Source organism: Echinococcus granulosus (genome assembly GCF_000524195.1).
Source record: "Echinococcus granulosus chromosome Unknown EG_S00145, whole genome shotgun sequence".
Taxonomy (NCBI): domain Eukaryota; kingdom Metazoa; phylum Platyhelminthes; class Cestoda; order Cyclophyllidea; family Taeniidae; genus Echinococcus; species Echinococcus granulosus.
This window is the reverse complement of record NW_020170525.1, coordinates 55,470-127,558: the sequence shown is the minus strand read 5'-3', so window position 1 is coordinate 127,558 and position 72,089 is coordinate 55,470. Positions and strand designations below refer to the sequence as shown.

The following is a 72,089-nucleotide window of genomic DNA, read 5'->3' as shown; positions in this document are numbered from 1 at the left end:
AAACACCGTGCAAGGTTTTAGATGTTCATTATTAGTCTCTTGTTGGAAATATTTAAATCAAGGTACATCGAAAAAGATCGCTACATTGTATTCACTTGCTTGAATTCACCAGGGTAGTTTACTAAACCAAATTCTACAAAAGCCTCGCAATCGTTGGACTGGAAATAGCCTCCATCCTTAAAAAAAAAAGAAACACTGGCTTCTTTCATACGCTTATCACTAACAACACAGCGTTGAATAATTAAAAAGTAGACTCAAGGATATTTCATTCAAGGAAAATTAAGTAACTATCCATATTTAAATAGCCCATCAATTTAATAAAACAGATAATTTTCATATGCCTCTGTCTTATTCAGTGCCTCCATTTAAGTGTATTTCGCCTCAAGTAAATACACCTAGGGTTTTGAATAGTTTTGCAGACTAATCCAATGACTGCTACTTTTCAATATCAATAGAGAAAAGTACTTATTTAGGGTTCCAGGTCTATCCTAGAGTCGCGAAAATTTACAGTATCATGAAAGAAAATTTTTACCAACCTTTAGAAGGGTTGGGGGAGTAAATGATGTGGCCCGAAGTCCACGCCATTGGGTTGAAGCACAATCTGCGGAGATTTAAGTATCCGCTTAATCTAACCTGGGGTTGAATGAACTATCGAAGCGCTGCGCTTTAGTACGGTATACAAAATAGACATAAGGAGGACCCCTAATTCGGCCTTCACCTAAACGCGCCTAGCCTTCCTTTCTTCCTTCTAATCCTTCCCACTGCTACATTATTCCAATTCATTTTCTCGATCATCTGCGTTCTCCTCTTTCCTCTTCTTCATTTTTTTCAGTTCCTCAATTCCAACAATTAGTTAGTCAGATGATTTAAGAGCCCTCAATCTAGTTGTTACGACCACATAAAACATACAACTAGCAAAATTGACTTCATTGTGTAAATTTTAAGGCATTTTAAATACAAACTGGGCGAACCAAGTTGGAGTTGAAGATACAAAAAGGACATTGGCAAAGTGATTTGTCGATTGTAGTGCTGTATTAAAACACACTTTACCATCTTGAATATTGCTGTGATTGAGCCCTAAAAAGTGAGGGGGTAAGTTGGAGAAAGGCCCTTTAAACGGGAACTGCACATAAGTTTATTGGTGCAACAGTATTTCATCTTTTCAAGCTTAAACGAACATGTAAATTAAAACAAACTGCGGTTACCTACTATATTAGAAGTCTGCGAACAAAAAGAAAAGCACACAAATTTAGCAAGGTGGACATTAAAATTACTTTCGTCAAATGGTAGAACTGGAAAAACACAAACGTTGACCATTTAGAGCACATAAATGCAGAAATGCGGGCCATAATGCAACTTTGCTATGTTCATCCAGACACTGATTTGTCCATTTTTTCACCATTATGAGATGTTTCTTTGGTCCCACAGAGTAAAAATTTCCATTATTTATTTGCGTCCCATCCACAATTCCCTGTTTTGATTTAGATGCAACAAGTCGTAACTATGTGCAGCCATTCCAGTAATACGTAAGTTGAGGAAAATTAATTGGGGCACAAGTACAGGTCGCGATGAATCTCTACTTGAGTTGATTACAACTATGCATTTTCCACATAGTTCTGCCTTCTAAATCTCATATTTAATTCTCATTTGCCTTACTAAATTTATAAAACAAAAAAGGCTTTGGCGCGGTCACTGAGTTTCTGTGTATCTTTACGGTGGTACAAAATGCTCACAAGGTTCCTCAGGAACTAGCCTTGTCAATGTCACCAAAAGAAGTTCCGATTTACAGTCTCACAGTGGTTGAAGTGTTATATCGCTTCCTCACTTCCATCTTTAGTCAAGATAAATATTATAAAATCACTTTAACCCCATCATCGAGGCCCAACTCTTTATTTAAAATGGGCTAACACATGTGCACACATGACATTACTCGGTCCGCCCCTCTGAGGAAGGATTTCACAAACCTCACTAAATCTTCGTTGACGTAGCGTCAGCGTAGTTTAGTCACCCTTATAAATGTTTGTTTTTGATAAACCAAATAGTTTTTAGTCCAATACCGTGTAAATCCAATGGTCCTGTCCCAAAAAATGTCTGTACACATTCAAATACAGTGAAATAAGGAAGGGTGTATACCTATTACATAATCCAGATCATGATTTTCATTGGCTCTAGAGATTGATAAGTCACTCATATCCAACACATTCTTAAGTCTATGCAGTGTGTTACATTCTACTGAACCAATTTGCATGTTCTGACAACTTTGTCAGAGTCCACCTACTTCCACAGATGCTCCGACTGACAGCAGTAAACTCGGATTTAAATAATGCGTAAAATCGTCAAAAAAGAAAAGACCGGTATTCGCCAATGCATTTTTAAAATTTTCAGTGCCAGGTTCCGTTAAAAGATTAGCAAGCTTTAAATAAGGGCAAAGTTGTGCATAAACAAAACAAACATGGAACTAAATATAACTTAGTGAAATAATGAACGCAGAGCTAGTGACACATCTAATCACCAAAATCTACAATCAGGGCCGCTTTCCTTCTGTAGTCATGGCGTTCTTCTTCATATGGGAACTTTTCATTACACCGTTAATGCTGATCAAGACAGCCCATGACAAGCGCTCCTTCTAGGTCGAAGATGGTATCAGTCGTAGCTCAGTCCGCCTCAAATCCATCCACCCGATTATCCGCTCACACACCCCAGATCTAAGTCTTGAGTTATGCTTGTGCCCATCTTAGTGCTCTTTTTGGCTGCTACGACTCCAATTCCTCATTCCACCCTTAACAACTCCATTCATTGCTATTAAACTCATCCATCCATCCCTCGATCCCGTCTATTTATTTGTCTCAAATACAATTATTCATCTCTCCTTATATCACTCCGCCCCATCATCACAATTAAATCATTGCAACTATCAAGCCCTCTCAAACGCATTTATTCATCCATCTACAAATTCATCCGTCTACTCACACAATGCGTCTATCGTCGCTACCCTTTACAATCGCATCTTGACAGATCTATTCAAATAGTTACGCCAGGTTGAGCAATTTAACTTATGCGAACCAAATATTCAGCTGCTATTGGAAAATTCATATATCTACAGAGGCCAGCAAGTAATCAGGCTAGAAAATTTATTTTAGTTTACCAAATTCTTTTGTATCACAAATGCTTGCCAAAATAATCTCTTGAAGTAATGCTCAAGTGCCCGTGATGGCTGTCAGATAAACTCTGAATTTAATGGAGTCTTGAAGCGTCCCTTACTACACGTTTGCTGACTACGCACTTAAACGTAACTATAAGTCATTAAGTTGCAGAAATCAAGATAGGACAGTCACACCTACCAACAGTTATCCAAGCAGCACTACTATCATGTTGAGGATGTGGAGGTTTATCACTTGTACGGTACTTTACAAGCTCATAGAAAATTAAATTTATGAGAGAAACGCTATCTAAACAGGAGGTTTATGCAGGTATTACTACTTCTAAATTGTTAGAAATCACACGAACATTTTTCGAAACGAGAGATTTACATTGTGAGTCTCCAGTTTTCAAAGTTCATGGGATTTTATTGTGCGAAGGAGTTTTAATTCCAATGGACAAAAAGGTGTACAGGACGGTCGCTGAGTTATAGTTTGCAACCCTCACCGCAAATGGCTGTTTTGAGCATTGCAAGGCAATAACTTATAAGTAGGTGAATGTCCTCAGGCAAACTTGTCAACCATGTTCGCATCCCTCTACGTCCAGACAGTCTTACTTTATCGGTGCTGCAGCGTGGTATGCAGTCTCACGGAGTTCGTAGCAATGTGTAGATGAGTGATAAAAAGACAGCACGCAGCCTAAAAGTGCGAAATATTGGGATTGGAATTGTTGCACGGAAAACACCAGATACGACTCCTCAAAACGGCCAAGAGAATGTGGGATTTGGCAGGTGGACAAGGCCTGAGTGAATGATTCGGTGGTGATTGCAAAATGGGTGAGGCGGAAATGAATGATTGGATAAATGAAGGAAATTCCTAGCGGACTTTGCCTATTTCTTCACCACAGAGCCCGAACAGAATAGACTGTCAACTGTGCGGTTTCATTCACGAATTAAACGCAGGAACAGTGAACTTACCGAAGCAGAATAGTACCGAGTTCTTAGATTCCCTAAGCCTTTGTTTCAACCGTCCCCTCGCACCTCTCCAATGACCCCATCTGCAGATTTTCACCCCTCTAAGACCCGTGTATTTGCAACACTCACGTGACAACTATGCTTGTAAATTGCATTCTTATCCAGGCCTTATTCTCTCTTCTTAAACGATGTAAAACTCGGTATTTGTAGGTATCATTCTATATGGTTTACTGCGCTACTAGGTCAGTAATGTCTCATCAATCATCAACTCTACACAGTTTTCTGGAATTGATAGTAGCAAATACTAAACAGCACGAGAGGTGCTTTTTTATGCTAGAAGTTGCAGGATGTTGTGCAATCGAGATCTCAGTTTCTATCTCAGTAATGTGTTTAAACTTGTTGATGCCTAGCTCAAGTATAAGATGAAAGAGATGACCAAGTGTTATTACTGAAGCCGTTATTTACGACGACACATCAGGTAAGAACACAATCGGATTGGTTTATCAATGCTACTGACTACAGGGGCGCGGTGTGGTGGAGTCGTTTGAGTACAGAATTCCGCTGATCTGTATGCTCCAAGTGTTTCATTTTGGTTTGCATCATGGATAAATTTATGGCACCAATATTGAGACTGCTTTCGTGACACCAACTAGCCTACTGAAGTTTCTTCAACAATTCGTCTTTCAGCCAGGCAATAAGGCGTGCTTTGCGGATCTTTCACCTAAAAGAGGATATCTGTCGTTCGGCAAAGCAATGCAGAGCAATTAAAAACAATTTACCAGAAGAAAATTAGCTACTGTGTGATTACGACAGTCATGACAAATCGACTCAACTGACTCCTAGGCTATTGCAGTCCCGCAAAGCTAGTCATTGAGCTCAGGATTTACTCTATGGGGTCACTGGCGGAAGACACACAGTTCGACTGTGGCATCGGGCGCGCGGAATACTGTCAACAACTTCAACGGCACAGTTTTTTGGGTATTTTTCGCAAGTAGAATTCTATTGCTCCGTTTATTGCAGAAATAAACCTAGCCCACCGCAAAATTGTCTTAGATTACCTGTTCATTCGCACTCTGCCATTGTTAATACCACACATCATTCCTCGCCCTTCAAATTCATTCATCAAATGATGATGTAAAATAGTACTTGTGCTCTTTCTGTTGTTCTCAGCGCAAGTATGAAGTCATGCATGGGTTTATATCCATAAAATAGCCACAATCTGCACCTGATGCGGTCAAGTTCAAGCCGCTTGTAAGACCTGACTTTGAAGTGATTAAAACTGGTCATGGCAGCGTGTTGAACTAGGTGGATGCTCTAAAATCACTGCTTAAACCACATCGACCTTTTGACATGCACTTATCACCACAATCTGTACCAAAACAACGATGTCATTGCAAATGCCACCCATCGTTTCGGACACTGTTTTCAATGCTATCTTACAGTTTGGTATGCAGACACAACTCACCAATTCCTGTCCTGAGGACAACACAAATAATTCAATAGCAGACGCAATACCCGCAGCTCCTCCACCTTCCGCCTTAACTGGATACTAGATGCCTCCTCAAGTATATTTGTCACTGGACCACACAATTACATACAGGTTGCTTGGAAAGGGCATTCTAATCCAACATCGTTCCACACCCCAATTACCACCCGCGCCATCACCTCAGTGTGATAATTTCTAATCCACTTCATTATAGTCCAGCGCTTACATCAAGCCTTTGACCTATGGACGGCCGATAACTTAAATGCACTCAACCATATTTCGAATTATGTGAGCGGGTGATTTCGTCCCTGAGGTCTTAGTCAATGTCGTTGCACAATCATAGTTTGATTCCTCGGTGATTCGACTAGCATGACGTCCTCCTCGAGTCACATACACCAATAGATAGCTCCTCCTAGTCTTTCGATGTGCTGACAAACCAATTACTTATACTGTCACCCGCCTCATTGTGTCTTCGAGAATGGCTCAAAAAGTGCACTATGTATGCACAAAATCTAGGTACAAACAATACAGACATTTTGCTTATATACACTTACATAAATCATTTCGGCATAATCATCACGAAGACATGGCTATCTCAAAAAGAATCACGAATTCTTCTCGTTTGTCTGTGTCGGAGGCCAAATGCCCAAATGTGTTAGACAAGCCAATGCAGCTGCCTGTTCCGCGAATCTTTTCGTGGTGGAACTGCAAAATGAAGTGGTGCTTAGTACTTCGCAGCAATAAGCCCAGCCCCCCATCGTCACGCGTTCATCGAATTGGAACTCCAAGGGAAGCAGGACAACTTGAATCAATTACACCAACAATAGCAAAAACATCGATGCCACTATACTTCTAGAGGATGAGTTGCAGAGAAAGCATTCCACTGTTGAAGCACTTACGCAATTTTGTGTGCATAACTTGCTCCATTCAACGTGACGATGCTGCTGAAGGTTCTTGACGCCTTGTTTTCAACCTAAAATAGACAACGTAATTCGTGAACAGGTGATCTGACCCATGATTGAAGGTAATAATCGCAATTAGATTTAATTTAAAAAGAATGGTAATGAAAAAATTAACGAATAAGTGGATCTGGTGGCGTTTTCGATTCAAAATGACAACTCGTACACCAAGTTGAGCAGACCCGACTAATCACTGCAAATGAAAGAGAGCAGAAATTGGTAAAATATCATGCAGATGAGGACTAACCACCTATCAAACAATGGCGGTTTCGTCCTGAGAATGAATTTGGATGTTTTACAGTGCAATACAGTACTGATACTAAATGTGACTACTTTAGAAAAAATCAATGGGAAGTTGAAAAAAAATGGTGGAAGTTACTGTAGTCAGGTTGATGTGGCTGGACAGCCCAAATTCCAACAATTATAAAAATTTACAGTCGAATATGTGGGAAAATCGATTTGCTTGCGTTTGCAGTGCCGCATAAGGATTTGCTTGGGCAAGTCACCGACTTCCGGCCACTCATGGCGAACAAAACCGAGGGGCAGAGTTAGCACTTCGCTGCCATCCTTCGCCTCTTCCTCTTCCAAACGCGGTTTCTTCCCCTGTAAGAAGCTTTCATTCGTCGATATTTCCGCCAAAACGCTAACGCGGTCATCCGAACAGAGTTTGGCGCTCTCGATAACCTCTTGTGGCAGACTCCAGATCTCGCTAAAAGTGGATGGAATGGTCAGTATCCAAAACTACTCTGAAGCTGTTGCGTGGGCGATTGCGAAATTACCTGATAATTTGTCTCACAGGGCTTATCCGATTTCACGCAATATGACTACATTAAATTTTTTACATGGCCGGATCTGCACACACCTCTGGAAATATCATAAGTGCTTCTGTTCTAACATTCACATTTACACCTATGCATGAAACGGCACAAAACAAACAATTCAACTGAAGATTGAGGAAACTGAGGAAACTTCAAGGCAACAGAAATAGGAAACTTCTTTGGCCAAATGATTAGCACAACTAGGTGTTCGGAGGAGTCATCAACGATGAATGACTACATAATGCACACATATACCTAGTCGTAAAAGATTAGTTTCGCCGCTAACCTTCACAGTGAGATCAGTAAGAGAACGTATGTGATGCCATTGAGTCGTCATGGTTAACAATTAGTTTGGTCCAACTGGTTACCTGTAAATAAACGCCATTTCGGAAACAGTTTTCGACTAGTGCCAAGCCACTTTTTACCATCATCAATACTAAACTAATCCAATCATCATTGGAACCAATCAGTATCATGGGGTCAATTGTGTCAAAAATCCATGGACAGAGAGGTCAGGATGCACTTACTGAGCCTCAAATATGGTTACCGACCACATGTCGATATGGGAATTAGGGACCAATTCTGCGAGCACCTGCTAGCGTATAGTCGAACTATGGTTAAGCTTGGCGACAATATTATTTTTGTAAAATACGTGTACAGCAACATTAGTGGCGGCGTTTCTCAATTTCACGCAAGGTTCACCGGTATCTGAATAAGAAATTCGCCTCCTATTTTCAACAAATGACGACAACTTCATTTTCCGACTGTTCTTTTACTTCGGACACCACATGGTAGCGTGGAGTTCTGTTTGGGCCACCTAAAATACTAGTATCCCAACTCTAGCGCGAGCCTTTGTCAAAGCCACTTATAGGCTCACGCGCTTCAAAGTGTTGTCAAGGATAAGGTCAATCGCCACGATAGCATAAACGTGAATTGCGTCAAGCTTCGCATATTATAATCAAGGGGTCCACTGCTACGCTTGACAGCTGTTTCTTACATCACCGTATAACTGTTTTACTTTCCATTAGCACGTACCATAACTCTGCCATTGTTTCAACAGACCCTGTCTTTACGTACTCTGCCAAACCAGTCTTCCCACTGAACATGCGCTGAATGCAGATCTTTGTTCCGCTGATATGATGGTCATATTTCACTGCCTAGTTGGCAAAGAAAAGAGGAATATAGTTCAAAATGGCCTCACAAGCACATCCACCATGGGCAGATACGTACTATATCGTGACGTGGCAGGTACTCATAAAGACGTAAAGGTAAAAATGCAGCTGTATAATGACGGCAGTGAGGAGACAGAGAACAGAAGTAGACAACAAGCTCGGAAATAAGCGCAGTCTGCCAAAAGTGTGCGGTGCAATGGACTAAAGCGCCATCAAATATTAGGCACAGTAAAGGCAGTGGTCAGCAGTTCAAGTACTGTGGATACCGTATTACGAATTTTTCAGTGTCTAAACATAGCTTGAATCGTTCCACACTAGTTTACAGTCCTCCACTCTTCGCGCTGGCATATTAGTATTTTTCATAACCTCACCTACTTTGGCAGTGTCTACAAAGAGCGTTCTGCTGGTTTCAGTTATTTAACAAGCTCAGCGATAAGAATAAGCACTTTTTCTATAGAAGCGAGCCAGCACCTTAAAAAGCGAGCACACATTATGGTGTTGATGAACAAAATGTAGGGGAAGACGTCTTTATAATTGCGAAACCAAATTACTTGGAGTGTAGATCAAAAGGATCGCAACCAAAGCAATGAACTTAGCCAGAATTTTTCGCTAATTAGGCGACTATTTACAGGGGCTGAAATTGATAAAGACACTTACAAGTTGAAGATACTCACGGACGAGTTGCACGTCAGAAGGTGGCGGTGCGTCGAGTGGCGGTGGAGCAAAAATGGCCGGGTTCCACATGGCCGCACGGGCAATCATCACACCTGCCGCACCTGTCGCTTGACGGAAGAATTCAATGTCTTCGTACAGGCGAATTGTATCCCTGGAGCCACCGCTGCAGGAGAGGTGAAAAAACAGCCAAATTTAAGGTGGAATTCATGCTTTAACACAACATTTCCACTTCCACGCAGACGAAGGTTGGTGGATCTCAAGCAAGCCAAGTCATTTGTACACACCGCACCCATCACAATGGTTACAAACGGCTTTGAGCATTCACTTCAAAGCAATGCAGTTGCTTATGGACTTCCGCATCTTAGTCTCTACAGAGTTAGTTTACCAATTCACCTAATATGCTAGAAGTAGTGGGAACCCACATTATAGAGGCCGATGAAAAAGGACTTACAATCTCAAAAAATCCTATATAAGCTTTCTAGAAATTATTTCATTCCACCTTCAGGGGACACGTGTCCTACGATTATCTTAGAAAATGGTGTAAATGTTCGTGAAATAACTGTGACGTCCTACTCAACATCGGATTTCGCGCATTTGGGAATCATTTACTGAAACCATATGTTTAATATGTGTAAAGTTCTACCAAAATTACTTTATATTCCCACCTTCACCACAGACAGCTCATCCAGTGAAATCTCAAAACCACTGCAATGATTCAGTGATTATAAGGGGAAAAGAGGAAGACGCGCTATTGCCAAACAACTCGAATGAATAGCTCAGTGATCCGCCTTGCAGGACTGGAAAAGTAAATGAGTTAATTGACCCGAATGTGGAGAGTTCACCACGCGTGCCATGATCAAGAAACAACAGTTTTTTTTCAATAACCATTCTCGAAAACTACATCACTTTAGCAAGTCATACATCCACTTTTACGCCATGCAAACAAAAAAGTACGTAAAATTGCATGGCTAAAAGAAGAAATGTTGACCAGAAGTCAATGGACCAGTTGGTAACACAAAGGAAACCGCAGTACTAGTACCATATCGACGAAATGAGAGGGTAATACGATGCACCTTGATTATATCAATAGGAGGCAGGCACTTTTTAATAAATGATTTTGCAGCTAATCGTTGAAGGATTTAAGCAAACACCTGCTAATTTCTTATCAAAGGAGTTAGTAAAAAACTCAACCCCGTTCACAAATACCTGGAGTTCAATACGCTTTTGAGCAAGAATAAATCATATGGCATTGTCTAAAGTACTGTCATGCAGTAAACTAAACTAACGCCAAGTGATCAGTGTAATAGACATAGAAAACGGAGAGAAGACACTCACTTGGCGAGGATCGGGGTTTTGATAGCTTGGGAGATGGCGCGAATGACGTCGTCGTGATTGGGGTCACGCGGACGCTCTTCGCGCGTCCGTCCGTGAACCGCTATCGCAGCCACGCCTGTCGAGTCGATCAGACGCACCAGCGATAGCGTTTCCTCCATCTGTAACGGCGAGGAAATGAAGGAAGTTAGGATTCAACGTGTTTGTAGTAGGTAGAAATACAGACGAAAAAGACAAGAGCTTTTTTTGGAATTGGTTAAAATAAAACGCAGATACGTCTCCAATTTCAGCTGCTTAAAACGACCAAATTGGCAAAATGCTGCACAAAATAGAGCACAAACTTGGTAACTGTAAAAAAAAAGCGGTAAATTTGCTTCTGAGATTCATTCTATATGAGGAAAGACAAGTCCTTTCAGTTCAAAATGTACTCGAAATCCGAGACCAAAATTGCTTGCATTTTCGGTAAACTATTGGAATCATTCCTGTGCATCGAAAGGCTATCAGTTTTGGACCAATTAAACACCGTTATGAAGACTTGAAAAGAAGGTAAATCAGTAAGGCTGTATCCTAAATCAGACAGGGTGTGTCAGTGTATACATTTGACTTCTTTCAATTCTCAAAACGAAAAGAATTTAATGTACCGTATAAAAGACAAAGAAAAAAATGTCTGTTATCACGATGAAATTGCTCATGTGCTCAAATGTATTCGGGTAATTTAATAATTTCCTATTACAGAAATATACGTAACTTTGTGGGAATACGCAACAAATGAATGACAAATACTTAGATCACCAATAGATATAGCCTATGAAACAAGCATGAAAGCTCCCAGCAATATAAGAAACGGCAAAATCGCAGAGATACAAATGTTGCCAACGTACCGTGCTAAGGATCCTTATCTTGCAAGTCACGGGGACACGAAGGAATTGAACGAGTTTGGTCAGAATCTAAGACGAACAAAATACGGTCACCCCCCAAACAACAATTGCACCTCATTCAGTCAAGCACTTAGAGCAAAGGGCTAAATATCTGCTGGATTCTAATTCAAAATAAAATTAACAAAAAATTAGTGCTGACCAACCTCATGGTTTCGCATCACTTTTGTCCAGCGACAAGATATTTACATCTATCACAGCGATTATCCATGCAATTGTAATAACAATTATCTGAACGTGTGAGGATATCAAAAGATAAGCCAACTAACGGTTTTTATCTTCTCCGGATTTCGTAGAAGTGCAGCGCCCATACCACCCTGGAAGGAAAAAAACAGCTTTTAAACAATACGTCTAATCATGTGAAGGGTAGGAAAATATGGGACTGAAAAAAGATAGACTCAATGATTAGATAAATGATTCAACCAAAGGACCAATTCTACCTTCCTATCAAGTGCTCAACAATTTGAAATGAGGTTACGTCAAAAATGGGATATTCACCTATAATGCCTACACTTTCACAAGAAAATAACCGAAATAACACTAAATGAAAAGGCGAAGATCTGTCCAATTAATAAATACCTCAAAGTGTCGAAATCAATTGATAAAAAGCAATATGCAACTAGTTATCACATGAAGAAGTAACGCACTTTGATGGAGTAATACTTGGGGCAGCCCATATTTACATCGATTGCAGCGACATCACCTTGACTGAGAATAAAGGTGGGGGAATAATAAACAGGACAAGATGCAAATTCTAAATCCAGCTGAAGTCGTATATAAACTCACACCTTCTGTGCAGCCATCAGAGCTCGTTTAGCATCCGCTGTACCCTAAGGAAAGCAAAAGGAAGTGCGTTCAGCTTCTGCCCGATTGGAAATGCGGAGTGTCAAGCTGAGAATCGCACTTACCAGCTGAAGTACGACTTTGCCCTTCTCCTCGGTCGACGTACGGAACACAATGGAACCATCATCGTAAACATAATCAACGGTTCCCAGTTTCTCTAATAAGGCAAGATTATAATGATATGCCTGCCCGTGTGTAGAAAACAAATGACTGTTACTCAGGCATTTCAGACTCACTGTTTTCCAAGCGGGTTGTTCTAAGAAGTTTGTAGTCAATTATTTCCTGTAAGGAAGAGAAAGCAAGTTAGTGTAACCAAACGAAGCTACCGTAGTTTTGATTCTGCATTAGCTAACAAGACGCAATATCGCTTTCGTGAAAGCAAACATACCTCGGTGTAGACGTACGTGGCGCCGTAGCGAAGAGCGAGTAAACGCATTGGATGCGTAGAGACGCGGACCATAGGAGCGAGAACGATGGCTCCGTCGAAATTCATGGTTTTCTATGGAGAAAACAAAAGGACGAGGCTGGAATTGGAACAGAAAGCCCGTAGTAGGAAGTTGGAGAGAACAGCCTGGGGCAAAAGCTTTATTAATTTCGACAGTATTTACACATTGATCCCCATATCATCCAAAACAGACGTAAAACGACAAAAGATAAAGGTGGAGATGACAGAAATAGGTTCAGTAGATTTTCGTTCGCTGGAAGGGCACAAACATCAAAGATGGATAAAGCTTTTGCACAAGAGTGTACCAGCGCAGAGCACCACACAGCTTCTCCTTCTCTTCAAAGGACATGCCAAACTTAAATAGAAATTCAAAAACCCATTCACCCCTACCAAATGATCTTCGATACATTGAGCGATAACTATATCGATGCCTTTTAACGAGTTGCCAGTGAGGAACACACGCGACAATAAGTCCTCCGAAAGTGCCTGAAAATATTCTAAACAAGATTCGGCATGTACCGTAAGTTGACTTTTCTGATTTGCTTTATTACCACTAAATCCGACAAATTTTTGTTTCCACTCGAGATACTGATAAGTTAAAGCCTTCTCGTAGTCGTTTGTAGCTTAAAATGATTATACAGAATATTTTACCTCTTAGAGAAGGATTTTTAAGCGAAAGAATATTCAACGTCTCTAGATCTGCCGAGACCATCAAGCAGCCGGGACCCAATTAGCTAACGAGGTACCAAAGCCTATCAATCATGCAGACCGCACGCGTGCGACGGAAATTTGAAACAAAAATTAAGATGCGTAAAGTAAGTAGTCATTGACTCATTAATAAAAAGCAGTTTTCTATCTGGAAACAGAAAAACATTTGTGTAGGGTTTCAATAGTCATTTTCGTTTCTGAGTGCTAAAACCTTCCCTGCCTGAAAGCATGTATTATTGTCGCTTTTGCTTTGTAGCTTTCTAATCAATTGTAATCTTGTCTATTATAAGTTTTCCATAATATTATAAGCTTATTGCTGCTCTTAAATAATTTAAACTTACAAAAAACTCAAATGTGCTCTTTAATGGCGAAAATATCTGACCCGTGTTTCAAAGTTTGATACCTTTATAGCCTTACAGTTACGAAAACCAGTGGATGTATGTTTGTAATATACGCTTTATCTCATGACCTTGAACTTGCCCCCCGCGAGCGGTCTAAGACAGTGGTTGACTTCGACTTTTCGGAAGATATGACGGCAAAAATGGCAGGTAAAATGGCCAAACAGCTTGCGGGGAGTGGAACTGGTCAGAGTTTCATGGATAGAGTTACGCAAGCTAAATACAGCTTAGCTGGATCTGCTTTGGGGAAAGTCGTTGCTAAGGCTTCAACAGAAGAACTGATTGCCCCCAAAAGAAAGCACTTGGAAAGTAAGACAATGCTTCCTCAGTTCCATTGTAGATCTGACAAGACTGAGTAATGAACCAAGTGTCTCTATACCCCTTCTTGTCAACTTCTTATCCGAAAGAACTCGTGAAAAATCCTGGGTTATTGTATTCAAGGCACTCATAACTACGCATCACTTACTTAATTATGGGAATGAGGTACGTGTTTAATGAGGTACACTTTGTAGAAAATCTCACAATACATGGCTTCAAACAACTGTCGATTCAACCTTCCTCATTTTAATGATAAATCGAGCTCCCAATGTGAGGTATTTTGTTAGATTTATGAGTGATAGCTTATGAAATGTCGCTTTTCATCCGCAAGTATTCAAAATATTTGGCTGAAAAAACGGAGTCATATCAGAAGATGGCGTTTGATTTCTGTAAAGTTAAGCGTGGGTAAGTTGTGTTCGCGTCAAACTGAGGACCATTTTAGACTTGTTAAAGTACGGAGATTTTATATTTTACCGAAACTAATTGTTTGTATGCTTATCCCATTTTTCACTCATCAGGTGCTAGCATTAGTTATGGGTCTTGAGATTACATATTAGCTATTATTCCTATCAAATTATTGGCGTCTTGTAGAGAATCACACATCGTCTATTTTTTTTATTTGTAAAATGTTTGTGAATATTTGGGGATGCGAATTAATAAAATCGAATGCTCTGATTTTAGTAAAGACGATGGTGTTATGCGTACTATGCCAGCTGATAAGGTGAAGTATTCGTAAAACTCTCACTAGCACCACGTGCTACATTGGGTGTCGTTTGGTATTGATTGTTGTACAAGTGAATGCTTTCTACCTTTTTAACTTTTCGTTCTTATTAATTCATGCTGATTATAGTTATTGAAGGTCCTACCTGTTCTTCGAGATCAACTTTACGTTCTATTTAAGTTCGAGGTATGTTGGTTACATTATAAATGTTAAACGTTATCGAATCGCAAACCTAATATCTCTTTGTGCCTTAGGCTACCGAGAAGGATCTCAATAATCTGATTATTAATGCAGCATTCATCCTACTTTATAAGGACCTCATACGGTTATTTGCTTCCTATAACGAAGGCATGATGAATCTCGTTGGTGAGTTTCTACTTATAGTGCAGTCTGATTGGTTAACTTTAAAATGGAATATTTTACTTTTACTACAGAGAAATACTTTTCAATGAAACCTTCTCATTGCAAGACAGCTATTGAACTTTATCGGGATTTTCCTAATGTGATGTCTAGAGTTGATGAATTCTTGACAGTAGCAGAGGTGAGTACACATATCCTTGAAAGTATTAACATTTCAACTATCAGTGACGAGTGTTTTGATGTTACATTTTCACAGAGTCTTGGAATTGGGGACAAGGAATCGATGGGATTACATCCTGTAAGACACTTCCTCATAGGCATCCTTTTTTCTGGTTTGATGTCTGGATTTTATCCGACTATCTGCCTACCGAAGGTGCCTCCGCAAATACTTGAAGCAATGGAACAGCATCTTGCTCTTCTGAAAAAGAAGAAGGCTGGGTAAGATCGTTTTCGTCCAGTTAGCTTTACATTGTTTTGTATATCATGATCCATGGATCTCCTGCCCCTTTTATAACCAGTCAATCACGATTTTTGTCATTATTTATCCTAAAATGAATTGTCTCAAATTACACAGATTTGTAAGATGCTGGATGTCTTAAGGAGTATCCAAATCATGTAAAGTTATTAAACAATACTTTCTAAGTATGGCTATCAAAGTAATTCGGTCATATCCCGATTAGAAGGTTATCAGCACGTTATGTTCCTCTTAGTCATCAAATGTGTACTAGCATTTTTGCACTAATTTTGTATCAAATTCGAGTTTTGCGTTAGAAAGTGAAAAGTTATCCACAGCCTACAGTTCTGCTCGTTTTCTTTTCCAGTGTCATTCTCACGACAAATGGAAAATATGCGAAATTTCCTGAATCGAGATACCCGTGTTGCCTTTGCTTGCCTATGAAAAACTACATATGAGTGAAATATAAATTAAAATGCCGACGTGGCATGTTTTGAATTGCTGGGATGTTTAGTAGCGGACAAATTGGAAGTCCAAGTACTCATTGTGACTTAAAACCATGTTTAAAAGAGCAAAGTTAGCTAGGCCCTTAAGAGTGACCGAATCTTACGTGATTTACTTACAAAGAACCTTAGTTGTGTTTAACTTTTCAAAATGCGTATTTTCAATCCCACTGTATTTATTAACAGAGACACGTAGTGTTATCGGAAAATGGAATGGCGGCTTTCCTTGATCCATTACAGCCTAGATTCTGTTTTCTTTGAATATCTAATGGCGGAAATTGGCTGGTACGTTATCCTTTCAAATGCTGTTTAATGTCAGCATTTCTGCCATAAGCTAAAGTGCCGTTTTTCCCGCCGGAGTTAAGGTGCATTTTGCGTTTGTTTTCCCATTGGAAAGTACCGACAGCAGGGAGAAACTGAAAGTAGGGGCGATTATTAATGATATGGTAAAGAAGTAATGGGGTGTGGTGTTTTTTATTAAAAAAGGAGAGTTTAGTGGAGGGGATCCCTCTAAATTGCAAAAGTAGCCGACGTCCAAGTGATTACCTCACTTCGCGCCTTAGCAACGCACAATCCTGCACACATCATGAGGTCTGACCTACCCTACCTCAGAATTGCCTTGCAATTCTCAATCTGTTTACCAAAAAGTTTGTCATTTTAAGCAGTAACATGAAAATTTCGAATTCCCTGAAATTTTGGTGCCATTACTTCCCTTCCCTTAAGAAACTCTAGACGAAGCAATGGGAGATTTTCATGTTCACAGTTTGGCTGGCTGTTGTTTTAAATATGTTCAAGAACTTAACTAAGCAATAATATAAAGTTAGGTGTAAAACTATCAATTTTGGGATATCATGGCAGCATGTTAACCCCAAGACATAATTTTAAACTATATCTAAATAACTTCTTATACATTTTAATGCCATCTATATCATAAGTTTTGGATGTATTTCCTCGTGAAAGGAGCGATTTTCAGTGGCATGAAGCCTCGGCACATCCTCTTTTTAACGCATTCAAAGGGACGTTGACTATCGAGTCTAATGTTTCCTCAAAATTTGCCTTAAATGACCTCCTTATTTCCCCATTCTCAATTTGTCAATGAGCGTTAATTTGTTAGCACGAGAGCATCATTGTGGATGAAATAGAGGTTTTCCAAGATTCGCTGCAGTTCAACTTGCGCTCAAATTGGTTCAATGTCACCACTGGTTTTTGAAAGCATAACTTGTATATGCCTGATATGTTTAAGATTAAACATAATCTTTTGTCAGTAAGGTGAAAATCCGACGTGCCTGTCACAATAACTCGATTGGCTATTTGGGTTTTAATGGAACCCAATGTAAATATATGCGTAAGTATTAAAGGTGTAACATTTCATTTTGAACAAATGCTTTAAGTTCTTTCTTGGTTTGTTGCATAATGTTTGTGCTGGAAATTTATTAGATGGTGTTGAAAGTGGAGTCTAGCCTTCTTTTTTTTCGTATTATTGCAGCGAAGATGCTGATATTGACGATGTGGAGGAGGTGACAGCGGTGGCTGCGAAGCCAAAGGAACCTGTAGCAAAACCACTGTCACCGGCATCGAAATTGAAGGCCAGTGCTTCCCCGGCTCGGCCGAAATCACCCACCCGTCCGACCTCATCACCGGGTGCAGTGAAGCAGGCCACATCAACAGATCCAGCATCTACAGCCAATAGTCTCCTAATCGCCGACTTCGTCGATACGGTGGCGGCTGACGAGACGAACGCCCAGGCGGCCGTAAAAGTGCCGCCTGCGGAGGTCGTAATCACGGGTCCTGATGGCGAATGCACCGAGCCTGTAGAAGATGAAGAGCAGACGGTGTTGGAGGAGGGACAAGAGGAGGAGCCGGAAAAGGAGGAGGGTGTGAGGGAAGAGGAGAGAGAGGAGGATGAGGACGGAGGTGAAGGAGTGGGTAAGCGAGACTATAGTTGCATTTCACTCGGTGACGCCATCCGTGCCTTACTGCTTACTGCCCTCTTTAGGCCATTGATTTTAATAGAAGCGTGTTTACAAGGTCTATTGCGCTAACTACTTTTGATGCTGAAATACCAATGGAGATAGCCTAATTCTAAGGCGCTTTATTCACTGAAGTTGTGTTAACGGAACTTAATATAGGATATTCGGCGTTGTTTTTCCTATTTTCCCCATATAGTCGTGAATTTATGCAGCATGTCTTTCTACTTTTTTGTTGATGCTCTTGACCTCTACTTCAGCTGCAGTCATCTGTTCTTTTTGTATTTTTCCATTTGATTGCGGTATTTAATCCTTATTTTTTGATATGTGGGTCTTATTTGGTTGTCTGAGTCGTTCCGTAGAAGTAGATTAGCAGAAAATTTTTAGACATTTTTAACCCTAAGAGTTCAACCTTTGGAGTAGTTCAAATCACTTTACGGTCGAGTGCTAATGTTCTTGGTGATTTTAATTCTTAGGACTGTCGCCTGAACAGCAACAGGCCGTTATTGCCGCAGCAACCATTCATTTTGTCCAGTCAGCAGATCGCACCAACCAAGCAGTAAAACACTCGGTAACTCTCACCCCGCGACAAACGCGGAAATCTTGGTTAGTGTCCTTTTTTTCTAGTTTGAAGCAGCGGTTCTTGGAGCTTAATCACTGAATCTGGTGGTTGAATTCCCATCTCACTGGTGATGTTTTACGGGTTTTACATCTATTTTACCAGTATTGTGTTATAGAGGTTTGTGATTCCATTTTTAATGAAAGCTAAACACTTTTGCGATCTTGTATGTTAGCAGGATTTACATATAAGATTGGTCTCATGAGAGAGCTTTAAAACTGCGCTTTTCGTTTGTCGAAAAATTTGTTTAAAAAACTGTTGTTAAATGCGTGCGAAATTCCAGTTAAATGAGCTTTTACTTTTATTTTTATATATTCCTTTTAGGTCAAAAAAATTTGTCGTTTCGGGTTGCATTGTTGTTATATGTTCTATGGTTGTACGTCTTATTGTACACCAGTCGAAAGGCAACTTACGAATTTACATTTTGACTGATGATGCGTTAAGTCTTCCACATTTCAAATATCACTAGGCTCAGGAAACTATTATTGGGAATTAAGACCCCAACGTTAACTCTAGTCGAAATTTCACTCAAGATACCCTTTCAAACCACCACTCGACTGTCTTCCATATCATGGATATGACGTCAGAACTCAGTAATGGTAGCAATCGGTTGTTTGATCTTGAAGGAACGAATCAGGTAGTTCCACCCGCAGCGCCTCGCCCTCAAGGCGACGTAGTCCCTCACCTGCACGACCACCACCTCCTCACGCAACCTCACCCACCCATCTGGTCTTTCCCCATTCTGGTCGTTCCACCCCGGTTCACGACGATTCCGAACCTGAGGGTAAGTGCTCAATCTCCTCGGTCTCACGGAGTTCTTAGACTAGTATTTTAATTTCTGTGACCAGCTTCAATAATCTGGACACAGATGTTTGACGGTAATTCGAAACGGGTCATTGAGGTAGGACTAAAAACATCTCCCTTTCCTTAAAAATGTGGTAGATTTTTGTGTCACGGTAGTCCATTTGAAGCTTTAATGTATCCTTATTAATTAATTTTATTGACTGTGTTCTCGATAGAGGTTTTGTTAGACTCCATAGCAGTTCGGCAGTATAAAATCATTTCCTAATGCACGTCCAGTTTAATTTACGGTTTCTTCAACATTCTTCTAGATTTACTTTTCGTTAGCTCGATGCTTACCTAACATGCCTATGTTTAGGAGCAAGTTGGTCGTTTTGTTCTACTCACCTTATCGTTATATCATAAAACTGTAAAAATTTATCGTCTGTTGATAGTGAACTTGACATTTTATGACTTTTTGGCTTGAAAAAGTGTTCTTTTTACGTAGAGAAATTTAATTTTGGTCAACATAGGTTAAATCATATAATTATTTCCCAGTATTTTCATGTGATTACAAGTTTGTCGATGCTGTGTCAAAAAACACTGTTGAGCTTTCTTTTTATTTCATAATCTTATTAATTTCTTGTGATTTTAAAATGTATTTGATAAAAAGGGGTTTGATTAATGGCATCTTTAAATCTGTTGTTGAAGATAATTTACTTCAAATTTTGTGCAATTTTCCTTAGTCAATTTTAAAAAAGCTTCACAAATAAAGGAAAATATCATCTATAAAACTGCTAAAAACGCATATTTTCACTTGGGGGAGAAGTGTGCTTATATGGTCTGTATAAGATGCGTTTTGTAATAAACTGTGTTACTTTCAAGTGATACAAATTTTATCAAATTTATTTGGTAATAGATAAGACATACGAAAACGTGAAACATTTCAATCAGGACCGAAGTGTAGACCCTTTTTCAATCTTAAACAATGGAGCAAAGTATCTACCACCCCATGCCAATGCGTTGGGCTACCTACAAAACTGTCGATTCCTATCAAATGCAAGATATCGTGTTGAGATAATTGCTCCAACACCAATTAAATCGTAATGCTTAGTGCTGACGTTAAGTGTTGCGCGGACAATAAAGTGCTCTACACTCGAAATTCAACAGAAATTAACCCAGGTTTAGCTACCCTTGAGCAAAGAATAACAGCTTCTTTGGCTAAGACTATATTACAGAGAAGTTAGGATCGGAATTCACTTTCTCTACTTTTTTATTTCAGTAATTTAAGAAACACTTAGCATTTCGCAAACCTATAGCGGGTGGCTTCTGCCATCCTTGTAATCTCTGATCTGATTTTGGTTTCATATGCAATTTGCCCTTTAGTGGTATTACTGTACCCTTGATCCTCTACTGCCAATTCCTCTCTCCGGTTTGTTTCCTAACTTTCAACAAAATAAGAATCCCGATTTATTAATGGGGTTGCGCATCTTTTTATTTGTAAGCTTATGTAAGATTCCTAATAAATCCAATGCGCGGGATTGCTGCCTTGGTATCTGATAAACTAATAAATTTGCTTAAAATATTCAACTTTACCTTTTTTGGGCCTAGATTATTGAGATGAATCGTCTTAGTAAGTCATATTTTAGTTACTTAGCGTCACTGTTTTAATCCGGTTTACATTTGTAAGGGGTAAACAAGCACGATTTTTGATTTGTTTTTTGTAGTATTTTTAATAAAAGGATTTAAGGTTAAACAAATTTACAAGTAAGTTTTTTTCTGATTACCAAATAGTGAGCTAATTTTCTGCACGAATGACTGCTTTACTACCGAACACCGTGACATGTTTATCATTTTGACGCGCGTATTGTAAAAAAATTTGGCTATATTAGCTTAAATATCTTTGAAACCGACCTCTCAATTTGGGAGCAAAAATTCCATAAACCTGCACGCTTAAAAGTGCGAAACCTTAGCATCACTTTGATGTGTAGCAAAATTTGGCTCTAATACATTTCCAAAACTTCTCTTTGTTGGCCTCCGTATCGCGTAGGCAGGCCTGATTATGCACTGCTCTGTCAGTACCGAAGACGCGCCGAACGAGGCGGCATCGTGGCTATCGATCGTTTGAGAGCGAGAGAGGGCGGGAAGAGCGAGCGAAGGAGAAAGACTCCACGCGCGCGTCTGTGCGTCTTTGCTGGCCTTCCTTCTGTACCTCCCTTCGTGGGCATTTCGCTGGAAATCTCTGGATAGACGTGCTTATCTTTCCGCTTGTTTCACTGACTTATTCAGCCTGTTTTGCGTGACTTAGTGGCTTACACTTCGTTAGCCTTTCTGCTGGCTCCACTTAGTGTCTGTTCTAATTCTAACGAATCGTTTAATAAATTAGAAACTGAAATGGAATTGATTCGCAACTTTCATAAATACTCCCCCTTATTAAAACTCGAGATAACTGCGAGAATTTGCCTTCATGAATTCTAAACATCGCGTCTCGTCATTATAAAGGACCCAGCTCTCTGTTGACTTTATCTTAAATACGAACTCGAGTTAAATTCCATTAAAGTATTTACTGCCTCTTTTACTCAACCGTTGTTCCAGCTCATGTAAATTAGCTGATCATGATGGTGGATTAGTGTCTCTTCTTTTCAATCTGGGAAAAATTTTAGTTATCCAGTCTCATGAAAATAGGTTTCTGGGTAACTTTTTACATAAATTCAATTTCACAAACTTTTGCTTGGGATCTGTCAGGCTACACAGATGAAAAAGCTAGGTCCTTTTTTTGTTTGATTGGTTTGGACTTGAGATCCATTATTATTTGATTTCAAAAGTGGCTACACCTCGCAAATGCACTGGTTGGAATTGTCAATTTGTGCATCAGAAAGTACAAAGCTTCGTGACCAACCATCTGCCTTAACGCTATAAATAAGTCTCTACTGTTGGTTTAAGTACTTATAAACAAAATCTATCCCCATGTCCTTTAATAGTTCAGGAACGGTAGCTGCTGTCCTCATAGTCATAGTCTTTTCTACAACCTCTAAAATATTGAATAGAGTTAGATCTGGCTCTATTTAAGAAATAGCATGATTTATTAGGGTAGCTCCCATTGGGAGCGCAGAATTTGTAAATATTCTATACTGTCCGGAAATCGATTTAAAACAGTAGTTTATGGGAATATGATGGCTTGTGCAATACAACATCTTTATGAATACAATAATTGTAGTAAGTACAATCGGCTTCAGGCAAGACGTATTTATTTTTTGATTTCTGAACCCGTTATGAACCTGAATTAATTTACTCGATAATTATAGCGAATAATCAAGCACAGTTATTTGTTTTGAAATTGAAATGGATAAAACACCCCTCCCATTTCTTATAACGTAATGCGTGATTCTATAGTTTCACTCAATTTTTCACTTTCAAACAATTTCCAAGGTCTTTAGTGGAGTTCTTGTTAACGACTCTTTCATCAAAAGAGTCCACTGATAATGCTTCAGCACATCTCACATAAACTCCTTCACGTGGACGTTTTCCTGATGTTAAGGAGTCATAAACCGTCTTGGTCAACTAAAATAAAAATTGCTAAATGTTTTGCGTTTTGTTTCGTGGCAGTCATCTCAGGGTAAATGCTTATGTGAGCTCAAAACTGCCATACCCTCTGAGATATCCTGATGTAAGTAAATCAGGAATTCAACGGAAAACAACCAGAATAACTTAATGTAGCTTTAAGGTTTGCAAATATTTGTTGGCAAAATGGTAGGGATGCCTATAAATCAACCGTTTTTATAAGACCATAAACAATCCTGTCAGGTCTCTCTCTCGGTTAAAGCATAATTAAAGGGTGGAATTTTATGTTTTAGATGATTCGTGATTTTCTTTTGCTGATTTTGGTTCGAATATTCACCTTTTTAGTAACCTTCAAATTGCTTAATGATGTTGCTACTGGTCCAATTTACATAAACAAAAACGACCTTTCCTACGATTATTCCCAAGGGAATTTTAATTATTCTAATCGTATGTACTCTGCCCCTTCAAAATAGAAATCACGAGTCTCATTGTCGGGTTTTAAACAATTGTACCTACCTGGCACTTTGGGAAGATATATGCTTAATGTTACGTCAACCATTGTAGCTTCTTTTGCCATACCGTGTTGTCGAAGTGTATAACTAAATTCTCATTTGCTGTTTGGAAGTAAAAATGTGAAAACTGGGGGGTTAAAACAATCAAGTTACTGCTTAACCTATTTCTTTTGAGCGTCCTACTCAGCGTTCCTCTTAACCACTCTTCTGCGTCGGCATCGCAGTGTAGCTGGAGTTTCAAAATGCAATTCACAAACCATGTACAGCGGTCATTACATTACTATTGAGATTGGAAGACATGTGATCCCAATGCCATCCTTTTTGAACTATAGTGTAAGGAGGCTTCACCTATTCCTCATTACTTGAAGCTCTTTGATGCTCCACGATGCTACTTCATAAACCATTCACTATTTACGGAAGCGCTTGCCAAAATTAGGGTCATTTAATAAAAGACAACAGAGCTAGTATTCTGCATTTGCACTTTAATACCTTTTTTTTCATATCAATGCTGCCCATCCGCCTGTTTGGGTTCCACTTGAATAATGGAATCTCAGAAGAGGCATTCTTTGACTTGCGGTATTCACATTTCCTCATATGTAGCTTGGGCTGCCCCGTAACTGACGATTTTACGTTGTTTAGGATTTGTAACACTTCTGTTGTTGATTTCTTTCTTACATAACACGCGATCGGAATAAATATCGAAAGTTTTGCTCATTCGGTAACCCTAAATTCGTCCATCTTAGACATGTGCTTTCTTCTCTGTTGCTTATGTTTGATAATCATTGGGGGCAAATGTGATGGCTACTTCTACCAATGGTTAAACAAGTATCAAATTATTACATCTATAACTTTTTGCATTTAACGCTGGGGGGTTAAATTACGCTAAGGCCCATAGTTTTAATATTTTGAACTTAATTTGGTAGCACTTTGTATTTATTTCATATGTTAACCTTAGATACTGTATCATCCAAGGAAGGTCACGTTTCCGATGTTAAAGGTGAGTGCATTCGGTCTTCCGTTATGATTTTTTGAATTTGAACATTAAAGCAGCAATTATCTTTTTTGGTAGGTTTGATAATTTTCAAAATGTCTTTTATTTCCACTATATCGACTTTATCCTTTATTTCCTCTTTCCTGAACCGACTTTTCCGCTTCAGAGGCTTCCATCAAACAGAGTGAACCTCAAGTGCAACACAAAAATAGTGAGTTTGCTAGAAATAAGGCTTCTGCATTGCCCTTTTTTGTAACTTTAACTTTCCCTTGCAATTTTCATGAAACCTTTGTTTGAACTTAATTGTCGTATAGCTGTTTTTAACTATAACTTACTACTCCTTTAAAAAAGAAAGTTTTTAATTATGGAAGCTACCTTGTACAAAGTACAAATCTATTCTTCTATTGATGCCAAGTTTCAATTAAATGGTAGGCGAATAACCATGAAGTTTCAACCGCGGATTTATTTTTTCCATACTTATTTAAACAAGGAATATTGCAACAAATCAACGGATTTACAGTAACTTGGCAGTGAAATAGCCTCTTCAATGTCAAGTTCCGGTTTAACGACTAAAACGCATCATAGATGCTTTCGATGATCAGGTGTTGAGCTGAAAGTCTGGCACCGGGTCATTTGCGTAACATAATGTCAACCTCTGGGTAGCATAAAGCAATTGGTTTCTCTGAAGTGACTCATCTGATCCCGACTCTCACCCTCAAAGTTTTGCTTAATTCTTTGTGGGAGACATTCAATCCCCGTAAACGAATGAATATGTTATTGGGCTCAGACCTTTGACTAGCTGTTTGCTTGTTATCGGGGTTAAATCTAATACTAAGGGCACACTCTGCTAATGTTTTGAATCGTTCGCGTCACTTTCGTTCGACGACACAAATGAAAATCGGAAAACGGGTCGTTTGCATAAAACGGTGACAAGTATGCTCCTCTACTGCAACGCAAGGCCTAATAGCGGTCGTCTTAAAGTGCCAGATTTGACATTGACTCCGAAGTCGAGTTTTTCTTGCGAAATTTGAATGCTTTGTACCGAAGCGTCAAAGACAAACTTCATTTTGACTTGCAAGAAACACCCGGTTAGCCTCCATCATGCAAAGCCTCCTTTTGTTGATTAGCCTCAGCAGACGTGATCATCGACGATCTACTTGGTTTTGATGACGTTGTCCCCACCAGCCAGACAAGCCCTCCAGTTCAGCCTATGGCCGCTGCTCCTCAGCCTAGTCACGTTCCAGCCACGCAGTCCAAATCTCATACAGGTACTTTGCCCTTTTTCTGAGTTATGACAGCCAAAACTATCATTTTGTGAATAATCACCTTACAGAAGTGGTGGTCTACCAACTAATAAGTGAGCTAGAAATGTTCTTCTTTTTAACTGAGGCTATGGCTTCCTGCTATGCGAAAACTACATAATAAAAATGCTTTTTTTCTTAAATCGACCCCTCTTTTGATAACAGGAATTGTATTTATTTTTCAGGCATTTAGCAAAGTACTTTAATGCACTAACTTGGACATTTGTACATCAGTCTTTCTGTAAGATTTATCACCATAATCGGCTAAAGCCCTTCTTCATTGTCTTTTGGAACGAGATGATTCTTTCAGTCTGCAAAATTAATTTTGAATCCAATTAAATGAGCTACTCTGAATTCCTTTATATAACCTTACAGGTCTGCAGCCTTGTGCTAAATTGTCTTCAGGAAAATGCCTAGTTTACAAGAATTACAAGTATCTCTTGCTTCAAGCAACTCAGGTTGCGGACAGGGCGTGATAGGTCTATGTTCAATTTTACAGGTCATAGTCCATTGAAAATTTAGTTTGCCATATAGCCTCTTAAACTCATTTCGCCAAATTTGGCATGTTTCAAGAGGTTTCTGGCAAAACGACCGTTCTGCTGTTCACAATGATTGCTACGCAGTTCCTTTTTTAAATATTGTTTTTATTTTTTGATCATTTATAAATTAAAAGTGGTCTTTATCCAAAGCTGTCAAGGAAGTTGCATTTAGTTGGTTTTTTTGAAGTAGTTTGGGACTTGTTAAGTAGACTGTACTCTCCTTAAGAAAAATTTGATGCTGCAATTTTGACAAATCATGAATAAAACGAAAAAAAGGTGAAGACACCCGTTGGCGAGATTTTGTGTACTAATGAGTGTTTTTATAAGTTTGATATTATTTTAAGTTGGCTAGTCTACAGGGCAGCTAAATAAACCGAATGGTGGTTACCCATATGATCGGACACCTTAAATTAGTTAGGATTTGTCTCTGTGTTAGTTCATTTTCCTGTCCAATTTTATGGATCTTTGTTTCTGAGGTTTTCAGTCGTCTCTAATTTGGATGCAAAAGGTGATTTTTTGAATGGAAATGAATATGCGTCTACTAGCAGTTGTCGACATTGTGCATCGACGAAGTCTGTCAAATTATAACGTGAATCAAAAGTTATGATTTCGTGTTCATTTGAAAGCGTGAAGTTGCGCACAACAATCCAATTTTTAGCAGAGTTCTTACGATTTTCGTACGTGGTAATTCCTTGTCTCTAAATGATGTGGCTAACGGCATTCACAAATAGCATAAATTTCAGGAATTTTTAGGAAATTGATAGAAAAAAAGCCCCTGATTTGCCCGGGCACTATTGTCGTACGTAAAAGTAATTCGAATTTTGCAGAGGACAGTGCGCAGACTTGAATGCGTCGTTGATAATGCAACCATGATTGCTTCTGTTGTTTGAAGATTCATCCGAAGGAGAGATTGAGTAACTGGAGAGACTGTTGTTAGGATCAAGTGTAGGCAGTAGGTAATCGTACTAGGCACGTTAGTTCACTCATTTGCACGACAAGTGGGGCTGTATAAAGAGTCTTTGATAACTGTCTCCATTTAAATTTGGTTAAATGGAATACTTATTTCCTTAAGCACTGGATGATATTCTTTCACTGGATCCGCTCATGGGCAATGGATCCGATTTCACTGTTCCTGCACAAACTCCTGCGCCAAAGCCTGATAACACCGGCCTCCCTCCTGGTATGGTTTCTCGATATTTTGCCCAATCGACTTCCTCATTCCTTCGTGCAATCATTAGAATTTGCCGATCCTTCTACACCTTTTTCCCCTAACAGAACGGTTTTCGGTGGTTGTTTTGACCGAAAAGTTGGAAGTTTTGGAAACTCAAACTGTTGATTGTATTGGTCTGAGCTCAAATCCCCATAGGAGAACGGATATTTTTACTTGAGGAGTAACATTGAAGTTATGGACCTTCGTACTGAGTTTCCTATCACACATTTTTACTGATCGGATCCGAGAAATAGTGCAGTTTCGTACTATACATTGTTGCTTTTTCAATTCTTAACTCCTTTATTTAGATAAATTTAATAAATACGATTTCGAGGGACTTCCGTAGTAATTTTAATGGGAATGATGTTTGTACCAAAATTTTGCTGTATTTTTGTAAATGTGTTCCTTTCAAATAACAAATCTGATTTGTAATTACGGACTTTTCGGTAGGTGCTTGCAGGCAAGTGTTTATTTCACCTCTGATGTGATACCATCGGCATAGCGCTCCGACTCTTCCCTAAAATTGTAATAAGCCAGGGTAGTATGGAAGTATAGTCGACATTAATGTACAGAAGGGATGCAAGACTATTAGAATGGTCATGCCGCAGAGTGGAAATGCAACCTACGGGTACTGAAGTGACCGTAGACATGCAGTCAAACGAAATATCAAATTACTACATTAACACAAATTAGAAGCGGGATCTTGGTAAATGCTTTTTAATGTACTTCTACCTATAGTATTCCTTAATCACTTATTTACTATTCAGATTTAAATGCGCCTTGGAATGTTACAAAAATCGTATGTGCAAGCAACCTCGAGAAGTCTAAATTCCGGTTTATTCCGAAAAAAAATCATTTGGAATATATATACTTTGGTTTTTATTGTTGGAAAACGATTATCTCGATTATATTCCGGCTTGATTTCGATTGTGTTCAGCAGAAGGATGACCAATCTTTAACCTTCTGACAGAATAATGCTTTGATACCATGTACTTACTTTAATAGTTGGGGTCTGTGCTCCAGCTTGGAGTCAGACAAAACCAATATGTAGTGGTAAATTTTTTCGGGCCGCAAAATGAGAAACATTACATTTAAAATTGGAAGTTTGTTTCATCGTATTTCAGATGAATTTAGTGAAATCAGTCGAGGCTTTCACGAAATTCTCATTAGCGCAAAATTATCGGTGTCGAGTAGAAGGTTTATGCTGCTCATTGAGAAGCAAATTTTTTTCGTTGTTTATACGTGGTTTTAAATGCTGGCAAATCTGACGCTGGTTTTCATTAGCCGGAGTTAGTGGTAGATTGATTTTCCAACCACTTGTTCTGCTTTTTTGGTAAGTTTGTGGAGAGTACTCATGATCGAACTTTTCGTATCGAGGAGCTCCTTTCTCTGTCCATTTTTATCTGTTGGTTAATCATAAGCCCCCGTATTCGCTACTTAGTCCAGTTGTACCAGTAACTATTTTGCAGTTGATTAACCGAACTGTATCACTGCATGTCTCTCGTCAAGTGCAATGCTGGTGATGTTGGATTGGGCACTTTTGGTGTTTAGGCTGATCGGGCACTCAATACTTAGGCACATTTTTCCTCAGATGGCTTTCAAACGACGAATAACTAGTTCGAGGGATATTGAGGCCGTACAAATCAAAGCCTTTATGCCTTCGAACAACTAGGAGCTGAACAGAACTTTGATGAAGATTGCTTAAAAAGATAAATCAACTGAATTTAAAGCTGAACACCAAATAAACTACTTCAAAACATTGCATTACCAGCTCTTGAGAAGGTAATCAAGGAAATCAGTGTGAAAATACTAGACTGTGGCGTGCCATTCATCCCACGTTTTGCCTTTTTCGTTCACCAAGATAAGCATCACTCGATGTTGGCTGTAAGAATTTGGTGCTTCAGGAAAACCGAAATTTCTCCTTTATATATGGGAAGCGAGTCCCATAATTCTTGTCAGGGATGATACATAAATAAAAAGAAATTATTGCGTCAACTCTTAAATGCGGTCATGTACCTTCAAACACGTCATAGGCAATGCAGAATTTTTGCGGAGTTGAATTTAAAGCGTGACCTACGATTTTAAGCAGGAAGATTGAGTTGGGGAAAAAAAGGATCTTATTCACCCTGCCGTTCTAGCCCATTATTCCAGTAATTGTGAATGGACTTCTGCAGACTTACACTTACGATACAGATACCAGATCATGACGTGTTCTAGACCTTTTCCATTCCTTGGCCTAATTTTGTTCCATCTTCTTAACCGTAGGCTTGAAGCCGGCACCAGCGGATGTAGTGATTCGGCCGGCGGTGGTAGAAAAAGAGGCGCTTAAGAGGAAAGAGAACCCACTGGACCAACTGGACACCACTCTGGCCAGTCTTGCCTCGAGTTTGGGCGGCAGTTCGTCCAACTGGGGCAGCAGCTCGGCAAAGGTGCGTCTATATGTCCTGATTTCCTGCGCAAATAGTGTTCTTGAACTGCAAATAGGGTATGCTGTACCACGACTCGAGCGTTCGTGAGATGACAGTTTCAGTCACGTGATTAAGGGGTTGATGTCTTATTTATTCTGCAGTCACTGCCATTGAAAAATTGTGAAGTTTTACCGCCTCGTGATTTTAATGATTAATCGTTATTATTTCAGTATTGTTCAGTAACCTGTTTAATTGGCTTCACGTAGGGTACTTGAATTTTTTTCCGGTAAACTCACCTAGTGATAATACGCTTCATAGTCATTGCCAAGAGTTTGCGGGTAAGCAAAGAATTGGTTTTTTTTAAGGTCCTTTTAGGCGAATTTGAATGCAAATTCGAAATGCAAGATTTGCTTTGTAAACCACCTCTTAGTTCCTGGAATGTCTGACACCTGGTTATAACACCAGCCTATTCAAAATTAAGCTTGTTTGAACTAAAGCAAACTTTGTATAGTTTGGTTCTTTAACCGATTTCAAGGTAGCACTTCAATGCTGCTCTTCCAAAAGGGCCCTTCACTTCTCAAAGTCAACCAAAAAAGATAGGTCAAAAGTCGAAGGAGCTTGCAGTGTCTTTCTTCGATTTTCATACAGTCCGGCATTTTAAGGCTGTGAAATCGGTTCGTACACCAGTTACGACTCCGATAAAAGGACGTATGCACCACTTATTTTAGTAATCCTTTGTAAATGCTTTGCATTAACGTAAACCTCCCGTTGTGTACACTAAACACCTACAGCGCAGGGAATTTCACCTCCTGGACTATGAAATATTTCGCACTGCTGCCGCACCTCGACTTATTATCAACCGCTTCAATATGATGGTAAAATCTAATCGCTTAATTGTACAGAAGGTGATTTCGCAAAACCAGGTTGAATCGACTCCCATTTGCTTACGGTACCAGATTTGATATGAATTTTAATGGTACTTTAACTGACTAAGTAATATACTAAATTTCCTGTAAGCCCTATGACGTTTTTGCATTTTATGTAATAACCTGACCCTTTTTCCGTTTTGTTTCAGAACAAATAGGGCCCACCAATCACTTCAACAATGTTTTAGCATTCCACGCTTCATCAATGTTGTCTATCTTTACTGTGTAGTCTGCATCCAAATCATCCAACCACCGCGTCACCGCGACTTCCATCGTCGAAAGTTATCTTTCCATCGCAGTCTGAGACATAATACCTACTTCTACTTGAGCAGGTGCAGTAATAAAGGTTGCTCTTCCATTCCCTTCATTTATCTCCTACTCATATTTAATGATAAGCTGTGTCTGATAAGCTATTGTTAACAAAAGATTCTCAATGCTATTTTTGAGACAAGTAAAGACGAGAGTAACAAAAGTCGCCTGTTGAAATTTTCTATTGGCCCGATTAACGCCCTGCCACCTAGTCGCGTGTATTTTACCGATTGTGCGCCATGGACAAAAACTGTTACAATTTACATCACTCAATGTAAAATAAAGTGTTGAGCAGCAGTGATGGGGGATGTCAAAATTGAGTAACCATACCACCCAGTCATGATGCTGTTAAAAAGAGCCGTGGTCTAGGGTCATGTCACACTCCGTGGATGGTTTGTGAATCCGATACTTTCGCTAACATGCATATTTTGTCTGCAGAGCCGAAACGAAGCGAGCGCGATGTTGACACGTGGCAACGTGCAAGCTAGCCTTTCTGAGGAGGTTAACGTAACCCGTTGAAATGGAAGTCGAAGTGAGTGCGTTACTGAGAGCATCGCTTGAGACAAAATGTAAATGACGAGTAGGATCGACGACACCTAGGGTGGAGATGCTGTAATCAAGGAAAGCCATCCTCGTTACCCTCCCATGCTTGAAATTTCCAACAACTTCCTTATTGACCCAGCCCTTGAAGGTACGAAAGCATGTCGATGCAAGCTCCATCCAACACGAATGAGTAGTTAATAAAGCTAAGTTCAGCTCCTCTCTGTAAAGGGTAACGGTCGACATCGACCGAATCAACCAGAACTCACGAAGCTTCAATGCTTACCGTTGCTCAGAACAGGCATCAAAATACTTATTTCGATGTTTTATGTTTAATGTTTGACATGAGTACCAATATCACCCATATTTAGTAGTAGGGAACCCGAGGGGAGCCTATCCTCGCGCTCCTTTAGTTCGTCCAAATATCAACTATCCCTATGCAGACAACTGGTGGTCCTCATGGCGTTGTCGTACCCTTCCACATCCGAAGACTCATTCACAGATCGTATCAGGATCTTTAGCCTTCCTCAAGAACGACGAAGCGCTATCGTCTAGAGAGTATCCACATTTTAATACTACCTCGAGGTAATGGTGAAGACATCGGATGCAGTCAACGACTCTCGCTAACTAGAAATCACAGGGCCAACCCGTGCTAAAACCCATTGATTCTATTTTACCTCTATCATACAAAAAGCAGGGCGAAAGAATCAATTGGCCCGCCTAAATAAGACTAGCACATTTGAAAAACCATACAGATGGTCCACTATCGCGACAGGCAAGCTTGCCATCAATAGGCATGAGGCCGATCAGCATTACCTGCCAGAGCCCTGGTGACTCATGAGACCGCAAAATGAGGAATTAGGACTAGGACCAGGATAACCTGTCGGGTCAGACACGTACCCAAGAATGAAAAGGGAATAAACAGACGGGACAGAGGAGTTTATAAATAGAGCTTCACGGAATGAATTTGCACAATGAAGAGATGACTAGCGGTGCCGGAGGGACCAGTAAGGACTAGAAATTACATGTGTGCGTTAATGCTCGAGGTTACCAGATTGGTACTCGATTAGAGCCTTTCGAAACTTCTCTGGATCTGACCAGAGCGCTGCTGCTAGGTTGTTCATCGGACTCCTGTTATTTGGCTCTGTGTGAAAAAGGACACAAAGAAAGCGGTGCAGTAGAACTGAGAAAAATAGCAGATATTGCAAATTGTCAGGATAAGGAAAGCAAGTGGCACGGTTATACTTCATCAGTGAAAGCGACCCGATCCCTGATTTGACGCTTTCTTTAACTTTTACCAGATAGGCTGAACAGAAGGGTCTGGTTTGGCGTAGTATTCACTCCGTGATACCATAAACCCAGACCTTAGTACCCAACAATGTGTCATCCTTGAAGTTCTAAATGTACGCTGGACAATATCACAAGAAATGAACGACTCACCATATTTAAAAAAGAACCAACGAACAAAAAATGCCCGAATTGGCACCCAAAACCTCATTGCATAAGTTAATTACTCCAAACACTAACAACTGTAGGACGATGAGAGTAAAGCTTTAGAGTCACAAATAGGGATAGGGAATCAGTATAATAAAAGATACTCAAATGAAATCAACAGCTAAAACCACTCAATTTGATAGATGAAGCACTAGGAACGAAAGAACTTACCACCGAGGAGACTTCGAATCGACAGAAGAATACTCTTCACAGTGTAGAGGGCTGACCACTCCTCTCTCAGGATGTCCAAACAGATATTGCCAATAGCGTCGACGTTTGGATGAAAGCAGCGTGATATAAAACGGACGACTGGAGGCTTATAGGGATACGAGCTTCCGAACTCCAAGGAGAGTTTGTAAACTTCCCCTTCGTATACCTAAAACACCAGACTGTAATACAAGACCGCACAATGGCCAAATATTAGGTTAAATCGAGTGAAGAAATACAGTTTTTTCCGGTCCATGGATTGTAGCTAACCACTTCATGATGTTATCATTCTCGGGAAACCCTGAAACCCCGGACTCTTCCGAGGTCTAAAGCAATGGATCAGTCAAGTAAGAAATAACCACCATTAGCTCCATTAGTTCGATTTGGAGTCTAAAAGGATTAGCGCACTTATATAAATACCTTCTAGTCACGTTATCAGCAGCCATAATTCAGAATATTACCATAATCTACAATAGAAAATGTCAAAAGAAGTAAAAATTGGCTCAAAAACCAAAGTGAGACAATCACGAATTAAAATGGTACGGCAAAAGGGTGCAACAAAGAAAGTGATACGAAAAACAACTGCGAAGCCGAATGACTTCTAAAAATAAGAATCCCAGCAGCAGACCAACGAGAACACCAACACCTCCGGCGTACCCAAATATCGCGCCACTGACGAAATATCCTATGTCCCGCCCAAAGCAAAGAGGTTTTCCACCCAGACAGGTATGTTCAAAATGGATGTAGTAGGCAAATTGAACTCTTAATTCAAATGTTGAAACAACCGAAATTGTTTATCTAAGAGGGCAGGCGAAAAAATTCATAAAGTCAAAACACTGATGCTTTGATGATAAAGAAATATTAAGTTACTGTCCAGTTACAAACCGAATTTTTAAAAGCTTTAAGATTGTTAAATCTAACCTCAGGAATATGACGGAGCAGTTGCAAAACCTACACCATTTGTCCCACGCAGAACTAAATTTTCGTGGCCTATTATTGAAACAGTGTATCATATATTCATAAACGGCCACTGTGTATGCTTGTTGGCTCCAAAACAAATGACTAACCAATCATTTCATAGAGTCAGTCTTGACTGCCTTATCAATTTGGAGGTTTCAATTTGATATTTGCAAGTCATAATGGGGATTTGTCTGCTTGGGTGCTTGTCTATGTTGATTTCAACTACTATTATTAAGACGAGTAGCTAAGAATGCCACATCTTTACTGGGTCTGTGAATATGGATAATCAGCCGTTAACAATGCCCGAAGGGAACTGAAGTTTGTCTCCCTTCCCTAAGTTGTAAAATTCACTCCTTTATAACTCCAACTTGAGCAAACCATCACTTGCCTAAGTTTGGATGAAGATTAATACTCGGTACAACATTAAATGTGCGCAACATTTGGCTAGTTGCAGGTTTGTTGTTAATAGCAGCCTTTCGAATTTTATAAGTTTTATAAAATCATACTTTCGTATTGTTTATATCCCTATATTGCAACTTATCTCAATTATTGAGTCTTCCACTTTCGGCGAAATTACTTTTGCAACGCTTTGCTCTAGTGCTTCTACAAAAAAGCATTTTGATGACTATATTGTGGAGCGAGACTCCTCGGTCTCCGCGTCCCGGTTCCTAGCGTTCCTAGACAAGCCCGGTTGGTTTGCTTTGGACATCTTTATTAAAGACGACAAGATGTATAGGGAAAATACAATATTCAAGAAGGAGGGGAGCCGCAGTCACTAGGTAAGGGAGAGGGCGATCCAGTTACCAGGTTCGAATTTCCTGCTTGCCTCCTCCCTGAAAGGCCAATCCAAACAGTATAAGTATTACAACATTAGCGCTAAAATAATCGTCGCAGACTAAATGAGCCTTTTTGCAGCTTCAATGGATGATTTCTACTTTCAGGTTTTAATATTGCTAAGATGCTTATGCTGCAAGGTCATTGGTGGATGTTGGACTTTGGTGTTCGAAATTGGCAAGTAAAAAGCCGAGGTCTTGTGTGTTTTGAAACCAAAAGCTCTGAGTTAGGTGTGTCGCTACGGTTAGTTTTTTACCTTCCCTAAGTTACAGCAGGCGAGTTCTAAGCAATGATGTGTCCCTTTTTTCCTACATATCATTAGTATTCTTGAGCATTTAGACATCACTAGCATATCGGTTGAAGTAATTGGGGCAATATCTTCGTTTACCTCAAACTATGACGGCAAATGAAGCCTCAGCGCAGCCAAAAAACTCACTTGCTAGCATGGAGCTTTTGTAAGCACCTTCTTTTCCTTGAATTATTCCTAGGGCCGAAGAACAAACTATTACCATCAAGCAGTTGGAATTGAAACTCAAAAAGATTGAAGAAGAGAATGAGAGGCTAAGTATGTTTTTAAACCATTTTCGTTTTGCTAATTTGGATTGCAAAATCTAAGCCCTCTCATCCAAGATAAGTTTTGGTATCTGGACTTTGTACGGTTCCAATCTTTGACTGCTTATTCGGTGCTTTAGTTGAGAAACAAAAGGCGCAGGAAGAGGACTTGTCTAGGAGAGAGACAGATGTGATTCGACGTTTCATTGTTAGTAACGTTCGGTTGGCTCATGTCTTGTCGGTCTTGGTAGGTTATTATCCTCTGCTGATAGGGAAATAAGGTTTTTTTTCTTTTGATCCACACGTATTTGTATTTGCTGCCACTTTTACAGCCCAGCAAACTGCGCCGAAAATCATCTGGTTCTGAGTTTGATTACGATGGCGCGGATGATCCTGCCGATGATTATGGGGAGGCGGTAGGATCCGTGCAAGTCAAAGAACTAATCCATCGACTAAATGTTCTCGACCCTGCCATTGATTTCGTGTATCAGAAGGCTTGCGAAGCCGCACAGTCGGGTAAAATGCGTCTCCAACAGAGTTATGATGATCTCATTGCTTGGAAGTTTACTCCTGACAGGTATTTTTCCCTTTCCTCCCGCGTATTAATTGTGATTTTTCTTCATGCTCACTAATCGACTGCTAATGTTCTGTTTTACCGTGAATTTGTTGGTAGACGAATTTTATTCGTTCTAATTAGATAGTAATACCAACTTGAGCGTCTCAACGCAAAATGCAATTTCAAATTTTTTTTTCTGGAGACACATGAAAGGCATCGTAGTAGTCTTTCATTCACCTGTGATTTCACCACCAAATACTTAGGCGAGATCGCGTTCTCATTACGCGCCTTTTTGAAGCAACTTTATGGTTTGTATATCCGGAATAATTTTTGAAATTTCTTCGGTGCACACTGATATACGTCGTGGCTCACTTGAAAGCTTGAAGAAGGGGTCTTAACACTACCACAGTGCTCATCAAAATATCTTCCTGCTTGGATAACTCATTCTCCCCAAAAAAGTGTTTTTTTCTGTTCAGGCAAGCAACTTTGGTCCTTAAAACGAACCTCATGAAAGTTTCAACCTGTGTCCATAAAATTTAACAAAGTTGAGTGTGTAGCTTCAAATTTGCTTGGGTATTGACGTTAGAATTCGACGCGGTCGGTGTTCTATCACCGTTAGGTTTTATAAATGAGATTTAGTCTAAAAGCAACAGAGGGTAAATGGCTTGACCAAATGATGCTGAAACGACACCTTTACCCTAGTTATGACTTTTAAGCCATGCAATCCCTCCTTGTTAACCATTATCTCATACCATCTAATTATCAAACGATGATCGACCACCTTCGACCACGATTTCGTTTGCCGCCTTCAGGAGCATAATGAAGGCTTTAACTCGATCATCGTTGATTTGACCATTTTATACTTTCCAAATCGTTTACTTTTAAGTTTGTTTTTAGCGCTAACTTCTCCTTACGAAGCCTCCTACAGCCAAATAAGTTGTTAGAGAATGCCATAAGTTCCTTCCTAAATGAGATTTGCATGAGCTTTTTCGGGTGTTAAGGGTGTGACGGCCTCATCTTGGGTTGCCGTTTTCCTCTTACTCTTTTCGAAAGTGCATCAGGGAAACGCCTTATGGCATGCATGCGGCAGCTTTTGGAACAGAATAAGCACCTGGGAGCCATCAATCAGATGGATCGCCTCGCGGCCTTGGAATCCGAAACGCAGGTGCAGGTTTCGTGCATCCTGGAGTACATGAAAACTGCTCAAGGTTGGTTCAGATATGTATCTTGTTTCTTCCACACATTTGACCCTTCAATTTACCTCGTGTGGGAGCTTATCATATCGGCCTGTCCTGCTGTCTCAATCGCGGCGACGGTGTTAATATCATTCAGGCAATTAACAGTAAATGTATCTAGTTGTCTCGGCTGTTTCTGGCTGCCTTTATGGTTGAAGAACTAAAAAGTTACCGAATCATTGCATTAGATGAAGACAACTTTGAAGTCGTGCATGTAGTGGTTCTCTGCGTCTAAATGCTTTTGTTTACCGAACAAAAATGGATCGCTTGATGCATCCACTTGTATTCAAACCAGTTTTTCAGTAGATTGACACCTTGAATGTAACGATTTCTTGTTCCGAAACAATGTGCTAGAAGCGCTTTGCTTGTCTACTGGGATCGGAGCATTGCGAATTCATTTGCTATTTAAAACAGTCTTTGCATTGCATGTCTATGGAATTAATATTTATAGTCATGAATATCTGAGGTCATTTTCGATCTCACCAAGTTTGTTTTTGAGACAGTTATGATATTTTGCTTAAGGGCTGAATGTTTAAGACTTTTGTCGTTGCTTTATCAATGTTCTCCCGCTTTTTATAGAACTTAATGCAGTCCTTCAAGAATCTTCGACAGATCTGGATGGGGTTCAAAGCAGTCTCTTTACCTTGAAAAAGCAGCTGAACAAAGCTGAGTCACTCGTCAATGTCCTTAAAGTATGAAGTTATTTCAGTCAGCCATTTGGAAGTTGCTAAAGCACCTACAGAAAGGCCTGTTCTACTTTATCTTGGTTAGAAAATTCTTCAAAAGTGTCTGAGTAAAGCATTAACGGTCACCTCATTCTGATCCTATTTAAGCCTATTCAGGATGTGCCCTCATGATTCACATATTAAATGCGTATTAGTAATCCCGTTCCCATTCATTCGTTAGAAATTTGCTTGCGAGGTGTTCGTACTACCGGCTACGTTTTCTGTTCTTCTAGGTCAAATTTTGATCAAATGTAGTGCTTATTCCCTTTCAGATTCACTGTTGATCTGCATGTCTACTAGGATGATTTTATGAATGAAGTATATAGGAAGTCATTTTTTAGGCTTAACGAATGTATAACCTTATAAAGCTTAAACCTTTTTTCACGGTAAACATTCCTGATGTATATTGGTTGCAAAACTTTCATGAGATCTCCCCATTGATCGTTATGTTCTGCGTTAAATGTACCCACTATTAAGGTTTCTATGAATGGGTGCTATAAAATTGGCAGTATCCTCCCTTTTTGGTTGTAAGGCATACCCTGAACTCGTTTCGAAAATAGAGTATTTTATTATTACAATTTATCCAAAGAGAGGTTAAGTGTTGCATGTTTGTTCAGAAGTTCTCCATAATGAAGTTATGAAAAAAAATGCTTGAAAGAAACGGCTGCTGAGGTTAGTGCTCGTCGCTAGCTGGTTGAGTTTCCAACCAAAAGCCTCAAGAAGGTAAAGAATTTGGAGTAAAAGCATCTACTGCTTTAGTTTAGGGTACGCTATACTACGTATGCCCTCGAAGCACACGAAGGGTTCCGCATCTGGTTCATTTTCCTTCACGATTGACCTCATGGATAGGGGAAGTTTTAACACCTATAGTGCATTCCTACGAGATTTTGTCCAGTGAGGAGAGGGGCAACGGGAACATTAGACGTGAATGTTCCTAGAGTTTTGAGAATAAAGTACGAGAAAAAGAAATTTTGATTTTCGTAGCGCTAACACTTAAAAGCTAGACGTAGTGGCGTCTTTTGCGTTTTTAGGAAATATAGCGAATTAAACGGAGTAATTGACGTTAATCGGACCGTTTGTTCAGTAAATAGACGTTTTACCCTTAATACACATTGATAATCGAACCCCTGTTTGGCTGTTCATATTTTAGGAAGAATACGAAAAGGTTAATCCCGGCCAATCCGATTCCCTAATAACTGCAGCTTTGACAAGGCTTAGCCAACAGGCAATGGCGGCGGAAAGTGAGAACACAGAGACGGAGGAAGTGGAAGGAGGCAAACCGCGGGAGGATGGAGAGGCACAACCTTGGGTCGAATCTACGCCAAGCACCGCCACCACCGAGGCCTCATCGCACGAACCTAAATAGACCCCTCCTACTTTCCAAACCATCTCTTTGTACAAATTACTTTGTGAAGAAACCTGTAAAAGTACTTTTCCGTTTTTTTTTTTACTTTGTTGTGTCCTTAAGGATGCTACATTCCGCTCCAGTTGCAATGAAATTTCGGCCTTCACGATTTCTGTCGCATCGTAAATGTGCATTGTCACTCAAACTCTAAGCTATAGATATTTTTTGAATTCTTTTCGTAAAGCCGTAGATAATTCAAATATACCGTTCAAGAATACGAAATCATGCCCTAAAAAGCCATCTTAATATCGTGTGCAGCTTGTTAGTTGGGGTTTGTGGTTCTAGTAGCTCAACCCTTGCAAATGTGTCATTTACTTTGCATAGCATCAAAACAACGGAAGTTGAAGTAAATGTGTTTTTGCAATCATGCGTAACTGAGCCGTTTTACTTTAAAAACGGTCAGCTTACTGAAAAAAACTAGCACTACAAGCTGTTGAGTTGTTTATACAGGCTGTACTAACACTCAAAGGAATCCTGTTAATTAAGTGCATTTGGTAAAGTTGTTGAAATGAAGTTTCGTAGTGGGATTCGAAACAGTTTGAAATTGGGTTTTCACGGAAAATATTCATAGCTGGTGGTTCGGGTAACACCTGACGTTACCTACCTCACCTTCTCAAGACTTTCTTACTCATCTGAACCAGAGGGCTATTAGCTAAAACCGTTTGAACGTAATTTCGGATAATCTGCAATTAATCCGTCAAGGTGGATGAAAGAAGGCTGTCTAATTCTCTTGCTGCTCAACATGCACCGATGACCGTGGCACATAATCTTTACCCGGTTTTATTACGATTGCTGATCAATCTTTTATCCATTCGAAAGCTTCAGATTCTTCTACCACTTTATGCGAGTTCTCAACCTATTTCCAAAAAATGCTGTTTTATACTGGCCCCTATTTATGGCATAACAATGGCAGCTTTTTAATCTAAAATCAAATATGTAGAATAACTCAGTGAGGCATCAGGAAGTGGCAAATTGCCGATCTTACGATGCGCGGTTAAACTTTTTTACCATCAATGTCAAATGCAATAGTTTTCCTTCTACCGGATGAGATTATTTGCTCTTGTAGCATTCAATTTCAGGTTTTTTGGGTTCATGGAAATGACCAAACCGGAGATGGGTGCAGGGGATCGTGAATGTGTGTTCAGTGCCTCTAATAGGGCCACCGCGGCTCTCTCTGACTACATTCAAAGGGCACTTTCCGGCAAGCACTTTTGTACCCTTTTCTTGATGTATTTAAAATCATCTCTGCTTTGATCAAATTACACCTCTTTCTGTTATACTTTAACCAAAATGGACACTTGGGCTTACATTCTGAGTTGGACAAAAACACCAATTTACCATGAACCCATACGGTCCACTTCGTTGGTTGTCTAACCCGTAAAGACCTATCCATTGAAAGCTGGCAAAAACTTACGATGCTGCAGTTCACTAAATTTATTCTGTATACTTATCACTAGTAATCGAGATTCCGAAATACCTTAAGATGCCTTAAATTTACCTAGAGTGATGCATTACACAATTGCGAAGTCACCGTCATGGTTAAAGTTGTTTGCTTTCTCATCACTACTCTTTCCAACATTTTACAGGTTCAATAATTCCTTGATATAATCGACACTACCTTCTAAGACAGCCCTATTTATCAGTGGTTAACCTACTGCAATATTAGTTCAACACGACGTTTCTTTTTCCATGCTTTTTTGTAGTAAATGCCGATAGGATATCTCACCTTAATGATCTCAACACAGCAGCTTACAATAAGTATATGAAGATTGCAGAGGCTACTAAATCTTTCAAGGAAAAGATGATCCCAGTCAATGAGCAATGCAAGTATTTTCACCTTACTTGGACCTTATGATTAACATGATTCAGAACGGTCTTCGCCATTTAAATTCACTCACGTAGCAATTTTAGTGATGAACCGAAGGTAAGACGTATCATCTGAATAGAAACCTGACCTCATTTTCCTTTCATTTTAGGTTTAGTGTTAGCTAAGCATTTGGAAATGCTTGATAAAATATTGGAGAATGTGAGCGATATGGAGAAGAGGGTTGTACAGCTGGATAATCTAGTTACTGGGTTGGGTAAGTGGAAGGTTAGGTTCAATCTCGCTCTGATATATCACATATTATGATCTCTTCTTTTGCCTTACAGAAAAAAAAAACAAACGCCCACAGGGTAGCAAGCCAGACTGTGATTAGTGCATCATACTCCAAGGGTATTCAGTTAAAACTTCATGTCTTATATTCATTTTGAACTTGATTTTTTTACGAAAAAAGTATCTTACTAATACGAGGTGGTCGTTTTGAAGCGAATGGATGTTGTGCACAAGTACAGTGGATATGAAATTCCCTTTGACGTGAGCGCAATGGTTTATATTTTTCTACGTTAATTTATCCGGTTACCTAAAAATGGTACACAGATTATTTCAGTCAAGGTAGTTAGCAGTGCAACTCAACTCCTGCAGAAATATAGAACTAGACATTGGTTTCTGGCGATGCGTAAGTGATGTGTTGGTGAAGGGGGGGAGTGAATGCTTCTACAGTTGGTTTTGGGTGGAAGACAGACTTGCAGGAATCAGTTGCGTCTTAGTGTGCTGAAATACTTACTATGATTGCTTTGGTAACTAAAAAAGGGGAGAAAATGACTTTCTCTGTAAGATAATGATGCAATACTTATGTTGTTTTAATAGACCTTTCAGTGAGGAGGCAAGCAGAAAATTGGAATCTCGTGGTCAGATTGTCTTCCCCCGTACCTAGTGACTACAGCTCCTCTCCTTCTTGAACACTGTATTTTCCCTCACCATCTTGTCACCTTTAATAAAGATGTCCAAAGCGAATCAACCGGGCTTGTCTAAGAACGTAAGGAATAGGAAATCGGAGACCGATGCGTCTGGCTTCACAATGCTAATGTCTATTTTTTTGCGCTAAGATTTCAGCGTCGGAGATTATCTATTTTTGGATCGGTGATAATATTTTAAGAGTTTTGGTGCAAATATGGGAGCCAGAACCAAATTTGAAGCAGAAAGCATTGTCTTAGCGAAGTGCCGTGTGTGCGATTATGAGAAAAATGCAAACAGAACAACAAAGGTTACAATTTTTTGGCCTAATCACAGTACTGAAGAAGCTTTTTTGAATTTAGTGATTTTGATGCCAGTCTTGTAGCGCCTCGAGACTTCCAGAAGTTATTTGGGTTACTGGCATGGCCTGAAGACCAGCCCACCTGGTATAATATAGTAGCCAAGTCAAAAGTGGTTCTACATCAAAGCTGGAAATTAGACAAACAAACAACGTATTAGCGTCTTATCACACAAACCTGTCAGGATTCAAGGAAAACCCAGGCAGTATTTCAAATAGAAATATCTTTCAATTCATTTTACCCCGCTTTAATTTGTAAAATACGGACAAGTTCTAAACATCTTTTTCTTTGAATTACAAAGCTTAGTTATCTTCAGCACTTTTACTGTTTTCCAGACTATAAGTATAGCGCGTTCATTTAAAGCGTTGAGGTGTTGTATTTCAGTGTGCGACCAATGTCTATTCGCGTTCTACCCTGTGAAAGCGGAAATAGTTCAATAACATTCATAGGCTTCAATCAGGACTATGGTTAGTTACTTATACTCATGTGAGCTCTCTCTAGGATGTTTTTCAGTCGGCTTGCAAAATGGCTTTCGAATATATAATACCGACCCACTAAAACAGCTTGAAAATTGTGGTAAGTTTACGCGCATTCAACTTTCAGGACTGATGAATGCTCATCACTTTACTCTCAGTATCGTGTCACCTTCGCTGGGCATTCTTCAATGCTTCCAATTTTTCATTAACCCCTCTAGAATTCAACACTTGTGAGGGCTCTGGGGTTGGTTTTGTTGAAATGCTTCTCCGCAGCAGCTTTCTCGGTCTTCTTGGCGGGGGACGTCAGTCAATGATACCCAACAACACCGCCTGGGTGTGGGATGGTGTTGAACAAAAAGTTACTCTTGAACTCACCTATGGAAGTGATGTTCGTGCCGTTAGACTTCGCAAAGATCTGTGAGTTATATGGCTGTGGCATATCATTCATTGACTTTTATTTAATAAACACATTAAGGTGCTGGAAAGTAGATGCGCATTGATTGGTTTTCCCCACATTTTTTAATTTCTCTGAACTCCTGCTTGAAACCCAATCGGTGAAAGGGCAAAGTCTCTTGTTGAGTACACTTCTATTTCCCTATTTGATTTTCGTCGAAGATTGCACATTCAGTGGCCAGTTTTAAGTGCAGATATGCTAACTGTAATTTCTATGTTTTTCAGCAATTAAGAGCTTAGTTTCCTTTGAAATTGTGACATTACCTTACTGATGACTCCGTTCAAATCCAGAATCGTTGTGGTTTTCGTGAACGCAGTAAAGATCTACACCTTCGGTTCATGTCCAGAGCTTCTCTACCAGGCGGAGACAGCGTCAAATCCCCAAGGTCTCTGTCACGTCTGTCAGAATCCCGAGAATCCCATTATCGCTTTCCCCGGTCGGCGTGTGGGTATGGTGACACTAGTTACATCACCACTGACTGCATCAACAACGACGGCGCCACCACCACATCATGTGTCGGCTCATCAAAATCAACTGGTAGCACTGACGATGAGCGCGGATGGAGAACAACTGGCCACTGCTTCTCAGCGTGGTACCCTCGTCCGCGTCTTCGACACCCGTTCCTGTGACCTCCTCTACGAGCTGCGTCGGGGCTCAAACGCCGCATTTATCACCTGTATAGCCTTCGACCATGCCACCGCCTTCACTACACGTCGTCTGGCCGTCGCCAGCGATCATGGTACCCTTCACATCTTCTTCCTCGACCCTCTTGAGAAGGGGACGTCCTGGTCCGCTGGCGGTGTCGGTGGTGGTGGCGGAAGTGGTGCGGCCAGCTCGAGGCGTCCGCCCCTGGGTCAGGATTTTACACGTCAAGCGGCTCAGGCTGGCCGGTGAGTTCTTTCAGCTTTCTCTGAAGCCTTAATGTTGTTTAATCTCCCATTACGCTCCCAAACTGCAATCGTCAAATTCGCTTGATATCTTTGCGACCTTTCCGCTGGTGGAATTATTCTATTAATTGTGAGCATTGAATCCAACAAATTAGTGCGAACGGTCTATCGACTGCTGATTTTAGGATGCAGTAAGCAAAAGCGTTTTATACATGAAATCAGTGGTTTCCGATGTATACTCTGCGCCTTATTGATGGTGGCGTAGCCCTTGAATGAGTGGCGTGTAAATGTTTTATTTCTTAAGGAGTAAAATGGGGTCTTCCGAAATATAGATCAAACAATTATCCAATTTCTTCTAGCCTGTTGATTCTGAAATTCATAACCCCTACTAGTGGCTAAGCCGTTGAGTAGGTAGTCAGGAGCAAGCATATTGTTGTCGAGGCCTAATATGCTGATTGACTAAAGTGATAAATCTGCTTTTAACTTACTGTCTCACCTGGTTGCTGAGGCTTAGTAGTTTTTCGTTTTTTTATGAGCATTTCTATTTGTCAGTCGCCCAAGACTTGATACGTTGTTATATGAGTTCTCTACTTCTGCAAATTGCCAAGGGAATTAGTTCATCACTTTGGAAGCACAATCCTACACCATTTATGTTTAAATGGTATGTCATTAAGACTATGTGATTAAGACTTGGAGTCTTCGGGATGGAATGACTGGTATTTTATAGTCTCTGTTCTTCTTCGTTTTCTCTACGGGAAATGCTATCAATTTAACAACCGTAACCGATTACTGGTAATGAACTTAATTGTGGTCGTTTCTCAAATGTTTACTGTATGTTTGAGACCTAACGGTCTAACAAGACTTCTAAAATGAATATTTTTTGGTCCTTTATTGCTAATTATCCCTTCGTCTACCTTAATTTAACTCTATTGTATCCTAGCGAGCGCCTTATAAGTCCATTACCTTCTGTCAGTAGGGTCTCCAGTGCACGAACTCCCATTTGCTGCGCATGCTCATGTGCGACTGTGGTGTTCTTCATGCTTGAAAATCGGGGAAAACCAAGAGAGTGGATATTGCGCCTTATAAGTTTCTTACGGTTGTCTAGTTATTCTATCAGAATAATAATTGTATACTTCCTAGCATATTAGCAAAATTTCGGCCTAAGATTTGCCGATTTTTTTGGCCTCTAGGAAAGAAATGTTGCACCCTAATGAACCCACGATATCTACTTTAGGATAACTTACTTTTAAATGGGAAAAACGTCATACAGACACCGGGCACAAATGTTTGTGTGTGCCTGTTACTTGTGATTGTTTCGCGTAAGATTTTTTTGTTATGAACTGAGTCTAACTCATGGTAATTGGCTTTATCTCATCTGTTCATTGGATGTTAGATTGTCGGAGTGATTTACTTGGTTGTTACTTTGCAAATTCAAGAATTGCTAAATTTGTCTTTTTTTAATGGTCTCAAGATGTGAACAATAAAATTCTGAGAAATTTGTATGGTTAAATTTGATTTGAAACTTCTACTACATACCGTACGCACTCCATATGCATGATTGTTTAAGCCTGAAATCATATGACATTTAAAATCGAGATAGCTTCAATCTTTTCCTTTGAAAGCTTGCATCTCTCATTTCCCGCAGCGTTTTTTTGCAAATGATATGCTTTGTGGTTTTCGCTTTAGTGGAGTTCATTCTAAAAATGCCGCTGATTATGCTCCTTATGTCCTAGACTGGAATTTAAATTATCCTTACAAACCCTGAGTCGAGTTATTTGCGCCATTGAATTCGTCGGTTGGATTCATGAGGAGTCTCCTTTGATCTGAGGCTCTCTTCCTTGTCTAATTGGATTCCGAACAATTTATTCTGAATGTCAAGTCCACGTGACCCCCGGGGACTTTTAAGAAGTCTATCTTTAAGCAGCTTCCATTTAGTGGTATGATCACCCATTGAGAATATGACAATGAGGTGGACTAAGGAGTCATTTAACAATTCATTTAGACGATTGTTTGGATGCACAGCTTCTCTGTGTCGGTAACCTTGTGTCGCGTATTTTATTATATTTAGAGGAAATTTGACCTCGACATTAATAATGTGCTATATGGAAGTCGAGTTGGCTCATACGTTATTTTCTTCCCTTGGGTTCAGCACATTTTAGCTCCAGAATAGCATTTCATCAGAATTGCAAGTTTCAATTTGATTTCAATGGCACTGGAAAATATTTTTTAACGTCTTCCTAGTCGCTCCTTCCAACTACCTATTTTGATGATTCCAAATTGCCTGCCTGGATTCTTCGTGATACTTTTTCAAATCTATCTACGTTAGAGGTACATTTCCATTCTGTTATTCTTTGTCATGCATAATTTTAGCATTGAGTCTTCTCTTAGGCATTCTGCTGACCATCTTTATGGTTCTGCTCTTTTGCGCCACTTTTCCCACATTGTTCGGTGGATTCGCCCTATTTTTCACTGAATTTGAAGATTAAGCACGATGCAGTTTGACGCATAACAGATAACCTTCCCCTTCTGTGGTATCGTTGAACTTACCACAAAAGCATGGATGGTGTCAGCCACATCCAGTGAATCGCTCTTTTTGTCTTCGTAAGTTTCCATAAAGCTTAAGTATCCTTGATAAGTAACAACACGGTTGCAAGCTCTGCAAATCCTTTTGTTTGGGGATTATTGTGTTCTTGTGTAATGTGATGAGTTAAAGTTTTACACAGGGATTTTGATGGATATTTCACGTAACATTAATTTCGAACTTTTTTCTCTCCTGCCTCTAGATCGGCTAGCCTATTACCGCGATACTTCTTCTCCACCTTCAGTCATGTACGCTTCTCATTGAATACCAAATTCAAAGTCATCTGTGCATTTAGTCCATCCAATCCAGATACCTTGATTGGTGAGATCAAGAGCGATGAAAAACATCGCCCTTATTCTTCTACTTTTTCCCCAAATTAAGTAGCCAATGTATTTCTGTCTTATTCTTTTAGTCCTTGCATCGGAAGGCACCTACTCAAAGTACAATTTCACACCAAATGGTGTGGTAACCAAAGAACAGTCTATTAACTTTTTGGATTTTTATGATGACGAAAGTGATTTGTGATCAATGTGACGCCCAATGTACACATCTTAGACTAAGTCATTGGGTTTGACTAATTGTTTAACACCTTATGAAACACTACAAACATCTTTTTTGGGATTTTCACTCTTCTCACCACGTTTATTATACGTTTTTAAAGTTGGGGATAAATCTTAAGCATCTTTTTAATATTCGTTTGAAAATTTTGTGTATCAATTTGTGTGTTTACTTATGCTTCAGTTTGGGAGGGATGATTAAATGTGGTGTTGCATTTCAAGTATACTACTTTTTTTACTCTTATATCTGCTTGCTTAAATCAAAGCTTCTAAACAATTTCCAGAGCACTGCATGAACTGGTTATCAGCTATCAGCTTGCTTGGTCTGCTCTACCGTATCTTAGGCTTAGTAAAGCTATTGACAAAGCTCGAAGGTATATGCGATGCAATCTTGAGGGGTTATTTATGGATTCTTTTACACTAGCTGTACCAAAAGACGTCATGTAGAATCATGTCTGCGCTTTGTGAGTCCTGAATATTCACTGATCTTTTGATCCCTTACTTTGGCCTAAAGTCAGAATTTCATTGCCTTATCTTTTGACTTAAAGGCTAACTTAAAGCCGTCTCTACTTGCTCCCAATTACACTTCATTGTGCCGAACTAAAGGTGAATGCAAGCCGCTACGTGCTCCGATATGCTTGCGAATTTTTTTAAAATGTACCAATCAAAACGGTCTTGGAGGATGGAAACAGTAATTGCAGCTCTAGACACTCCAGAATTCAGATGCTTACAAATAAAAACTGAAGTTCCCCTCTCTCTATCCGAATTTAAATAAAATTTGATGGTGATTATTCACCTAACACTTTACTCCTAACGAACAAAGATACCTTTTTGTGGGGAAATTTTGCCTCCATTATGATTGCTTTATTCAATCCGTTATACTCTTTACCATAGTTTGAATCCACCCAAAAAGTTGTTAGTGATCATTAAAGTTCCATTTTAACACGATGGAAGTGAAATTTTGTCCCACTAATCATTAAATTGGGCTGGGTGATCCTAGTATTTTTAAATATGATAACATTTTTCGTTCAACCCCTACGACAGCACAAAGTGTTAAACCTGGATTTCATCGTACTTTTTATTAAAGTTAACGATAGTTGTGCAATCAGGAGTAATTAAAAATCAGCAACTTTCAGAAATGGGTGGAAGAGTTGACAGTTGTATACTGTGTAATTTCTGGTGAGAAAGCAAAGCACCCATCATGCACTTCTCTATAAAAGACTATTTCATGGAGACCAGCATAGCTTTGAAGCCGAACACTCTCCTACTTTAGCAGGAATTAGGTATTTAGGAATTCGCAAATTTTATGGGGAATTTCAGGAAAGTTGGAGCGGTTAGCGAGAAAAAAGGCACTTTAGGAATGCAAATGCTACGAGCTTTTGAGATGATGAGATGACTGCGTTGCATGAATGAGCAAGAACTACAAATCTTTAAAAGGAGCTTCCGCTTGTACAGTATCGTAACAACCTTGGTCCTTGGTCCATTTGCACAGCTTCTCTTATATTTGATCTAGTCACTCGCGTGTTAGTTAAATTTTCTCCAGAATAAAAGTTTGAATTACTTAATGAGCAGTAGTTTTCTGTATGTAGAGATTGCAGCTACCAAAAATTTGACAACCCGTTTAACATGGTTTTATAGAATGATCAGACATTTTAAGCAATTATTGTTGGTGAAGTTACCTGAACACAGTAGAATGAACCGTAATAAATGTGAAAATAACCCCCGAGTCACGGCATTTCCCACTAAATTAAGATGGTTTTCATTAATCTAGTGCTCTGTACTGAAAGCATGAATAAATTTAGCTTTCTTAGGACCCATTTGATTAATTTCTTTTTTAAAAGGCGAAAAGTATAGTATGAAGGGTAGCATCATCAGCTAGAGAAATACCGTTCCGTTTTTGCGTAAAAAGGCGTCAACATGAAATGCACTACTGTGGGATCACGATCCCATTTGCATGCGTGGCCATGAAGAAGGTTGATACTTGCGTCTAGACAAGTGATGCTCAACCCACCGTTATTCAACCTCGTCTACATGATCTTAGCCACTTTTGTAACATGTAAAACTGTGCGACTCTGGTAAGTAAATCTTTCGATTTTCTCTGCACTCCTTGCTCTGATTTATGGTAGTCTTGAACCTTCCCATCTCCCTGAATCCACACTTCCAGTTTAATTTCAACTCCAAGCTCCTGTATTGGAATAAGGGGAACTAATTGTTCGTCGTAAGTGTAGATCATTCCCTTATTCCGGTGATCTCTATGCACCGGAAGTCATTTGTCTGCCATGTAAATTCCCTGTCCAAGTGCATATTTTGAAGACAAATCCTGTCACGCATAACTCAGCCGTGTTTTGAATCAAAGATGCTCGTTTACATGAATTAGCGCATCATTTTTATTGTCATAAATATATTGGATAGTGTTGTCGGAAGTCTGAAATGCCATTTTTTCGAATCAACAATTGAAGTCATCAAATCGTTTCTGGAAATTTCTAAACATTTACCCAGTTTAGAAGAAATAGATGAAACTCTAAGCGCCCCGGTACCATTGCCACCATGTAGTTATGTAATTACATTTATAGTATCTTCAAAAAAGGACAAAATAAAATTAATCTTGTATATTCCTTTAAGGTAAGCCTTATTTAGGCTATAAACACAAATCAACATTGAAATAATTGAAAAGATTTCGATTAACAGGGTGTTTATGTAAATCAGATTTCCTTTTGTCTCACCGGGTGTTGCCCATTAAGCCATTACTTCGATGGGAAAACAAGAAGCGATTATCCTTCATTCAGGCACAGTGGGCAGCTCTGTAGCAAAACTTTTCTAGACCGTTCATGGCCAGTACCACTTTCTTTGTTAATAACCTTCCTACAGAACGCGGAACCGGGGAAATCGCCAAAGGCAAACGTCATTTCCAGCCCTTTTGCGATGGATCGTCACAGATGTACTTCTTCCGCCTCGCTAGGGCTTATCACGCAGCAATGGAAATCAGATTAGATGTCCTTTAAGAGAGGAGTTGCTTTTCGCCGCCACTCCAAGACTTTCCTGAAGACGAGGGAAGATATAATACTCGGGTACAATTCGTATTGTCAACTTGTGAAAGGACTGGAGCCACTGGTGTGGTTCAGGGCCAAGCCCACCCAGCGAAGGTACAATGGCGCAGGCCTAAAGTGGCCCCTTTGCTAAAAACGAGCGTTAAACAGCCAACGTGTTACAATTCCTAACTTAAAATTACAATACCGTCACCATTCCCAGTCATGGTTGATCTACCCATCGCTGAGATCACGCCGCTATAGTGCAAATTTACAACGATAAGGTGGTTAAAAAGTACTTTGAAATCCGTTCATATAAACAAGGCACAATAGAAGGATAAGGCAATCAGAGGAACACTTTAGGTTTTATGTGGAAGTATGCGTCTATTTTTGGAAGCATAAAGTGGATTTGTAAGTAGTACTCTCTGTTTCCGTAGACAAGATCCCCGACTGCTTCCACATAAAATAGCGTGATTACGCACCGGATCAGTATGACAAAAAAAGTAGTCACTGGTAAACATTAACTGTCAGCCCTGTTTTGTGGATGGGCATGTATATGTGGATAGAATATTTGTGTTTTGACCGGCCCCGCAAATGCTAGCACACTTTTAACAGTGAGTTGGTGTTAGACACAGACAACTGTGCTGGTGTTTTGCAAGCTCTGCTGGGTTGAGGTCAAGATGAAACACAGCTCTAGGCCATTGAACTTGACTTAATAACTTGTAGCTCTCCAAAATCTGCTTTTGTGCCGCAAAACAGCATCACGATTACCAAGCAGAAGCCAGGATGACCCCTTTTCCATTGAAACGTAAATTTATTCATTCAATTAGAAGTGGTGGGCGAACTTGAGAAAAAACGGTGGTGAGATCACTTTCGCGAAACTGAAATTGCATTATTATAGTGTAATACTTTCACTGTTTCCCTTTCCCACCTCCGACTTCAGATTGGGATGATTGAGTAGAGGAAGGCATCCTATATTTGCGTATTATGGATGAGTATATAGATGAGTTCGCCCCATTCTTGGAGATCGGTGAGATCCGCCCAGCCAAAAGTTTGGTGTTAATTCACTGCTTGTCACCTGAAAGGTATATTCGTACAAATATGTTTTACATGGGAGGATTCGTGAAGTACAGCTATTGAAAAATGCTAGTATTATTCATTTTTAGGTATTAGCAAATAGTTCGAAATCCTGATTGCATAAGTGGTTATTCAAAAAGGGATATTTAGCTGCATTCAAATTATTTCTACTGTAAAATATTAACGTTAACATTTTCCACCCCATACACTGAAATGAGAATTCGTTGGTGGAAATTGGGCAGAGCCTTCAAGAAACCAATCCATTCATAAGGGCCATCACAACTTTGCAGGCAGTGAAGAAGACGTGGAGACTGCATCACTTCCCGAAGATGCAGAACTTTCGAAATTGCCTCTCACAAAGTACCACAGTGGATAACCCTAAAACTTGCATGTAAATTACAGTCTATCAAATTAAATTTTTCGCACATGCGAGATGTAAATTTACTATAGAGGCAGATTAAGATGTACAGCGATGTGGAAATCTAAGACAAGTTTCAAAACTGCTTTGGTAAAAATTGAAGCGTAACTGACAAATTACTGTAGGATGCTGACGAAACGTACCTCACCTAAAGATAACCAGAAACAGCATTGTACTCATTTTGCAGAACGCAATCGAACACCTTTTTAACACCTTTGAAGATGAGAACTGTGGTTGATAAGTAAAAATGTGTTGCTAATGGTTAACCTCCTTGAGCTACTCACCTCGCGACTCGTGAGAGCCATGATTCACAAGTTCGTAGAGGAAAGACACATAAGCAAGTGTAATACGATAGTAGTTTATCCCTCGGTTCTGGTGAGGCGCCACTTTTGTACTTTGAATTAGCCCCCTTGTACCTCGCTGGGTGGGCTGGCCTTTCGGGCCATGCCAATAGCCCAGACACCTTCTCTGTACTGAATGCATATTCTGTCTTCTTTCGTCTTCAGGGAGTCTCGGGACGCTACATTGGTGGTAGCGGAAAGTGAACCCGATCTTAAAAGACATGTATCCTGGTTTTCCACTTCTGCGTGATAAGCCTTAGTGGGGCGGAAGAAGCACATATGCTACGGATGGGAGAATGGTGATGACCCCTAATAGAAGGGTTGGTGTTGACGTCCACCTTTGGCATCTCTCCCAGTCCCGTGTTCTGCAGAAAAGCTATTAACAACTGAAGCGACACTAGCCGCCAAGAGGGATCAGTGACGTTGAGGTCAAGTATCCCCTCAGTTGCGCACTAATTTGGTGACTGGCACGGTCGGATCGTGGGTGTTTCTTTACAGCACTGACTACGTTGTAATGGCTGACGCGGGAGGTTGACCCGCGGGAGCGCCGGGGACGACGCTCAAAAGAGGAGGGAGGCTATGTAATACGACAGTGGTTTATCCCTCGGTTCTGGTGAGGAGCCACTCTTGGACTTTGAATTAGCCCCCTTGTACCTCGCTGGGTGGGCTGGCCTTTTGGGCCATGCGAGTAGCCCAGACACCTTCTCTGCGCTGAATATATATTCTGCCCGAGTATTTTGTCTTCTTTCGTCTTCAGGGAGTCTCGGGACGCTACACAAGTTTTGTTTGTTTACGAAGTGTTTAATGTACTAAAAAAGACCAGTTGGCCCTGATACAGCTTTTCCACTCCCTCTTCTGCTTCCAATTCTCGTACGTCACTTATGCAGTGACTTGCAGTGATCTTTTTGGTTGTCCGGTTAAAAAAAGCTGGAATGTTTGATGAAGACAGACGTAAGGAAACGACTTTGTCACAGGGACGATAACTGCTCTACTAAATAATGCAAAGCTTTTCCAAAATTCAAGCATAATTATGAGGCTGGATGAAATAATGCAAACTAAAGAGAATAATTCGAAAGGCAGAATCCAGACAAGGGTGATTGAAAGTTAAAAAAGTCAGGATTAAAGCAAGTGCTCCAAAACAACAATACCTAAGGGACCCTATATGTACAAGTGATTGCAAGACGTGACTTGTTGAGTCGCTTGAGCAAACTGTCTTCAAATGCACTTGTCAAAATTTTTTAGTGAGTTAGTTTTGAAACCCATGTCATGTACCAAGGCAAAGATAAATAACTGCTTCCACTTATGTGCTTGCCGTGTGAAATGGAATAAAAACTGATTTCACAATGTACGATGAGTAAATTACCAGATGGTCATGTCAATACAATAGACAAATTAGCTCAGCTAATGACAAATAGTTGAGGAAAGGTTAATTCCTCCCAGTAAATGAATCAGGTGCAATTTTGAGTCATTTAAGGTAGTTCAACGAGACCCAAGTCCTGGGTGCATTTCTTAAACAAAATGGAAAATCATCAAGGGCAAAATACGGTTATCGAACAGTTAGTTCGGAAGACATGGGAAAGGGAGGGGAAGGAAAACACCCTCAGCGGGGACCGAAATCACCTTTTAGATTTCCTATGGAGGATATGAGGTCAATTGAGAAAGGTGCCGTCTCAGAGGTACTGTGAATAGCAGTTAAGACGATGAGAATGGCATACAATTCTACCGCCTTGTTCTTCTTTTCTAATCACTGAATCGTTCACTGCTCCCTTGTCAACAAAAGCAACCTTTGTAAATAATGATGGACTTCTTTTATTATGACTGTTAAGGCAAAATCACAAGACCACAATACCTCTGCATTCTGTTCCAGCCGCCAATTTCTTTTACATCAAAGAGGGATTGGAAATTCAATGCTTGCCACGTTTTACAAAAAAAAAGATCCATGTACAAACTGTTACACTAAGTCAATGTTTTCCCAACTATTTTTAAAAAAGTTTTTAAAATTGTCAGCTAAAATGGCTTCCCGGATAGAAGAATCTGCCGACTCCAATAGCTTTGTTTCATCTGCTCAGGCCCTAACTAACCTTTGTCGAATTAGCGACTAACTTTCGTTACCACAGTTGCCAACCCAAGTGCTTGGATTTCGTGATGGAGACTCTCGGCAAAGATTAACACAAGAATTAGAACCCCGTGTCTCTCATTTACCTAGAGGTGTCTTTGTCCATCCTCGTATGATTACAAAATACTTATGGTTAAACTGGGACGTAACCACTATCATACGGAATAAACTGCAAAAAGAATTAACGACAATTTTGAAAAGCGATCAAAATACTTCAGTCCCTAGAGAAAGCTTCTGAAGTTCCATAACTACTTGCGCGATCGTAAATTACAATCTACTCAAAGATCACAAAGAATAAAAAGACGCGGTAGCTTTTCAAAATTTAAAACCACATGCTCAATCCACACCTGCACTTACCAACAAACACGTAAAAACCCTTAGTCGGGACCTGATATTCTTTTATCATATGCAAAATAGGTACCAAGATGAACATGGAGGGCTCAACTGGAAGGAAAGGATAGGGGTAAAACAGGAGGAAAAGCTCACAACATCCGATCAAAAGTAGTGCCACAATTTTTTAGATGGTTCTGGTACTCCAGTTCTGTGATATAGGTTCCACCACAGGTCACACAGTTGATCTTGCTCTCCGGATGCTTTCGTAGGTAATGCGACTTGAGAGTGCAGTTCTGCGTTGAGGAGTAGTGACACACTCGACAGATATACGGTCTCTCCCCCGTATGAGTTCGTATGTGCACAGTGAGATGACTCTTCTCTACCGTAGTGTAAGCACAGTGGGGACAGAAAAATGGTTTCTGTTTAGTATGCTGGGCCATTACGTGTTTACGCAAGTGAATCTTCTGCCGATAAATGCGACCACAGAAGGAGCAGCTGAAAGGCAACATTTTAGGAGGATAAGAAACCTTATCAGCTGGAGGATGATCGATAATAGGTTGAGGAGTTGGTTGGAAGGATAGATCATTGTTCGGGGAGGTAACGCAGGGTGGCTGGATAAGACTATTGATAAAACCTAAGTCTTGTGAAACAGGACTCTTATCAAGGTCCACCGACTGCTGATCGGGCAAAGAAAAGAGGTTTGACGGTGAGAACTCTTCCATTACGTGAGGATCGGACAAACCGTCTGTCTGACAGGAGGCCGATGCCGTCAGTTGAGGACACGATGATGGTGGTGGAGCTGAACTGCAGGAGCAAGAACCGACTGCACACAAACACGAAACACCTGCCTGCGAACAGCAAAGACTGAGAGCATATGAAGAGGAGGCATTGGTGACATCAACTGAGGTCATCTGCCGTAGATGCATGTCCAATTTACTGCAGGCAATTTTGTGAATAAGGCGCAAGCTATCCTCCAAATTTAAAGCCATATTCAAGGTACTGCATGAGTTGGGGGCGTATGAAACGCTATGAAATTTGAGACCTGAATTTCCAGCTTCACTTGAGGAGGCTCGACACGAAGTCCTAGGGACTTGGGGTGATGTAGATGATGGTGAGGCGGCTGTGACGAGAGGTCCCTGAAACAAACCACCTGATTCACCGATCTTTTGTGGAAATTTATCGAGGTTAACGTTCGCTAGTGAGCTGTCCTGATCGCGAACACCACCAATATGATCATTAGCAGAGCACTCCATCTGCTCATAGGAGAAAAGTGGAGTTTTTAGCCCAGCACCTGGTTGGCAACTTGTTCTGTCTGAATAGTTAAGATTTCTCACCAATTTAATTCCGTGGTCATTTTGAACATGAAAAAGAAGGGGCCACGGACTATGGAAAATCCGAACACATTGAGAGCACTGTAAACCCTCATATTTACTTTCAAACAAGGAGTTAGAACAATTAGAACGTTTGTGTTCAATGAAAAATGTTAGCTCGGACAAAGGAAACTCCAAAGAACATGATCCGCAATAGATAAAGTCGGGCCGCATGATTCAAGAAATGACAAACTACGAACAGACACGGGCTATTAGCCGGCCCTTTTTGATTGGCCAGAGGCATGTCATACAACATCAAATATAAAAAGGGTTAAGAAAATTTAATTTGAAGTTGATTAGAGACATACTCCTGGAATCAAAATTCTCAAAGCAGTGGGTGTTCACCTTCACATATTCTGTACACAAAGTGTGGGGAAGTTATTTTATTAATGTGGGCGACAATAAAACAAAAATGACAAAAATAGTGCCAGAACAGTATCAAAATATACAGAGTCCTTAAGTATAAGAAGGCAGTAAGCACAATGATGCCGGAAAAACACTAACGTAAATGTATTCGATCATTACCTGCTTGGTAATCAAGCAACAAATAATGTAAATGGTGCGTATGGAACCACATAATTTACTTTACCACAATATGCAGCTTTGTATTTCCTCTTTTCAGTGTAAGATGTCGTTGTGGATCATTTCTCAAAATATGGGTTTCTAAGTCTTCGCGGATCACAATTCTACTATCTGTTTTAAGGCTCAGCCTATGCGCGAAGTCACCTGGGTTTTGTACATTAATAATAAATCCTTCTTTACAGCTTTTTCTGTGAGGCCAAAAAGCGCAAAGGGCAAAATGTTAAAGCCAGAGACAAGTAATCTAATCGACAAGTCTGGAAATCTTACCTAGTGGGCTGTCTAAATTGCGAATAATATTCCTGCTTATGCCTAAAATACTCAATAATAATGATGGCCGTGTGCCACCATCTCAAGTAGTTAGATCTGTGACTACCCCTAACTAGTGAACACGTAGCGTAGCGTCCCGAGACTCCCTGAAGACGAAAGAAGACAAAATACTCGGGCAGAATATATATTCAGCGCAGAGAAGGTGTCTGGGCTACTCGCATGGCCCAAAAGGCCAGCCCACCCAGCGAGGTACAAGGGGGCTAATTCAAAGTCCAAGAGTGGCTCCTCACCAGAACCGAGGGATAAATCACTATCGTATTACAGTAAAGCCTAAAGTGGACTCAAAATCTATTTTTTAACCAAACTGCCATCCCGAATAAACTTATTTGTGCTTGGTCATTGTAGGCAAATGATACACTTAATAACCGTAAAAACTCATCAACTTATTTGATGTTATTCAAGCGTGATCATTAAATTTACCTGGTCTCTCAAGAGTTAAACTCGGAGGCAGGCATTTGTATCATGCCAGTACCTTTCGAAAGCAAAGGCTGTAGTAGCTTGGCTTAAAGTCAGCTACTTTTAAAGGCAAGTATTTACATCTTCTTTTATAAAATATCCCTTTGCCACGTAAGTTAGCATATTGTGAGGCACAAATCTCAACTTTTGCGTAAAAATAGTAAAATGTTTTAATGTGTTTCTTACAAAATTTTTTTCATGCAATGAGCACTTTTTTGTGCAGTTATTGTGCTTTTGTGAGTTTTAAGCGCTTTTTAGGTAACCCATATAGCAGCTTTAATGGCATTGATGTAACTTCTCAAGGCCAGCGTCGTTTCGCGCAGCAATCGAGATTTTTATTCTTCGTCCCTGAAAATGGATTCGTCTGATATTTATGGTGGTCCTCCTTTGCAAATGCCTCTCACACCAATGGAGTTTGTAAAGCAGCCAAGAGCATTGCTGAAAATTGCAGCCGCAGTAAGCGACTTTTTTTGCGGTTATGAATCTAAGTCCTACGACATATTTGGAATCCTACTAGTGTGTATTGGAAACGGGTTTTATTTCGCATAGGTACTATAGCAATAATTTGTGCGCTCGTAGAATTTTGTAGTTTTTTTTAATTTTGGTGAATTTTGTAGCCCTCAACTCTTATCTTCCCAATTGTTGGTAGTAAGGCTTTTTAATTCTTTTAAAAATATCTTAGTTAACCTGCTAAACCAAGTAAGTTGACTAACATTTAATATTTTAGATTATTTCAGTTATTGGTCTTGGCTGTGCTACTAATGGCTGCATGGTGGATGAATATTCCATATTTAACAACGACGCGAACGCATGTCGTTTTGCTGTGGCTGTTACTCTCCTTGGCTTTCTTTTTTCTCTCATTTCCCTTGTCTCTGACTATATGTACGATAAAACTGCTAACGTTAAGCGATGTCACTATATCCTCATAAGTGACATTGGCGGTGCCGGTACGTTTACTTAGTCATTGCTGTTATGATAAAATGACATTTCTCTGTCAATTATTCAAAGCAGATGCCTATAATTTTTGCGTATTTTTAGCACTGACTCCTAAGAAATATTTTGTGGTGATGGTGTACATTTTGTACGCATCTAATTACCAACAATAAATGAACTTCTTACAGTCTTATTAACAATATTTGTATTTATTTCTGGGAAGCTAGTGAATTTAACGGTTTCTGAGTAGAGTTTATCGTTTTTATTAAGTATGAAAATGCAAAATCTCACTTTTAGTCCCACTTTTACTCGTGCACTCGCTCATTGAGCCTCAGTTACAACATTTGAAGTATCATTAGATAAATTACAAGAACCTGGAATCCTTCTACTCCCTTTTATCAATGGCTAATCTTATCTGAATTATTTTCACTTATGATGTATGTGTAAATGAACATAACCAGAAGTAAGGACAAAAATGAAGTGAAAATGAAGTGAACATTGCCTGCCACTATTTTAGGTTTGTTCGCGCTACTGAATTTTGTGGCCTTCTGCTATCTGGCCAACCGTTGGTCGAACACCGAGGGCACGTGGTTGGAGGAGAGGGGCTTTGAGCAGTGGCAACAGCGGAACGCGCGCTCCGTCACCTTCTTTGCCTTTGTCGCCCTCGTGGCTTGGGTGAGTGCCCCTCGTTTACGCGCGCGTGAGCGCTTGCCATACATGTCCGTACGGCCGTACGCACGCACGCTTTTCTCAAAGCAGTCTCATTTCACAATCTTAAATCACATTTGTTCATTCGTTTGCGTGTTCATTCACTTGCTGCTTTGCCACTGGCGGCCTTGCCTTTGGGCACTGTCCAAACGGTACAACAGTTTTTTTGCTCATCGAGACAAGATTGGGGCCGTGTATTCCTGGTCAGCTCATTGCATAGCCGTTACATTTCACCACTTGGAAAGCGTATGGCCGAAATTAAGTATCCTATCTTTGTAGCATAAATTTGGCATTGTTTTTTTTGTAGGAAATTTGGTTACTAATTATTGCTACTTGTCGTAGACGAAACTGAAGTTACTTATTATGTAATCTGAAGGGCGTATTCGTACGAAAATGCTACAAATAGTGAATGCTTTCAAACAGCTTGGTAACAGATTTAATCGTCCATATTCAGCAGAAATTGGTTTAACTTTACTCCAAAGCAAGGGCAAATGACCAGGTATGTATCCTTTGTGGCTACTTCTTGCAATTTATTGCTTTCCGTATTTCATTTTATCGACAAAACTTGTTCGTCTCACTGCATTTTATTTTTAACGCCAACTTCCCATAATTCCTATATTTTTATGTAAACTAAACGCTGCGGTGGTCTTTAACGTTTAGACAATACTGGTATCATTACCTTGATTGATGTCGGGTATCCTAAGAACCTAAGTTAAAGAAGTGCTTGAATGCATACTTTGTGCCAGTTTTCTGACTGTTTTACACATAGTGAATGTTCCGGGGCGTATCTTCATGAAAGTGACAAATAAAGTTTCATATAAAAGTCAGCCTATGGATATCTTCCCAAACCTATAAACTGATGTACTTGGATAAAATATGACTTAAATGTAGATGACAATTTATAAGGAAATAGCTAGACGTTTTGGCAGTGCTTGGCAATTTTCTCATACTGAAGCGGCAATTCTTACCACTTCTGTTGTTTTACATATGTTTGTATGTTTTATTTTGTTTCGATGGGAAATAATAAGTCACTTGAACCAATCTTGTTTTCCTAACTTTGGCATGGCTTTCAATCCCCCTCTGCTTGCTTGCTTGTTTGCCTGCCCGCCTGTCTATCTCGTGAGTTTGCAGTTGTGCATTTTGCGCGTTTGCTTGTTCAACTCGCCCTGCCTCTGGGCACAACTCATTTGGGGCGACGAGTGTCTTCGTTCTTTAGAAAGCAACTACGAAAGACATCAAAATTAGTGCAATATTTTTTTTCCAATAAAGATTAAGAGGAAAATACATCCTGTTTATAGCCGACCTACCTGGAGGGAAGTAGGACTAAAAAAATGCAAGAAGGTGAATTAACAAGTCGAGTATGCATTATAATTAATGACTGCTTTTTATATTTTTTTTAGCAAATTCATTATACGTAAGTATTTCGTTCGCGTCATCAAACTGCCTCGGCATAACAACAGGCATGAGTAGATAGCTTATTTAAACTCATCAACTGTTTCAATACCTTGCCGTCAATTGGTTGCTCAAAAATAATCTCTAATATTCATCTAACTCAGCCGCGCAGTTAATTTAAGATAGTGTAATAATTCCATCTTTTATTTTGGCTGGTAGTGCGGAAACCAAAATCCTGAAAATTTATGAGGTTTTTGTATAGGACCTTCTTAAAAGTCGAAATTTGTAACAAAATGAAATGCTCCCCTCTAGCAAATGAATTATAATGTGTTCAAAATTCGAGAATCCTTTCAGCTCTTCACCTGTCGCACACAATTGTGTCTTGCTGAAAATCAAATCTAGTGTTTGGATTTTATGCAAAAAGGGTGATTTTTTTACTAAAGCCTAATTTGTTATTCTTCACATTCTAAAGAATAATACCCGAATAACAGCTTGTTTTATATCTATTCCTCTACCGCGACTAATGTGTAATGTGAATGGAATTTAAAGATGTCATAAGTTCCTTGGTGATCAACATTTTGTTTATTCCTGAGACGTTTATTCAAATTAGTTTTGATTGTACAATACCGAAAGTGGAGATGGGGAAATGAAAAAGTGAACCATTTTGATTTCTTCAAAGCCGTCAAGCGCTTTAAAGGTAGTCATTATTCCTCCCAACTTTCTCCTTCTGATGTGTGTGTCCCACAAATTCGTCCATTCGTTTTTGCGTTTTGCGCATCGTCGTTTTGGCCGCCTCTGCTTCCGTATGCTGCTGAAACAGTGACAACTAACTCACATCACTGTGAGGTATTGCTAGCCTATCTCAACGTTCGTTTCTCTCCTCAGCTGATATATTTATCGTTAAATTTTTTTTTGAAAATAAGTACATTTCTTTTCTCAGTCAAAACTTTAAGCATAGAAATAGCATTCTAATCTTTTCATTTGTTTGAAGCTGATAGTAACGACTTTTGACTGTTATAAATACATTTCATATTAAAGTAATTAACGTAGCAACATTTTTTGCTTTTGCCGTAATCGCTTGTAGAGTAAATTATAGTAATGGCATATTATGGATAAACAAACTAAAAAATAGGCATTTTGTAAATAAGATCAACTATGAAGGTGATTTGTCCCTACTTTCGCAGCCATGGACCGCCATCAAAATGGGGAACTAACATTTTCCCCTTTGGTTCATGCGAGGCAGTATGATCTTAAATATTACTGAAAAGAAAACAATATGAAACGATAAAATCATGAAAAGTAATTGCCCTTTGTGATCAACTTGCGTTTTGATTATTAAAATTTTCAAAAAATGACAAGAATCTCTTTGTTATTGTCAAAATTTCGAACCTTCACGTAAATAAAATGACTTAAAACCAGATGAGTACGCTTTGTTTCATTAAAAAGAGTAACTTCAGGTTCAATCCGTTTCATTTTAGGATTACAGAGTTCTCACTTTTTTAGTTGTTTATCTTTTTTAAATTGTGCTATTTGAAGCACATCAAAATGTGAACTAGTCATCGGACTTAGTCGTAAGGACTCATGCCTTTCATCTTCATGGTGTCTTTAAATCCCTCTGTAAGTTTAATGCCTTCTAAGCAGGTGGATAGGGTGCTCCTAATTCCCTGTCTAACGCATTTCATATTTCTCATTTGTGAGTGCTTCGTCGTTACCTTGTCAATAAATTTTTGGTCTTTGTTGATTTGGTCCAAACAAGTTATTGGGATGATTTGACGTCTAGATGTTTGGGAATACGCAATTTTAAAATTGATTGCCTTAAAATAACTGCTTCGCTTAATTCACATTTCACTTGTTAACTGCAAAAATCGCTTTTCCAAAGCTGGAATGATCCATCGCACGAGGTATCTTATGAAAAGAAATTTTCCTACCCAAATGCAGCTTTGACCAGAATCTCTATTCACCACCAGTTGGGCTTCGTTTCATCTGCAACGATGAATAAGTTTATAAGTGATTTTATCAGTATAAAATCTCATCATGCTAAAGCGCTTCGCGCTTACCAACAGAAGATTAGCTACTGGATGTTCCAGTGCTAGATTCAAAGTGGATTAGAAAAAACATCGAATATTTGGAGGAATTACTTGTTAAATGTATTCCTGTTAAATATTCTTATGTCGTCAAACTGTAATCAAAATTATGAGCATTTAAACGAAAGAACGAAGGATCTTTCTTTACTTTTCTAAGAAATGCACAAATTGCTGACTGAATTGAAGTTTAAATAAGGCAAAATGAACTTTTTTGAGTTACGTATTAAATTGCCCTAGTTACTTTTAAGTTGTGCCTGAGTGCTTTTGTCCCATGTCTGTTTGTACTTTATAATCCGTTTTTAGCTACATGCTGCAATTGATTTTTAAACATGCAAAAGCATTAGTCTAAAACAGGACTTAAGATTTTTATAACTACTGCCGTTTGTAAAATTTTGAATTATGGGAATTTCATGGGGTCAGCTTTTTAAAGTGTGCTCACTCGGAGTATAACATGTAGAAAAGGTTTTCTTAGGATTTTTTGAATCACTCGTTAGGGTCAGTGCTTCCAATATCTACTGCTACACATCGTTCAGTCAATCGTTCACATTTTATCCTGTTTTGAGGAATTTCTTAATTGAGTATCATCTTTAAGTCTGTCCTTTTTGTGGTTGGGCTGCTTATAACACTCAAATATCTCACACAAAATAACTATTTTATCTTACTGATGTAAAATTTATTCATTACCTATTTGATACTAAAGCACCCTGAGGCTTCTTTGAAGTCGTAATAAAGCCAAGTAGTGAGGAAAAGTATACATTAATAACGTAGGGAAGAGCTGAGAAACTACTAGCATGGCCTAAAGGCTATGCTGCCAAGTAGGGATATAATTCGGGAGGACTTGAGAGACCGTGTAACTGAACACACAGTTAAGTAAAATACCAAAAGCCTACGATACATTGAAGTTTCATCCAATATGCTATGTAAAGGAATGGGCGTTCTTGACATCCTTCATGGATACATAAAGGTAGTTACGTAAAACCTTGTCGTTTCTCCCGTCCACTTCAATTTTCAAACCCTTTAATCTCAAAGCTTGATTTGTTGAGGGCACATTGTAGTGTGGGAAAAGATGATTGCGCAGACAGTAAAATTTAAGCGAAAATCGGGATTTGCATTCCCTTCAGTGGTCAATAGTGACGCCTGAATCGCTAGGCTTGTTTAACTTGATGGTGTGTTACATAAAAGCTGTGGTCGGATAAGCATGTTTTGTAGCCACTTTTTGACTTTTTTGCAGTGACCACTGTTGGTTTACAAATTGTAAACTATTTCAGACTAGTATATTCAAGTAGGTTTCATTAAGTTTTTGAGGTACTCAGTAATAAAACTTGAAAGCAATGCCGGAGTGGACGACCAACTACGTAGGTTGGTATTGTTACCCATCTATCCAGTTTATTAAATATTTAAGCCAAACGGATATCTACTTGCCTATTTTTCTGACCTACATAATTAATGTTATCTCTTATTTGCTCCTTTGTTTAACAGTAGCCTGGAATTTCAATAATAACCTACTTTAATTTACGCATTGGTGAGCTAAATTTTTTGAATGCATTTTTCGATAAAATTTTATTTTGAATTGAAAGCTATCAGATGAAAATTTAGAAACTCCTGCTCCTTGATTCTATTAAATTTCTCCATAAATTTTGCCGAATTTTTGATAATATATCTTCTATTTTGATGTATGCTATGCCAAAAACCTCCGATACTTTAAGTGCAACGGTTTCCGGTGTTCCCTTTTTCATCTCCGGCTTCATACTATTAAGACTGGATAAGTGGGTGGTGAAGGTAAAGTTCACGGTATGGTGGCAGTTTATGGGTTATTAAAGTTTAAAGGAGATAGGTGTTCCCTACCTCTTCAAGGGTCGATGGTCTCCGCTTAGTTACGTGGAAAACCTAATCCGACCGCTTGTCAGCTAAGCGGTACACTCAAATACGCATGGTTCGCAAAAGTACTCGCTTATTATCGCTGGAAATGTGCTACTATTATGTGAGAGCTTTGATATTTGATTCCCTTGCATCAACTTGTCTTATGCGACTTGATGAACCACATCTCGATCCTAAATCACGTTGCTAAAATACCGCTCAGTTTGACTCGAAAATAAATTTAAAGGATTCTAAGGCAATAATAAGGCGAAATTTGTATGCTGGTTTTGTTAAACTCTTAGGTAAATCAAATGATTTTGACTAAATTTAACGAAACTTCTTTTTACTAGCCACTTTAATGCATGAAGTTATTCTCGATTTATTGTAACTTTGTTCAGCGCGCAATTATCTCGTCAACATCAAAATTTGAAGCCTTCATCGCTTTTACCTATAAAAAGTATCAGGTCACTTCCCCTATGGGTTTGCGAAACAACACCAATTATTTGCAAATTTTAGGTGAATTACTCAGGCACGGATGAATCGCTTCCAAAAGCCTCTTTTGCGTCACGGAAGAATAGATGGTGCTATACAATGGAAAGCAACTGTTTTCTATTCCAGTAGCAGTATTCTTGAGAAAAAAGATTAAATGACCTATGTGCAGAAGGTAGTAATGCTAAATACTCAACCAGTGTATCCAAAACCCTTCTACGTAAAATAGTTACAAAAATTAAGAAAGAGAATCATTGCGTTCTTGATGCCGCAGATAAATTTGAACTTAGATTTGTCAATCATACTTTTTCAGCAAGCTTTTGGCTACTTGGATACGCAAAAGTGCTCAGCTTATGCTACCCAGGTAACACATTGGAAATTACGATTAACCTAATCGCTCCACCACTGATCTGAAAATCCACCTCTTGATTTTCATTAAAAGTACATTACATTACATTATTACATTATTTGCTAATGTTCTCACAGATTTTGCGCATATAAAAATACATGTCAAACTTTTGCTGCACTTTGGTAAATTGTTTACTTATTTAAAGTCAGTAGAATGATTTCTATTTTATATCCAAATAGATGTATGATGATCCAATAGATATAAAGTAGATGATATTTGTTATCATCTGTGTCCAGATTGTGAAATGGTGCCCATGGTGCCCAAATCCTGGAAGAGGGCACTTCACTTTCTCCTGCTCACACTCAAGCAAAACTTTTATTTTCGGCTCTTCCTTAATTCTATCCATGCGAATACCAAAATTGTGGATGCAGAGGGGTGTTTTGGTGGGTTTTATGCGCCCTGAACTTAAAAGAGCTGAATTGGGACCTCTGCAAAGAAAGTTTAAATCAGGTTTGGACTCTTGAAGTCTAACGAAAGCGGCAAAGTAATTCCATAGAGCACAAAATATTTGTTCACTTATAATGCTCAAGAATCACGGAGAAAAAGTAAAAGTTACTGTAAGCTCAAGTTGGATCATGTGTTGCTTATTAGAGATCGAGTTCTACATTCGGCGGCTTGATGCAGTACTATCACTTCTAGGATCCTCACTGACACACATTCGATCGTCTTTGAAACATGCGGACGTTATTCTTATACCAGAGCTCCACATCACCGTTTTGTGCTCGAAGACCTCTGAAAAGTGTATATCCACGAGCCTAACATCTTCATTTGCAGGAGGCTGTATCGTTGCATATGGTTTCATACACTCCGTTCTAGCACTATGATTAACGGTGTGCGGACTGGTCCGTGAGTAACAGGTCGCATCGCCTTAAACAGAGGGTGGCATTGCTCCAGTAGTATTCCCTCAAAATTAAATCACTGGGGGTGTCTTGAACTCCTCTTCTACAACTACTCCAATTCTAATGAATTACACCCCAATTGTCTCCAGAGTGGTCTCACGTTCATGGCACTATTGCGTTTCCGTGCCGGTGGGCAAAGCCCTCTTGGCAATGGTTTCGTTCCTTCTTCCATGGAACCAGGGACAGGCAGCTCAGCAGGCATTGACGACATGTACCCTCCACCACCCGCCAGTGCAGGTCCCACACCACCACACCAACAACAGCCAATGGGAGGCGGCGGCGGCGTTGGGGCTATAAATCAACCCACCTATTACCCCCCACCCACTTTTTAACAGCTACATCCCGCCTGCCCAACTCTTCAAGCTCTGCATTCCTTCTCCTCCACCTGCTCTCACCGATGTTGTCCACAAAGTGTTGTATGATCATGAGGACACTGCTTTTCGCACTTCTGTTGTGACAAATCCAGTGCTGTTAGATTTTTTTAATCCTCTTCCATTCCTTTCTTTCTTGGGCTCTACGTGTTCCGAAATTAACTTTATCTGCATTTGTTTGTCTCACATTTTCCCTTTTTTCTCATGCTTACAGAATTTGAAAGTTACTGCTAATAACATTGCTATTAGTGTAGTAGTTTCTATTTGTTACTCTTCATAGGGCATAGACTAGGTATTTGCCAAGGCTTTAACTTCGGTGCAACTGCGGCTGGATTATGTGGGCAATTCTTTTGTATGCCTGCAAATGTTAAGACTTTCAAGACTCAAAGAATATATTAAGTTCAAGCACAAGTTATGAGAATATTTTATTCAAGAAGATTGCACTTAGTAACCAGTGCAAATCCAGGCACTCAATCTGATTAATAAATAAAATTAATCACACAGCTTTTCATTTCAGTCTAAATGATTTGTCCAAGTTTTGTCATATAATCTTAAAATCAAACGAAGGCAAATTTTGCTAAGGTTTACGAGACATTTATTTTGAAAAGTACCATGAACTGCCCAGGAATGTCTTGAGCTAAATTAACCTGACACCGACAATTAGAAATGTGGTACTCACTTATGCATCACGGCAAAAAACACTACTCGACTATTCATTTGTATCTGGTAGTGCCATTTATGCCAAGCCTTTAATACTTTTAGTCTCAAGAGATGGCCAAGTTTTAAATAAATTGGTAAAATTGAGCATCAACTTTTTAATACCGAAGAGAAATGGGAAAAAATAATAGGACTGGCTTATCCAAATTCGTGTTTATAATCCATGACTTTTTCCATATGGAAATAAACGAGACAAAGTATTGGTAGAAAGACAAATTCATGCTGTGTAGGCGAGACTTTTTACCGTTAAAGAAGAGATGTCATTGTGGCGTCACAACTTAATGAACTGATGCTTGTGTGCGTGTGCGTCCTTAGTCCTATCCAGCTTGGCGGCTGGCTGGTGGAGAAAGCTGGGGACCAGGCCGTCTTAGTCACGTGCATTATGGCAATGGATTGACCTTGCCCCCGGAGGGTGTGTTAATCCATTTAAATTGTATATAAAGTGAATTTCAGCCAATCAGGAGGGCCTGAGTAAGAAGCCGTTTCTGGGTTGCTTGCAAAAATAGCCACGAAATTTACCACTAGAAAGTCGAACAAGATCTTTTCCCCGGGAGTGGGGGCATGCCTAGTGCGTTAGACCTAGTGGGCGGTGAAAAGTGCATATCATATCAGGAAGGGAATAAGAAATGAAAATTCATTTAGTGGAACTGCCATGTTTGAAGAGGTGGGGCGTCAGTGAGCACATGATTCAAGAAAATACACATTAAATCAATGAGACATTATATATCTCTCAAAAGCTTAACAGTAAAAAAAAAACAGGATGAGGAAGCGACTACTCGGATCACTTTTGTATAGACATCCAAAGGCCAGCTCGAGATGAAATACAGTAGGCTACTGAATATCCCAATTTTCGTCCCAATGTTTCACACAAAACTCGCTCCTAACAGTTGATTTTCATTGTGGTAACTAGGTTAATCGTGAGAACACTGGGATCATTCATACAAGTTAGAATTGCTGTGCACAGTGGTGATGAACTCTAGATTTACTCATTTATTAATATAAGAAAAATTGTGTTGCAGCGTGTCCCACTACCCCATCAGGTAGACACACAAATAGTGGCCAGGATGAGTGCCAAAAAAATCTCCATTCGCAAAGTATAAGGGTTCCATTCACTCTTCAGGGTTACACGAATTGACACCTCCATCTCCCCTACTTTTCTATCGAATCCTTATTCCACATGAAATCTGGGACGGTGAAAATGAATCTTTAGAGGTGAAGATCTCATGCCACTCGCAGGATGTATGAATGTAACCAGGAGACCTTAAGGTGGTAGAGCTCGATTGCAGGTAGTGTTTAAATCAAACTCAAGGTAATTAGAAAATGCCGAATTTGACATATGGGGCAGTTGTTTAGACACATGCCATGAGTTACTTGAGCGTATCACCTCGTAGTTCCCTCTGTGTGGTAGTTTTAAATGAAGCCATAAGAGTAAGATTAATGGAACTTTAGTGGTTGGGCTTAAAATGTTGTCAAGGAAATTATTTTTGCATCATAATTTTTTGCCATCAGATGTAAAAATGCTACAAAGCACTTTTCGGATACAAAGAATTTGTTATCAGTTTTGGCAGGTTAATTTAAACTCTGACAGAGATAGATGTAAATGTACTGAAGAATCATACTGAACAAGTTAATTTGTACCCTACTTCAAGTGGCCATTAGCTGAAGGACTGGACAGTCAGTCCTTTTTTCTGGACTCATAGCTATTTTCGCATATTTACGGTTATTGGTTAAAATTCTAAAAGAATCTCAAGACAGACAAATAAAGAGGCTTTTGACGGATATAAGCTTAACTTGTGATAAAAAAATTAGGCCAATATATATCGAGGGTTTAAAGTTGGAGCCGGCATTATTGTTTGGAATGACGACTAATTTCCATCACCCCAATTAAAAACGTCTTTTTACGGTACAAATATTCCCCTAGAGGCAACTGTAATACAATAGTGGTTTATCCCTCGGTTCTGGTGAGGCGCCACTTTTGTACTTCGAATAAGCCCCCTTGTACCTCGCTGGGTAGGCTACACAATCACCATGGAATTTGTAAAACTAACCGCCCTAACTAACGTTAAAGATAAATATGAGTAGTTATCCAAACTAACAAATAATCATCGCAACGCATGATAACAGTGAACATGACTGTGTCTGCACAGAAAATTTGAATTAAGTAATCAATTTGAATAAAGAACTACCAAAGCTCTCCATCATTTAAAAAAATTGATGATTTGTCAGTAAAAATTCAAAGGGAATTGTGCAAATCACCTAAGTTGGGTTTTTGTTTCATTTTTGCTAAATATGGTGCTAAAGCTAAAGCCAGTATTTCAATAAAATTCACATCAAGGGAGGCGGTGTTCATTCCAGTGAGTAGAAATGGTGTTTCAAAAAATATCATATCTTCCACCGAAGTAGGTACAAGGCTTGGTTTTGGATGGGTAATCTACTTTCCACACTGAGGTTTGGGTAAATTGATGGTTTTTGGTTCGAAAAATCTATGTAAAGACTCGATAAAATGTAAATTTGGCACATACTGAAGTGAGCATTGTGTATGCATGACGAGCGAAACATTTACACTTGTGGGAGGGTATGCCTGCATTGCACTATGCCAAAACTTTGATTTTCAAATGACTAGCTAAAGACTTTCTTTCCTCTATTAATGACAGTCTAAGAAGCATACATGCTTGGTAAAAACGCTGACTTCCTCGAATCAGGTTGTTGAGAGTTGAACTTAGCTAAATAAACGTCTGACGGTGATGCTCTTTCTGGGACATACATTAACTTTCCTCTAAAATGCTTTCCAAAAGACAAGATGAGGTATTCTCAGTACTGCAATTGTAACTATATATTGACATCAACTAAGAATAAGAGATTAATCTCGAAACACGGGATCGTTTGTCATTTTTGTCAGCTAGAAAAACTCTCTACTGCCTACCGCAACACTAAAAAAACACCGTGCAAGGTTTTAGATGTTCATTATTAGTCTCTTGTTGGAAATATTTAAATCAAGGTACATCGAAAAAGATCGCTACATTGTATTCACTTGCTTGAATTCACCAGGGTAGTTTACTAAACCAAATTCTACAAAAGCCTCGCAATCGTTGGACTGGAAATAGCCTCCATCCTTAAAAAAAAAAGAAACACTGGCTTCTTTCATACGCTTATCACTAACAACACAGCGTTGAATAATTAAAAAGTAGACTCAAGGATATTTCATTCAAGGAAAATTAAGTAACTATCCATATTTAAATAGCCCATCAATTTAATAAAACAGATAATTTTCATATGCCTCTGTCTTATTCAGTGCCTCCATTTAAGTGTATTTCGCCTCAAGTAAATACACCTAGGGTTTTGAATAGTTTTGCAGACTAATCCAATGACTGCTACTTTTCAATATCAATAGAGAAAAGTACTTATTTAGGGTTCCAGGTCTATCCTAGAGTCGCGAAAATTTACAGTATCATGAAAGAAAATTTTTACCAACCTTTAGAAGGGTTGGGGGAGTAAATGATGTGGCCCGAAGTCCACGCCATTGGGTTGAAGCACAATCTGCGGAGATTTAAGTATCCGCTTAATCTAACCTGGGGTTGAATGAACTATCGAAGCGCTGCGCTTTAGTACGGTATACAAAATAGACATAAGGAGGACCCCTAATTCGGCCTTCACCTAAACGCGCCTAGCCTTCCTTTCTTCCTTCTAATCCTTCCCACTGCTACATTATTCCAATTCATTTTCTCGATCATCTGCGTTCTCCTCTTTCCTCTTCTTCATTTTTTTCAGTTCCTCAATTCCAACAATTAGTTAGTCAGATGATTTAAGAGCCCTCAATCTAGTTGTTACGACCACATAAAACATACAACTAGCAAAATTGACTTCATTGTGTAAATTTTAAGGCATTTTAAATACAAACTGGGCGAACCAAGTTGGAGTTGAAGATACAAAAAGGACATTGGCAAAGTGATTTGTCGATTGTAGTGCTGTATTAAAACACACTTTACCATCTTGAATATTGCTGTGATTGAGCCCTAAAAAGTGAGGGGGTAAGTTGGAGAAAGGCCCTTTAAACGGGAACTGCACATAAGTTTATTGGTGCAACAGTATTTCATCTTTTCAAGCTTAAACGAACATGTAAATTAAAACAAACTGCGGTTACCTACTATATTAGAAGTCTGCGAACAAAAAGAAAAGCACACAAATTTAGCAAGGTGGACATTAAAATTACTTTCGTCAAATGGTA

The 72,089-nt window shown here is 39.5% G+C and overlaps 8 protein-coding genes across 8 annotated transcripts in view; 5 read left to right on the top strand and 3 right to left on the bottom strand. All coding sequences in view use genetic code 11, as the record gives it.

Moving 5' to 3' along the window:
* Positions 1-870, top strand: part of EGR_09376 (hypothetical protein) — a gene marked incomplete at both ends in the record, with an annotated part of 6,329 nt that extends 5,459 nt beyond the window's left edge. The window contains one exon of the mRNA XM_024498625.1: positions 833-870. Within this exon, the coding sequence (XP_024346964.1) occupies positions 833-870 (38 nt within the window). The remainder of the gene's footprint in view (positions 1-832) is intronic.
* A 5,332-nt stretch (positions 871-6,202) lies between these two features.
* Positions 6,203-13,125, bottom strand: EGR_09375 (tRNA-dihydrouridine synthase 2-like protein; the record flags this gene model as incomplete). Its single annotated transcript, XM_024498624.1, has 14 exons — positions 6,203-6,302; positions 6,497-6,570; positions 6,992-7,265; positions 8,410-8,531; positions 9,204-9,384; positions 10,557-10,714; positions 11,435-11,500; positions 11,758-11,805; positions 12,136-12,196; positions 12,275-12,318; positions 12,397-12,488; positions 12,568-12,613; positions 12,720-12,830; positions 13,072-13,125. 14 exons carry the CDS (start codon positions 13,123-13,125, stop codon positions 6,203-6,205), a joined length of 1,431 nt encoding a protein of 476 aa, XP_024346963.1.
* Positions 13,126-14,025: 900 nt separating this feature from the next.
* EGR_09374 (Clathrin coat assembly protein AP180) lies at positions 14,026-18,866 on the top strand (the record flags this gene model as incomplete). The annotated part of the gene is made up of 5 exons (XM_024498623.1): positions 14,026-14,191; positions 15,356-15,462; positions 15,538-15,719; positions 17,725-18,164; positions 18,682-18,866. 5 exons carry the CDS (start codon positions 14,026-14,028, stop codon positions 18,864-18,866), a joined length of 1,080 nt encoding a protein of 359 aa, XP_024346962.1.
* A 14,069-nt stretch (positions 18,867-32,935) lies between these two features.
* On the bottom strand, positions 32,936-34,048 carry EGR_09373 (Ubiquitin-conjugating enzyme E2 C; the record flags this gene model as incomplete). Its single annotated transcript, XM_024498622.1, has 4 exons — positions 32,936-33,045; positions 33,567-33,771; positions 33,842-33,928; positions 34,034-34,048. The coding sequence occupies 4 exons, from the start codon at positions 34,046-34,048 to the stop codon at positions 32,936-32,938; spliced, it is 417 nt and encodes a 138-aa protein (XP_024346961.1).
* A 1,744-nt stretch (positions 34,049-35,792) lies between these two features.
* Positions 35,793-39,830, top strand: EGR_09372 (Pre-mRNA-splicing regulator female-lethal(2)D; the record flags this gene model as incomplete). Its single annotated transcript, XM_024498621.1, has 7 exons — positions 35,793-35,851; positions 35,885-35,961; positions 36,089-36,195; positions 36,281-36,525; positions 37,558-37,712; positions 38,319-38,431; positions 39,615-39,830. 7 exons carry the CDS (start codon positions 35,793-35,795, stop codon positions 39,828-39,830), a joined length of 972 nt encoding a protein of 323 aa, XP_024346960.1.
* A 3,568-nt stretch (positions 39,831-43,398) lies between these two features.
* Positions 43,399-47,927, top strand: EGR_09371 (WD repeat domain phosphoinositide-interacting protein; the record flags this gene model as incomplete). Its single annotated transcript, XM_024498620.1, has 6 exons — positions 43,399-43,471; positions 43,518-43,580; positions 43,699-43,897; positions 44,225-44,824; positions 47,605-47,723; positions 47,815-47,927. The coding sequence occupies 6 exons, from the start codon at positions 43,399-43,401 to the stop codon at positions 47,925-47,927; spliced, it is 1,167 nt and encodes a 388-aa protein (XP_024346959.1).
* Positions 47,928-55,419: 7,492 nt separating this feature from the next.
* Positions 55,420-56,523, bottom strand: EGR_09370 (Zinc finger and BTB domain-containing protein; the record flags this gene model as incomplete). Its single annotated transcript, XM_024498619.1, has 1 exon — positions 55,420-56,523. The coding sequence occupies one exon, from the start codon at positions 56,521-56,523 to the stop codon at positions 55,420-55,422; it is 1,104 nt and encodes a 367-aa protein (XP_024346958.1).
* A 4,014-nt stretch (positions 56,524-60,537) lies between these two features.
* EGR_09369 (hypothetical protein) lies at positions 60,538-62,894 on the top strand (the record flags this gene model as incomplete). Its single annotated transcript, XM_024498618.1, has 4 exons — positions 60,538-60,740; positions 61,632-61,735; positions 62,077-62,199; positions 62,737-62,894. 4 exons carry the CDS (start codon positions 60,538-60,540, stop codon positions 62,892-62,894), a joined length of 588 nt encoding a protein of 195 aa, XP_024346957.1.
* Between the last annotated feature and the right edge of the window lie 9,195 nt (positions 62,895-72,089).